The sequence below is a fragment of the Aethalodelphis obliquidens genome, unplaced genomic scaffold (genome assembly GCF_003676395.1).
Source record: "Aethalodelphis obliquidens isolate GAN/ISIS:26980383/991018 unplaced genomic scaffold, ASM367639v1 scaffold8, whole genome shotgun sequence".
NCBI classification, from domain to species: Eukaryota; Metazoa; Chordata; class Mammalia; order Artiodactyla; family Delphinidae; genus Aethalodelphis; species Aethalodelphis obliquidens.
The window spans coordinates 35783195-35839808 of NW_020837952.1; the positions used below are offsets into that span (position 1 = coordinate 35783195).

General features: G+C 35.5%; 1 protein-coding gene across 1 annotated transcript; it reads right to left on the bottom strand.

The window, feature by feature from the left end:
• Nucleotides 1-2817: 2817 nt before the first annotated feature.
• EPYC (epiphycan) lies at nt 2818-41239 on the bottom strand. Its single transcript, XM_027108251.1, has 7 exons — nt 41160-41239; nt 38618-38795; nt 16699-16870; nt 11302-11460; nt 10250-10452; nt 8849-8944; nt 2818-3457 (listed from the first exon to the last, which is right to left on the bottom strand). Exons 2-7 carry the CDS (start codon nt 38780-38782, stop codon nt 3287-3289), a joined length of 966 nt encoding a protein of 321 aa, XP_026964052.1. The 5' UTR covers nt 38783-38795; nt 41160-41239; the 3' UTR covers nt 2818-3286.
• Between the last annotated feature and the right edge of the window lie 15375 nt (nt 41240-56614).

A 56614-nucleotide genomic window follows, 5' to 3' on the forward strand; every position in this document is an offset into this window, starting at 1 on the left:
CACACACACACACACACACACACACACACACACACACACACACACACGTATTATAATCATGGAGCTTGACTTTTGTGACATCACTCACCTTTGCCATATCCTATTGGTCAGAAACAAGGCCCAGGTCCTACCAGCACGCAAGGAGAGAGGATTACACAAAGGCATGAACACCAAGAGGCAGGAAATCATTGGGGATCAACTTAAAGTCTGTTTGCCACACGTTTCAAGTCAATGGAGTAAAATATGTCCTTCGTATTAACTAGTTACAACTTTATTTGGGAGATTTTAATGATATTGTTGCATTTTGAAATTCTGATAAGTGCCATGTGACAGCATGGGTTTTGCTATGTTTTATGTTATTCAGAGCATTATGTTGTTAAGTTGAAAACACTGCAGTCTTGGTGTTGATTTTTGTGCATTTGGGTGACTTGAAAAGAATGAATCCTAACACTTGATGGCAGTAGTAACTCGTTCAAAATTCAGTCAGTGAAAGTCCTTATATGAAAGAAACTACGTGAAGTTAGACCCTTTATAAATATATTTGATCACGAATACCTTATTTAAATTACTCCAGGTTGCCAATATTAATTATTATTTATTCTAGTGTGGTGGCATTGGGTATATTTATTAGAGTTTAGTATTTTTTGACAGGCTTTTGGAACTCAAACCTCAGCTAATTAAACTTGTAAATAAAATTCTTTAGAGAAAAGTTGGATATACCTGATATATTTGGTCAGAGAAATGACATACAACAAGTATTTCAGATTTATCTTTGTAACCAATGCATTGCTATGTTATACGAAAAATAATGTCAATAGAACTCATTTTATGCACTCTCAAAAACGTGTCTTTTTCCACCGTGAATATAATCATGTAATTTGAAACCATCTAGCAGTTTCAGAGGCTAAATACAAGGTATTAAGCCTTTCTGACTTTTTGAAAGTGAGAAAAAAGGGATTTAAAATAACTCATTGCTTTCTCTTCATAATTTGGGAAGTTGTGGGGTTAGTTTGCAAATTGGTGAGGCATGTTGTGAATCAGGGAATACCACTGCAGTATTTTCAAAACATTTATGAATTCTCATATTATTTAAGTAAATTAGGAAGGGAAAATTAACTTTGTAATGAGATAACTACAAAGACAGTGTTGCTACAGATTTAAAGAGAAGTAAGGATGTGAATTTTACACTCATAAGAGTACTATGTGTAGGTATTATTTGCTATTGTCCTTTGAAAATATTACTAACCCTATAATAACTCAGGGTTTTCAGACGATTAACACAACACATTTTAGGCCTGTCATCTGAAAAACCTGTGTATTCAGTAAGAATTAATTAGGAATTTTAAATGGAAATGTTTGCTTATAAATAGTTTTAAAGTACACTGTAATACGGGGCAATAAAATGCAGTGTCCTCCCTTTTGGAAAATAACCTGTAATATTTAGAGAAAAGTAAATGTGTGTAGCAAATTCATAAAGAAAAAAACGTTGTCATTAAAAAAAGGATTGTATTTAATCAGGGATCAGTTTTAGAGTTTTGGAGGCTAGGATGTCCAAGATCAAAGTCTCAGCTGATTTGGTTTCTAATGGGAGCTCTCTCCCTGGCTTGCACATGGCTGACTTCTCATTATGTCCTCACATGGCTTTTCCTTAGTGCATGTGCACATACATAAACACGCACACACATACAAACACACACACAATCTCTTTTTCTTTCTCTTCTTATAAGGGCACAAATCCCATCATGAGGACCCTATCTCATGACCTCATCTAACCCTAATTAAACTTCCAAAGGCCCCGTCTCCAAACACCATCACATTGAGGGTTAGAGCTTCAACATATGAATTCTGGGGGTAAACATTCAGTTCATAACAACTTCTCTGTCCAGCCTGTACACCACTTTCTTGTATTATAAAAGAGGGAAAAGTTACATTCATAGTATTTGAGGCGGGACAGTGGGGTGGAATAGGATAGACCTTTGGAGTCAGCTCTTAATCCACGGCAAATTATTTAAGCTCTGTCTCTGATCTGTGACTTGGAATAGTCATTACTGTCTCCAGCTCCTAAGATGTTGTGAATTAATACATGCAGAACACCTCAGTAGATGCCTGGTACGTATTTTGTGTCTGAGAATTGGCTCCTATTATAACAATGTATATCCATGTAATGGGCTGATATGTGTTGTTCAGAATCAGTAGGGCTGTATGTGCCGATATGACAAACATCACCAAGAAATATTTTTAAGTGAAACAAGGAAGGTGCAGAATAGTGATTATCTTTTGTGCTTAAAAATCCATGTTTACATGTACTGATACATACATATTGGCTGTATATATATACATGTAGCAAATGCATACACTTTTCTGTAAAAAAGGGGAAATTATTTATGTGCAAGTTTTTGTTTCTTATGGAAAACTTAATAAAAGTATGCAAGAAAGCATTGACTATTTCTAAGGAGTGGAGCTTAGGGTTTGCTGCTGGAAGGAAACTCACATTTCATTGTATACTCTTTTGTTATCTTTCAGTTTTTAAGCAAGTGCCTGTATTATTATCATACATTTCAGAAAGATCAACTTTTTCTAGAAGGTACTCCTCAACTTCTTCCCTACTGTGATTTTCATATCATTGTTTATGTTTTCCATTTTGTATATTTTATTTTTTTCACAGGCACAGAAGTATGCCAGTGTCAGTTTAGGAAGGGTCTAAAATGAGTTGGCAGGTCTTTAAGATGATAAAATATTTTTCAAATACTGAAGCTATGTATATTATTATGGTTATTTGCATGTTGTGATTATAATGAATATTTTTCCACAAAGCCATTATAATTTTCAAATATTTTTATTCTTTTCTTCATTTTCTTTCATGAATTTGAAAAAAGAAACATGTTTTAGTGAAAAAAAAGGAGAGAAAAGTTTAATTAAAAACATTTAAATCTTGGCAATATACCTAAAATGTTAATTTTTAATTTTTATTATATGATTAATTTAAAATTATAGAGGATATGAATCCCTAAAACTTGCAGATTACATGTGACATATAAGAATATCTGTGAAATATTTTCTATCTTTTAGTTTTGCACTTTCTGTACATCTTTTAGTTTATTCCTGATTCATCTCGTGTTTTCTTAGATTCCTAAATTGCTATCATATATTAAAACTTTTAGCTGTATTTTATGTAATTATCTTTCAGAACACATTTTGAAAGTATCATGCTGAGTTTTCTTTTGAAAGAGAGCAGTAAGAATTGTTTTGTTATAGCAGGCATCATAACGCTGACCATTATCTGCAATTAGACAAGATTCCCAATAGGCAAACGAGGTAGGCATATGTAGGCTTGAGGAGTTTTGCTTAGATTGATAGGGTTTCCATCCAATCGAATATCCTCTAGTGCCTTACGAATATAAGTCAAATTTTTAACATTGCAGAAGGTATCTTCACGCATCTCCAGAATGTTGTTATTCTAAAAAAGATTAAAATAAATGATTAGACATGATATAACATATTCTTGGTATTGATTAATAATATAGTCCATTTTGCTTCACCCGTTTTTACTCTTTCATTCCTTCTCTCATCCAAAAATGCACGTTATGTGATTATTATACATCAAGCACTTTCTAAGCAGTGGGGATAAATCAATTAACATAATACGCAAGTATGGAGCTTGTATTTCAGTAATGGGAATATACAATAAGGAGGTGAAAAAACAAATTTAAAGAAAACAAGTTATTTCCAAAAATGATGTGAACTCAGAAGAAAGGATGGTGACTGTGACAAGTTATCTTAAGAGGCAACAGTGGAGCTGAGCAAGGAGTGACAAGGAGACATGGGCATGGAAAGAGCTGAGGCAAGAATATCCCAGGCAGAGAGAACACCAAGTTCCAATTCTGAGTAATTAGTATGGAAAGTTTAAGAATGGGAAAAAAAGTCAACATGGCTGAAGTGAAGTGAGGGAGAGAGTGAGCAAGTGTCAGGAAGATATAGGTCTGGGCAGGGCCCAGAACTAGATTTTTTTTTTTTTTCTGTACGCGGGCCTCTCACTGTTGTGGCCTCTCCCGTTGTGGAGCACTGGCTCCGGATGCGCAGGCTCAGTGGCCATGGCTCACGGGCCCAGCCGCTCTGCAGCATGTGGGATCTTCCCGGACTGGGGCACAAACCCGTGTCCCCTGCGTCGGCAGGCGGACTCTCAACCACTGCGCCACCAGGGAAGCCCTAGATTTTTTTAAATAGCTTTATTGAGTACATTTCACATAGCATAAAATTCGCCCATTTTAAGTGTACAGTTCAGTGGTTTTCAATATAGTCACAGACTTGTATAAGGATCACAACAGTTTAATTTCAGGGCATTTTAAACATCCTCCAAAGAAACCCCATAGATATTAGAAATAACTCCCCATTTTCCCCAACCTCTAGCCCCTGACAACTTCTAAACTACTTTCTGTTTCTATGGATTTTCCTATTCTAGACATTTCACAAAGGGAATCAAACAATATATCATCTTTTGTGACTGGGTTCTTCTTCTCAGGATTGTATTTTCAAGATTCGTACATGCTGCAGCATGTATCAGTACTTTTTCTTTTATTGCTCAATAATATTCTTCTCTATGGATATGCCACATTTTTGTTTATCCATTTATCAGATAATGGGAATTTGGATTGTTTCCACTTTTTGGCTCTCATGCATAATGCTTCTATGAACATTTGTGTACAAATTTTGTGTGGACATACGTTTTCAGTTCTTTTGCATATGTACGTAGGAGTTGAATTGCTAGGTGATATGATAACTCTGTGTTTAATATTCTGAGGAAGTATTAAATTGCTTTTTAAAATAGCTGCACTCTTTTACACCTCTACCAGCAATGTATGAGGGTTCCATTTTTCTCTGCATCCTAAGCAAAACTTGTAATTGTCTGTCTCTTTTATTTTAGCCAACCAAGTGGGTGTAAAGTGGTATCCCATTGTGGTTTAGTTCATTGCTAGCATAGAAATACAATTGATATTTTATGTTGATTTTATAACCTTCCACATTGCTCAACTCATTGATTAGTTCAAATAATTTAATAAATTACTTGTGAGTTTCTACTTAAAATATTTGTAGATCAATTTGGGGCATATTTCCATCTTAATATTAAGACTTCCAAACATGAATATGGGGATATCTTTCCTTTATTTAGCTCTCTTTCCTCCCAGGTTTATTGAGGTACCTTTGACAAATAAAACTGTAGATATTTAAGGTGTACAGCATTATGTTTTGATTTATGTATACATTGTGAAATGTTACCACAATCAAGCTAATTAACATTTCCGTCACCTTACATAGTTACCTTTTGTGTATGTGTCTGGTGAGAACATTAGAGATCTACTCTCAACAAATTTGAAGTATACGGTATAGTGTTATTAACTACAGTCACCATGCTGTATGTTACACCTCCAGAACTTGTTTATCGTGAATAACTAAAACTTTATACCCTTTGACCAATGTCTCCCTATATCCCCCACCCCCCAGTCCCTGGTAACCACCATTCTATGAGCTTGACTTTTTTAGATTTTACACATGGGAGAGATCATATAATATCTTTCTTTCTATAGCTGACCTATTTCACTTATTTCTCCAGGTTCATCCATGTTATTGCAAATGGCAGGATTTCCTTCTTTTCTAAGGCTTAAAAATATTCCATTGTATACATAGACCACAATTTCTTTATCCATTCATCCATTGACAGACATTTAGGTTGTTTCCATATCTTGGCTATTGTGACAAGTGACACCATGAACATGGAAGTGCAGATAACTTCAAGATACTTATTTCATTTCCCTTGGACATATACCCAGAAGTGGGATTGTTGAATCGTATGGTAGTTATGTTTTTAATTTTTTTTTGAAGAAACATCATACTGTTTCCCATATCTGTATCACCTTATATTCCCACCAACAGTGTACAAAGGTTACCTTTTCTCCACATCCTTGCCAACACTTAACTTTGGTCTTTTTGATAATAGCCCTTCTAACAGGTGTGAGGTGACATCTCTTTGTGGTTTTGATTTGCATTTCCCTGATGATTAGTCTTGTTGAGCTCCTTTTCACATACTTATTGGCCATTTGTACGTCTTCTTTAGAGAAATGTCTAATCAACTCCTTTGCCAATATTTTAATTAGCTTATTTTTTTTTTCCTATTGAGTTGTTTGAGTTCTGTATATATTTTGGATATTAACCCCTTCTCAAATGTATGATTTGCAAATATTTTCTCCCATTCCATAGGTTATCTCTTCTCCCTGTTAATTGTTTCCTTTGCTGTGCAGAAGTCTTTCAACAATATGTCGTAGTTTTCAGTATACAAATTTTGCATTCCTTTATTAATATTATTCTTAGGTAATTTATTATTTTGTGACTATTATAAATAAGTTTGTTTTCTTATTTTAAATATTTTCTTATTATAAATAGGCTTGTTTTCTTAATTTTATTTTCAGATTTTTCATTTCTAGTATATACATATACATTAGTATTTATGTATTGATTTTGTAAACTGTCATATTGCTGAACTAATTTATTAGATTTCTATTCTGATCCATGGCTTATTAATGAAGGTGTTGTTTAATATCTACATATTTGTGAATTTCCTGTTTTCTTTGTTGTTGATTTTTATTTTAATTTCATTGTAATCAGAAAAATGCTTTGTATGATTTCAATTCTTTTCAGTTTGTTGAGACCTGTTTTGTGGCTTCGTATATTGTATATCCTGGAGATGTTCCTTGTCACTTGAGAAGAATGTATATCTGCTGTTGTTGGGTTGAATGTTATATAGATGACTGTTAGGGCTAGTTGGTATATAATGTTGCTCAAGTCTTGTGTTTCTTAGTTGATCTTATGGCTAGTTGTTCTATCCACTATTAAAAGTGGAGTATTGAGGAATCCAATTATTATTGTTGAATTGTCTATTTCCCCGTTTAATTCTGATAGTGTAGTCTTTATAAATTCTGAGGCTCTGTTGTTAGGTGCACATGTGTTTATAAGCATTACATCTTTCTGATGGATTGACTCTCTATGATTACAAAGTGCCCATGAGGAATAATACAGATTTAGTGCCTATGCACTGTACTGTTTTCTTTGCTAGGTAATAGATACACATTGTTAATAATTATCATGCCTCACCTTTAAGTGATACTTATCATGTATCAGTAAATGCAGTACCCACTTTATAAACTAAAACTGAGACGCAGGGAGGTTTAGATATTTGTCCAATCATTAAATAGTGTCAAGTAGAATTTCAGCCCAGGAAGTCTGATTTTGCCAGAGTTGTCATTCTTAATTACTAAACCATATGTTGAAAAACATTTTTCAAATGAATCAAAAAAGGAGATTTTTATATGAGCATTAAAATGAATATAAAATGACGATAATTTAAATTAAAAACAGCTTTATACTGGATATTGCTGAGGTGATTGTGAAAGAGAAATATTTTAAAAGGTTCACTTAATGCCTTTTTAAACCTTAGAATAGGGACTGTAAAGCCAATTACTTCAAAAAAAATCTTATATTGTATATACAAGCGCATTCAGTTTAAATATAACATCAGAGACCTGGTTACTCTGTAGAAGTCAATATCATCAAAGACAATAATAATAAAATTTAATTCAGAATTGGAAAAAAATTCCAAAATTTCCCTGAGGATGCCCTTGAAAATCCTCTTCCAATCCTAAACAAGACAAGAAATCCTCATATGTATAGAAATTCACCCTCAGAAAAAGAGAGATCAAGAGAGAGCCATAGAGAAACAGGACGAGAACCAGAAAGGGAATACACATTAAGGAAGTTAACACAGCCAGAAAACCCCTCAAAAGTGACAGACTCAGACAAGACTCATAGACAGATATTCACAAAAAGATACCAAAAAGAAGTATGGAAAGATATAAATAGGAATAAAAGAAAATTCACAGAAGTAAATAATTACAGGGTCCACAGAGAAAAAAAGAATCAAACTTGCTCTCACATAGCAAAATCACTTCTTGTGATGGTCTATACTTTATTTTTTGCTAAAAGATTGTAATATTACACCATGATATCATGTCTTTGAGCACATAATGGTTGTGTTCCCTACAGACTTATTCCACAGATGAAATTATTACATTGATTACAGCTGTAGAACAAAAGTTACTCATATCTGAAATAATTTATCTTTCTTTGTTTCAACAACCAAAAACATTTGTTTTAATTGATCGTATTTTTAATATATTTAGAAAATATTAGATCATAACATTTTGAAAATGTGTTTTCACTCATTATTTCAGAGATAAAATGTAGCTTAAAGGGATTTAAAATAATGCAAGCTTTCAAATATGTTTGTTTGGAAAAAACTGCATTTTCTTAATCCAGAGAGATGGAAGTCTGTCATCTCTCAGCAGATAGGAATGTCCTAGGATTGAATTTTCCTCAGTACATGGAACCTAAAATCAAGAGCTAAAACTGACCTTTTTTTCCCCCTGAAAGCTAGAAATCAAATCAGATTTTTCTTTCCCTCTTTTTCTCTTCCATTTCTAATCTTTACACATTTCTTCAGCAGATGAAGCTCTCATTTTTTTAAAAGAAGCTTTGTATGTCAAAAAGATGCATTATGACTTGGCAAAGAATGAGAATAAAGACTAAACTTATCAGAAATAAATCAGTAGAGATAAGAGTCATGAATGTACAATTATCTTGTACTCAGATTGAGAGAATGAATTAAAGACAGGAGAAAAGAAAAGAAAAATTGTCACAATGTATCAACATGCCATTATAAACAGCTTTTGCATCCCACCTTCACCTGTTTGCTTCTGTTTTCCATGGAGGTGTTGGGGATAACTTACTAGTAGAAGCCTACCTGGAGGTGAAGGGCCCGTAGATTTTCTGGGAGTGGCAGAGGGATGTGTTCCAAGTTGTTATCGGAGAGGTAGAGATGATGGAGATCATACATATCCTGTAAACATTCCAAATGTAGGGTCTTAATAAAAATTAGTGGTGCTACAGTTGTATTTTTAATTCCCTGTCTGTGAAACTATTTGTGAAATAATACATGCCTGTTCAGGTCTTGTTTTGTAAAATTGAGGCAAATTAGTTTTCTGTGTTACTGGACAATTCAAATGAGTTTTGGAAGAATTGATAGCAAGCAAATATCTCTCTATGCAAATGAAACATGTTTCTCAATCTCTAGGCAGAAGCTTTCTTTGCCCACTCTAACTTTCTCTATTTAAGCAAGGCAGCGACTTCCCACATAAGACACTCTGCAATAGGATTTTGAAGATTTTGGTGAGACATAGCAAGAATTTCCTTCATGTTACAGGAATGGAGAAATGAAAAGTTCTCCCCAACAAAATCTTGCTCGCTCCAGCCCAAGTACCAGGTAAAGGGCAGCCTAGCAAGACAGAATAAGTTTAGATAATAACAGGTCTACTCTAGCCAAACATCACAGGACAAACTGTGACTCACTACCACCCATACCAACAAAATCTGAGTGGAGAGACTAGATTTTGACCTTTACCAGGCTCTAATGAGGTGCCCTAACTTCCTTGCCCACCAGGGTGGTGTCACAGGAGAGCTAGTGGAGAGACAGGGTTTCCACCATTGCTCAGTGCTAACGGGTCCATGTAACCCCCTGTAGCCTCCATGGAAGTAATGTGATGTCCCTTCAAACAGTAGTTTAAATTTGTTTGTTCAACATATATTTAGAGGAGCAGCTTGAATGGAGTAAGAGTGGGTAAGAAAGCCAATCTGGTTACTATTCTCAGATTCTATGCTGTTATTCCAAGCAAGTCACTCTAACCCCAAACTTGTTTCCTTCACTTAAAAAACAAAATGCATAAGATTAACTGAATCCATTCTCCTTACAAAATAATTTAGAAGGTTTCTACCCTCAAAGGCACCACCCACACTCTGTACAAGTAGTTGTCCTTCCAACCACATAAGATACTCTTGTTAAGTGGCATTTTTGGTAAATACAATTCACCCAGCTTACAGCATTTCCAGGTGCAATTTATAGAGTGGTGCTCCAGATAGCCACGCACTTCTTATTCCAGCTCTGCTTTCTGTTCTTGGTGCTTGAGCAGCCTCAGAATGTACCAGAACACAGTATGTCCCCAAAGCATGATACATAGTGTTGTAAAGTTTATTTTAGGAGTTAAAACTCTCATCAAATTGAATCCCTTTGTGGAAATAAAAAGGCTAGTCATTGATAGCAAAGGGAATGGGAAGATGAAAGTCTTTCATATTCAAACTCAAAACTCACTTTAAATGCTTCTTGCTTTATTCCTTTCCTTCCAAGTCTATTGTTGCTAATATCAATAAATGTTAAAGTGGTTGGCAATTCTGGGAGCTGCCTTATCTTGTTGTCACGCAGGACAAGCTCTCGGAGTCGAGGTAGCTTTCTGAATGCATCTTCATCAATCTCAGATATTAAATTTGAGGTCAGATCAATCTTCCTTAGATCATCTGGAAAAAAATGAGGGAAGTAGTTAAATATTCTTGAATATGTTTTGCTCACATAAAAATAGGAATATAAACTTTCCCATATACAAGCAAATATAAATATGAATTTAATTAGCAATGGACAACTAATGAAACAATTATTTCTAACAACTTCATAAAAATTTAATTGTTTCCCCCAAATACTATTCATATTTATGCTCTTATAAGAAAGTGTAACTTTAGCAAAGAAACTGACTCATTATATTTAACTGGTCTTTTCCCTATATTCTTCATAAACTTTGTCTGGATTTTCTATTTAAAACATTTTTCTCATTGATGGCAGATTATTGTATTTTCTAATAGTAATAGATGCATTAGCATTAAAATACAAAAGCATTAAAAAGAAACTTTCGAATGATTAAAACACTTAATGAAGACAAGTACCAAAATTCTTCAAAGTTGACAACAATTATAAAGTCAGAATTTAGGTTTGCATTCATCAGTCATAAAGCAATTGTGCTTTACTGGAAGTCTATTCAAACAAGCCAGATCCTAGTAAATATATGACCATGACTTTCTACTCTTATTGTTACAACATGATAATGAGATTTAACCTATAAAATAGAATTATTTGTGATTTTTCTTTATTTGAAAATAGTTTGAGAGTATCAACAACTATATAGTTTCATAACAACCTTTATAGTTTTCATAACAACCATTTTTTCTTATCATAAAACAAACCTTCAAAAGTAAAAATAATTGATTTGAGTCATATTTTGATATTCAAGTTTCATTTTCAGTACCAACATTTCACAGTGCAAACATTTTAGGAAAAGTCTGTAAAGAGAAGGGTATTAGTGCCATCATCCTTACTTAGGCTTGCAAAATCATTTCTGTTGATCTTTTTAATTCTGTTAAAGCGGGAATAGAAATAAGCAGTGTTCTTGGGCAGCGGAGGAATAGCATCAAGTTCATGGTCATCACAGTATACAGTGGTACTTATGCAAGTACACAGAAGGCAGGTTGGAAAGTCTAAAAGAGGCAAACAATATATGTAAGCAACAAAAGCAACTTCTAACAAATTATGTGATTACGAATATTTATTAAACAAGATTCGCATCTCAGACTATTCTGGCATATTTAATATTTTCTCATATAGTTTTCTTTAAATGGAATATTAAAGTCAAATATACCAACTAAGGCTACCCCAATAATTAGTATATTCTTTGTAATGCTTTAAAATTTTATTTTAAATTACTGAGTGAATATTGCATGGTTGTTGCTCTTATATTTACTGGAAATTCTATTTTCAGATGTAAATATTAACATTGTGGTTTTTATAAATTTAAAACATCACATATAATATTTTTATTAGGTCTTTCGTTCAATATTTAAACAACCCACTGAAACAAAATCAAGAAAAAGGGCAATGATCATTAATATTAATTCACTCAATGTGCATTTATTAAATCTTTTCTTTGTAAATGGCACTGTGCTAGCTGATGAAACAGTGGTGAGCCAAAGAGACAGTTCTGTTTTGTAATCTGCTATGTAAGATGAATGTTAATCACAAATAAATAAAATGATGACTGTGGTAAATGTCAAGAAATATCATAGGAGCATAAACTACAGGAATTTGATTCAGTCTGAGAGTCATCGTTTTCTGAGGAGGTGATAATTGAGTTGAAATCTGCAGGAAGAACAAGAATTGATTATGCAGGTGACAGGGAAGAGCATGCAGGCAGAGGAAGCAGCAGGTGCCAAGTCCCTTCACTTTGGAGGAACCAAAAGATGGTCCCTGTAGCTACAGTACAGCGAGCATTGCAATGTTTAAGACATAACACACACGGGCCTTATAGGCTGTGTTACAGATTTTGTTCCTTATCTTAAGGATGGGCAGGGGTATTACATGATCAGATTTGCATGCTAAGATGTCACGCTGATTGAAGGTAAGCTGGAAGACTGATGGAGGGCCAGTAGGCAGAGAGGAGATGAGTTATCTAGATAAAAGATGACGGTTGCTTGGCTAGGGTAATGGTGATAGAAAAGACAACAGATCCAAAAGAGTTGTCAGGCTGGATTATATCTCCATTTATTAATCTATTTTTTTCTATCACCCCCGTACATACACACTCCTACCCGTCCTTTGCACTCTGTTTATTGGTCATGTAGAGGACAGTGAGCTTCAAGGGAGATAGAGAAGAAATGGCCGGAAGAAAAGAAGGACAATAGGATGGACGATGTTACGGAGGCCAAGTGGAGAGTTAGTTTGAAGGAATAGGGAATAGAAAATAATCTAAGCCTCCTGAGATGTCAGTTAAGGACTGAAAAATGTCTCTTGGATTAGTTACTGTGGGGATTATAGGAAACTTCAGTAAACACTGTGGAGTGATGAGGTTGGAAGCTGGATTACAGCCACGAAGGAGGAAGTTAGAGGTGAGGAAATAGTTACAGCACATACAAACCATGCTATTGAGATGTTTGACTGTAAAGAAAAAGGAAAGAAAGATGGTGATAACTATAAGAAGACGTATTTGTGGTGTGTATGATGAGGAAATGGACTAAAGTGGGAGAGATTTGAAGAAAAGAATCCAGAGGAAGAGAGACTGAATATAAAAAGGATACTGAGAGGGCAGCAGGAAATGGGACTCAAAACACAATGGGAAGAATGAAGATTTCAGTTTAATTTAAAATCTGTGGTGTGAAGGACGCATCTGTGAAACCAAGGTTCCTAGCTCAATCCCTGTATGTATCATTTAGTTCATTGAGAGAAAGTTTGTTCTATAATTTGTCAGTTTTCCTAGTTGCTTCTGGTCACTAGTCATACCCTGGAAAAATTATGAATTAATGTAATTCTACCACTGTTACTGGAAAAAGAATGCAAAATTCTGATAATCATAGGTGTAGTAGGGGGAAAAAAACACAATCGGAAGAATTTACATCCCACATGTGGGAGGACAGACAGTTCCTCTGTTGTAATAGGAGTAGATGCATGGATGTAGATGTAGGTAAATTATATGTCTGCAAACAGAAAGACCAAAGAACTGCTGACCAGAAGACTGCATTTTCTTTGTGAAGGAGGCGGCTAAGCTCTCTGATGAGTTTGAGGGGTTTAGGGAGGAGGAGAAAAAAGTTGTGAGACATGAGATTGATGGGGAAAGTGAACTAGCCATGAGAGATAGAAGAAGAAAGTGATGGAAGACTTTCTTGGGATTGCTCAGTGTCAATTCATCCCCATTTAGCTGAGACTTTGCTAGTTTTAGCACTGGAAGCCCCCGGTCTTGGGATCCCTTCACTCCCAGGCAAATCGGGACATTTGGTTGCCTTTGTTGAAGGAGCCATTCGTGGTTTGAGATCAAGAACTGGTAATGCACCTACTAAGGTCTTATTACTGTTGTTAAATAGAAAAATCACGTATAATAACAACTTCAGGAATGAAAACTATTTTAGGAATGTAAATCTAGGAAAAAATTTTAAGGGAGAGCTATGCATTATTTAGTACTTGCTAATTTTTCTAATCACTGTAAATGAGTATTTGCTACTTATCACAGTTTTTAGAAAGTAAAGCATTTTGTTCTATATATTCATGGTCATGCTAGTTTAATAATCACTTAGGGTAGTTATATATAGTCACACCAGTTATTATTTAATTCTAGTTTTTTCCACTCATAACTCAAGCCTACTTTATGTGGCTTCAGAATACTATTTCTAGAAATTGATATTCATAGTAACAAATAATATTTTGACTTTTAATGTTTTAAATATTTCCAAACTATTTGCCTTTGATAAATTTATAAGATTTAAATTTAATTTTAAAGTTTAGAATTTCGAGAGATGCTTCCTCTTTGGAAAGTAAAATGTGAATTAAAATTTTAACTTCATTACTTATTCTCAGACTCCTTTAGAGACAAAAAGTTTTTTTAAGTCATAATTTTTCTTATATTGTTTCAAAACTGACATTATTGAGCCATAAGTTTTACTAAAGCTTTTAAAAAGATTGGACATTCTGCTCTTCTATTGTTCCTGGCTCATTAGGTAATGATGCCAGATCAGTCAACTTTTGAAAGATCTGAAATTACTTAAAAGTAAGTAATGTTCTAGAGATATTTAATTTCCCTATTTTGAGGACTTTCTGCTGGATATGTACATTTCCTTCTCACTGTGTGTGTATCTCCCTGGTTCTGTCTGTAGCGTGTTCTGCTACTTCATAGAAAGTTGACTATGTGGAAAGAATATGGTGTCTTCATTAAAGAAAGGGCTTAGTGGCCTCTGTTTTCATGCCAGCGCCCCTACGTACCACTTCCATGACCTTGGACAACTTTTATAGTATTTTGGAATTTTAGTTTTCCTATTTATAAAGCGAAGATAACAGTAACTAGTACTTAGTATTGTTGTATCTCTTCAAAGAGCTGATGTACATAAAACACTTTAGTGGCTGGCGTATAGGCAGCATTTCACAAAAGACAACATTTTTACACTACTTATTGGTGAACAGTTAAAAACTCACAGAAGCAGAGGGTAGATTGGTGGTTACCAGGGACTGGAAGGAGGGGGAAAGAGACAGCTGTTCAACAGGTATAAAGTTTCAGTTATGTAAGATGAATTAAGTTCTAGACATTTGCTTATAACACAGTTCCTATAGTTAACAATGCTGTATTGCACACTGAAAAGTTTGTTGAGAGTAAACAAAAAAGATATACTCTTCGGGCTTCCCTGGTGGCGCAGTGGTTGAGAGTCCACCTGACGATGCAGGGGACACGGGTTCGTGCCCCGGTCCGGGAGGATCCCACATGCCGCGGAGCGGCTGGGCCCGTGAGCCATGGCCGCTGAGCCTGTGTGTCCGGAGCCTGTGCTCCACAACGGGAGAGGCCACAACAGTGAGAGGCCCGCATACCGCAAAAAAAAAACAAAAACAAAAGATGTACTCTTCTATCAAGAATAGAGTATTGAGAATAACTAACATTTATGATGTTTACTGTGGGCCAGGCACTAACTTCATTCAGTTAATCCTTATAACGACTCTATGAGGTAAGATCTATTATTTATTATCCCATTTTTTAGATGAGAAAACAAAGGCAAAAAAATACTGACTGCTTTGCTCAAGACTGTATATCTAGCAAAGTCTCAAAGCTGGGATTTGAATGCTCTTTCCTCTCTTCTGTTCTCAGTGTGTTCTGTACAAACTTTTCTTATATTACCTGTAACATATCACTGTCTCTAAGTTGGTTTACATGTCTGTCTCTATGTACTAGACAGAAATATCTGTGAAAACAGTAGTCATTTTAAGACAAGTCTTGTATCTCCAGAATTTCTAGTACAGAGACTCTTGATACTAACCAAACCTTTGCAATGGGAACTCTGTACCCCCTCACAACACCATTCTCCAAGTGTGTAATAGTGTTCTGGTGTGAGTCCACTTGAACAGCCCCCAAGGTTGACACTGGCAAATTCTAACATGAAATACCAACAAATCATAGAATCAGGCTCAGCACCAGGAATTCCTTCTCATGACCTAAATAAAAGGCCATGGTTTACATCAACCTCAGGCCCTACTAGATGGAGTCCGATGTTATGAAATACTTTCTTCTCTTTTCCTTTTCCTGCTGCTTTCCAGGACTGAGTGAAAAGAAGCCTGTTTTCCAATAAGTACGCAGACAAGAATCAGAACAGGCTTCAAACCCAGTGTGTGAACCTAATAGCTATGTGATCTCTGGAAAGTTCCTATGCTCTCTGAGCTAGTTTCCTTGGTAATAATGAAAAAAATAATACTAATACCTTCACAAGGAGGTTGCAATAGTCAAACGAGATAATGTGAAGTGCTGAGCATTATGGCCCACAGAAAGCATGTGCTCAATCAATGTAAAATAATATTACCATCATCACCATCATCATTATCATCATCGTCGTCCATCATCACTTGATCTCCTTGAACTGCTGGGGCCTGATCTCTCAGACACGGACTCTGATCTTGCTGATAGTGTATCGTTTGTTCTAGAAATGCATTCCACCACAAAGCTTTCTGAGTAATGATGCCAGAAAAATATTTGACCCCAAATCTTTGGTTATTTGATCATTTCCATCATGCCAAAGCAGAAGTATTAAAACAGCTTTATATTTTAATACCAAATACATGTATATCTCCTGCTTCAAACCTAGCCTATAACAAAGTTTACTCCTTGGGTCATGGGGGCTCCCTGCAGAGTTGGAGCTTGGCAGTTTTGAGGACTGTACAAGTGGACTTCATTACAATCCAGCTTTGATGGACCTGACCTTCATTGGTGTGTGGGCCCAGAACCCCAGGGAATTCAGGCTCCTGTGGAGAAGAGCCGTCAATCAGTCTGGGGGTGGACTCCTCTTCCTCTTCCTCTTCAGCATCCTTTGGCTGTAGTGGCGGGGTGAGGAGCTCTCTGTTCCCCGAAGGTATCGCTGTCGCTATTTCAATCTGAAAAAGAAGCAGAATTTCATCAGGCAACCTTCTCAATCACCCTCTGTGGCAGTTACACAAATTTAAAATGTATCCATCTTTGCCGCAAGAGGTCGCTGGTGTTCTGAAGTTGAACAAGGTGGGACGCCTGCTTGCCTGGGAAGGTCCATGCGGTTCCAGTTACTGTTATTGTTTTTAATTAATTTTGTTTCTCAAATCTTAGTAATAGTTTCCAATGCCTTTTTAATTTTGGTCTTACTGCTCTTTACAACATTAAAAATAACCTCGTTTATTGTTTTCTAAATACCTACCATTGCAAGAATATATTATTGTTGTGAAAGATTCAAATTAATCCAGAAGTGTGCAGAGTAAAATCCAAAGTCCCCTTCATCCTGCAGCCCCAGTTCTACTCTTCTTGTAGACAATAACCAATAAGAAATTGATGTGTATTTTCAAGTCCTTTTAATCCTTGGTTTTCTAGATTGAAATATGCTGTTCCTTTACAATGACTTACACTTCCTTCAATTGCATTTTTAGTGAAAAGTATCCTTTGTACTAAAATAAAATATATGGAGACAAGAAAACTACATGATTTGATTATGGAATGCTATTTCTCATATATTTTCACTATTATTTGAATAACAAATATTACCAATAATATTTGGGTATTAAAATTGACCTTTTTGAGAGCTTTGACAATAGGAGGCACTTTTATAAAATTTGAAAAGCTTCTCAAAGGTTTTTTTCATGGCTACTGTTTTAGATTACACTTGCTTTTCTCTTCTTACTTGCATATTTTATGTAGTGAGTTGTTGCCTCTAAGAACACTGTTTGCATTTAAAACAACCCGTTACTCTCAACTTTCTTTCCTTATCTCAGTCTGTTCCTTTGTATCCCTTAGTAAATCCCTACCTCCCTACCCTACATTCCTGCCGACCTTGTAACTTTGGGCAGGAAATCTGTTCAAGACAATTAGTTATCAACATGTAGGAACCACCCTTTGAGGCCTAGTTTTTTCATGGCATCCCAGAAATTCCAAATTCTCGCTTTATCACCTTGATATGGCCTCCTGATTCTTGCCATCCTTTATTTGGTTTCATTAAAAAAGCAAAACAGGGCTTCCCTAGTGGCGCAGTGGTTGAGAGTCCGCCTGCTGATGCAGGAGACACGGGTTCGTGCCCCAGTCCGGGAAGATCCCACATGCCGCAGAGCGGCTGGGCCCGTGAGCCATGGCCGCTGAGCCTGCACGTCCGGAGCCTGTGCTCTGCAACAGGAGAGGCCCGTGTACCGCAAAAAAAAAAAAAAAAAAAAAGCAAAACACACAAATTGCTTTCTAACTTATTTAATGTCAAAATGATATGCAAGCTATTACTTTCATGTGTAAGATAAGTACATAATTAGGCTAGATATTTTCTGAATACTTTAGATAGATGTTTCCGTTAACCATAAAATTTTAAGATAGACTTATGATTTAATGTCACTTTTATACACTTGAATACATTCCTTCACAAATGAAAATTATCCTTTTAAGGAATGCTAAACTTTTTTTGTCAGTTTACTTTTCTGGATGTGTCTCCTTCTATGCTTCTGTAGTTTCTCCATTTCAGCCCTTCCTACATCGTATGGGATTGATTCCATCAGGTTTCCGCCAACCCAAGCCTACTTGATGGTACGCTTTGAGTTATGTCTTTTATCTTTGTACCTCAAGGCTGTAGCATAGTAGGTGATCAACAAGTACTTACTGAAAATAATAAAAAAATTTTGCTTGTCCAAAATAAATCTAATTCACAGCTCTATGCTTAATTTTAGAGATTTTGCTGAGAAAAAATCAACGAATGTATTAATGCGTTGAAAGCAAACCAAAAGCACATTACAGTGTATTTGGTGCATTAGGAAGCCATACATGAAGATATTATAAAACGTGTCCAGAAATCTCTGCTTGAGAAGATTAGGCACACTTCCCTAAACAGAGAAACATACGGTTTCCATCTGCAGGGTCGGAAGGAGGCAGATTCAGAAGGAATGGATTTGCAGAGAGACCAAAAGGAGGCTCTGGGAAGAGCGGAAATTGAGACAGATCTTTCATGGAATGGAGGCAGCCTAAAGGGAGAAACACATTCCAGACACGTTGCCTTGAATCTTTAGCTTTGTAGAAAAATGTTTGCACATACTTTTTACAGATAATTATTTTTCCACCGATTTGACGTGAAGCTGTAAGGTCTCACTTGTCATTCAATATAATGAGGCAAAATAACTTTTGTGTTTATCAAAAGCTGTTTTGTTCATGCTTACTTGCTAATAAAATGTGAATGTTGAATAAATTTTAAGACCAAAGGAAAGGGATTTTTTTTCAGTTCAGCAAAATTACAGAACTGTAACCTCAAAGTACTGTGTCTGGAGAGCCTTTTGTATTGCAGACACCATTTATTCTCACATTGAATAGAAGTGATTTAGGCTTCTGTCGTCTTTTCCTCTTTAACAATTTTCATACCATGATGTGAAGCTGTGAGGCAATGCACGCAGAGAAATGAGGCCAAGGAAACGTGACCACCTGGCTCTCCGTGTGGCAGACTTTTATGCTTATGCTGCAGAAACCTAAATTGGGGAATAAACACAAATGGCCAGAAAATATCCCTGCCCCCCTTTCTCAGGCTACAATTGGAAACACTCAAATGCAAACATCTGAGCCTCTGATATAAGTATTCATTCTTTTGGAGTTTTTCTCCACTCTTTTTCGTTTTGCCGCCTTATTTTACTCAGACTTGCTCCCTACTGAATTGACTTTTTGATCTAATCATTATATTTCCCTAAAGTTTAAAAACACAATACAGGGTCACTCCCACATGTGACCTTGAGCTTAGCTATCACTGCACTTGCTTATCTTCTTGACCCAGTACCAGCAGGGTACATCTTTGAGTTGATTTTCGTCTCATTCTATTCTCTTGTTTACTGACTGTCCTTTAGATGACTGATGCCATGCGGACTGCGTTTAGAAGCACTTTCCGCGTCCACGAGAGAGGTGTATCTCTACCAGGGATGACAAATGCATAGCGCATAGACAGTGACCTGGGTAGAGTGACATCTCACCAGATGGCAGGCTGGAGAGATCATAGTGCCAAGAGGAGTCCTCCACCCTGCCTCAGCCTCCACACCCAGCACAGACTTGACTCCACAGAAGCAACCCAGCACCTCAGTGCAATCTCAGGAAAATCAGGGCTGAAATGACCCCGAGGTGTCTTAGATGAAGTTTCTGCTCCTGGAGAAATAAGGAATCTCAATAGAAAGTGAGTCAGTTACAGTTTTTTGTACCAGATGATGTGTACTCAGACTTTTACCGGCAATATTTATATTGTTATTAATAATACTGCAAAAGATTTGAGACTTTTATTCTCCAATAGTCAGCAAAGTTGCCCATAGAAGAATCTTCCTATAAAAGTGCTCAGCAACATTTTAAGTGACAATAACATAAAGGGGGGGGTGGATAAATTGGGAGATTGGGATTGACATATACACACTATATATAACAGATAACTAATAAGGACCTACTGTATAGCACAGGGAACTCTACTCAATACTCTGTAATGACCTATATGGGAAAAGAATCTAAAAAAGAGTAGATATATGTATATGTATAACTGATTCACTTTGCTGGACACCTGAAACTAACACAACATTGTAAATCAACTATGCTCCAATGAAAATTAACTTAAAAAAACAGAAAACAAATTTCAATCAAATCTCCATTTGTCCCTTAGCAAAAAGCACATATAAGTGATCCATACATCCATATTAACCATATTACTACCGTTAAGCCTCTTATTTATCTTAATTTCAGAGTAAAAATATGAAAAATGAGTATGTTCAGAAACAGCAGTCACACTTCTTCCTAACTGGCTCATTCACCACTGATTCCTTCCGTAGAGACCTCTTGTTGAGCATGCGGCTCACACGTGTTCAGAGCAGTCACAAACCATTTGTGCTGTTAAGCATTGTGTTTGAATTAATAAAAACGAATGTATTTTGTTTTTTGATATTTTAATATTTTTTCATCTCTGCGTTTAATCTGCACTGTTTCCAATGAGGAACTCAATGAAAATGTAATATACGTGTGATGGAAAGAATGCTATGAAAGAATTTGTTACTCAGATTTGATTCCTATCTTTATGAATGAGTGAAAGGATCACTAAATGAATAAGTGAATTTGTAAATGATAGAAGGTTCACCAGTCTTTATAATTGTCTAATCAACCAGACTGAATGTCTGTGCCAAACATTACACTTAAGTGATGATCAACTGTCCATTTTACCCATCATTAATATTTTCTAAACATCTATAAACACCATTGTTTTTTCTCCCTATTACCATCACCATAATCTAAGTTACTTTGTTCTCTTGCTTGAAATACAGTCATAGTCTACTTACAGGAAGTTGGGACCTCCTCTACTATATATTCAACCTTCAGTGAGAATAAACTCTTAAAAATTGATCATGTCCACCCCTGTTTGAAAGCCTTCAGTGGCTTTTTATTGCTCTTGATAACCAACAGAACAATGGCCTTGAAGAAGCACTGCAACGTATTGATTATGAGGAAGGATCCAGACTAGATGAGTTTGAATCTAGCCTTGCTGTTTAGGCAGTTACTTTACCTCCCTGAACTTCAGTTTCTTTATTTGTAAAATCCTGATATAAATATTACAGCGGTGTTAGGATGAAATCGTTAATACACATAAAACACTTAGAATAATGTCAGACACATAGTAAGTGCCATGGAAAGGTTTGCTATTATTATTAAAATAAATTTAAAACTCTTTGATTCACAGAGTCCTGCATGGTTTGCCCTTCAAGTGTCCTCTGCCTTCAACTCCTGCCAATTGTTTTCTTTTGCTACACTGGCCATCTTTTGTTTCTTATACTCTCCATGTTCCTTCTTCTATAGGACATTTGAATGCACTAGTCATCTGCTTGGAACTCCCTCCACTCCCCAGCTTTTTTTCCCTTATTTTATTTTTAACAGCTTTATTGAAAGTATAATTGCTATACAAAGAACTTCACATATTTAATGTGTACCGTGTGATGAGTTTGGATATATGCAAACATCTGTGATGCCGTCATCACAATCAAGATATTAGATAATATCCACCACCTCCCAAAGCTGCCTTGTAATCGCTTATTTGCCCCTCATATCTAGTTCAGGTCTTACTTCCTCAAGGAAACATCTCATGATCTTTGTGACTTAGACAAACATGTTTGATGAGTGGCTCTCAGAGCTTTGTGTACTTCTTTTGGCACATCCACCATTGATTTCATGGTAGATTTGTGTGGTTTTTTTGGATTGTTGCAATTATTCCTTTTCTAAGATCCTTTGCAACATGACTTTTCAACTCCTGCAATCAAGAAGTAGAGGGTCATTTCTCATCCCTTGAATTTTGAATTTAGCCTGGCCTTCTGATTTGCTTCAGTCAACAGAATGTATTGTTGTGTCAGTTTTGAGGGTAGTTCTCCAGAAATATTTCATGTTTTCATTTGATCTCTAGGAACCCTGCCCAGTCATCATATGAATGAGCTGGCTCCAGCCTGTTGGAAAATGACAGAGCATATGGAGTACAGGAAAGCCATGTAAGCTGAGGCCCACCTAGTCCATCCATCCCTGAACCAACCCAACAGCTGGTTGGGGATATATGAGTGAGCCCAGTGCAAACTAGAAGCACAGCACAGCCCAAATTGCTGAACTGCAGAATTGTGAGCTAAATAAATGGTTGTTTTAAGCCACCAAATATAATGATGAAAAAACAACAATAAGGTATATAACATTAACCCTCGTGGGGAAATAGATATTAGTTAAATAGCCACATATACAGCACAAAAATCTGTACCAATAATTGTGCACATTTAATAGATTTGTAAACTGAGGATGGAAGGAGGGAGGGTTAAATAAACTGCCTGAGGTCACATAGCTTCTATGTAGTAAGGCCAGGATGTGAACTTGATTATCGTTGCCACAGAACTGCACAACGCCCTTAACATTTACTGACTCTGTACTCAGCCAAAAAAAAAAAAAAAATCATGCTGAGTAATCTAACTTCTTAAATATCTTCATTCTGAGGAAGAGGAGCTCTGGATAGGAAAAGTGAGCATTGTCATCGCTGGGAATGACTTCACATTATAAATTCATAAATGGACTTCCTTGTACACATTTTAAGCCTCACGTGATTTTTTTTTTCTTGGTGTCATTTATCGACCTACCATCAGCTCTGATGGTGACTGATCATGTTAGTCAGTTGCTGACCCTGAAGGCTGAACACCCTACCAAGGCCATGTTGCCCGGTGGTAGCACTTGGCAGCCAGTCATTCCCTGAAATTGACAAGTATAAAAAGAAATCACATAACAGGGATGTAGGCAGAGTGTAAAATTCAAGCCGCATTTATTATAATTTTCTCTCACTTTTGTGAGAAATAAGTATTATGTAGAATGAAACTCTAGTCTGGTTAAGCATGATGGCTAAGACAATTTCATATATTCACCAAATCATCTCGTTTTCCTCCTGGGCATTCAGTTAAAATAAATTTTCCAATTTATTTGTCTCTAGCTTGGGTCATTTGGCTAGTTCTAGCCAACTGACGGGCAGAGAAGGTCATGTGCAGCATCTGGTCAAATTCAGTGAAGAATAAGCATACTTTCTTCATATTCTTTCTCTTCCCTTAATCTGTCAACAGAAGATCCACTGTGACAAAGGTGAGGATGGTGACGTTCTAGCATGAAAGATGTTCGAATCCCTGAATAACTACTTGGAAGACAGTAAACTCATTGACCTGCATTGGGTAGTCATGTCAGCAAGATATAAATTTTTATTGTGTTAAGCCATTGGGATTTTGAATTGCTTGTTACAGCTGCTAATGTAACTTGCCCTAATATAGACCTTTTCAATTTTTGTTTTCTTATGTGTTTCCTAATTAAACTGATGGAACAGTTTCTAATATTTTGGGGGTTGAGCTATTTAGCACATATCATTGACATTAGAAAAAATAAATGCACATTTTTTTGTCTCTCTATCCTCCCTGATTTCTCTTTTACAAACAACTGTTCTTTGATCTTGGTTATTTGGTATAGTACTTACTGAAATATTATATCACTTTTTTAGTGAATTCACCATTGTTTCAATTTATTTTTAAATCTCAGTATTTTATTAAGTCAAAATTAATAAATCTATATAATGAATAAATATCTGCAAGTCAAAATCAAAATTAGTTAATGGCTTTTTGTTTAATCAAAATAGCATATAATAATCATAACATTTGATATTGACTTGCTAAGATATGTATGTATTGACAAAAACATGTAAATGCTTCCTTTTCTTTTAATCTATCCTAACGTATGGTTACTCTTCATAAATAACTCTAAATGGTAATGCTTCTTTGTATTCAGTGCAATGTTTAAGTGAAAAATTTAATGCAAAAGAAACAAAAGCTGATGATTTAAAGTTTCCGTTTAATCATACCCTCCCTAATCTGTGTCTCTTCTGGGACCTCAGCATGTTTTTCTTTGTTCACATGTTTATTTTCTCATTTCCTTTCCTTGTTGTCAGAACATGGCAATATTTCATTTTTACTTGCCAGAAAGATTTTTTACTTCAGTTTTATCCCAGTTTATTCAGGACTCTGTTCACCATCATCCCCTTAGACTCCAGAAACTTAATAGGTTTCCAACATCTTAGTTCTCACAAAATGTATCATCTAGTTCTAATTGAATGTCTCCAAATAATATTGGTAGGGAACTTTGGCAAAGGCTGTAGAAACACTATTTAATAGCAAAGTCAGTTCATGTTCCCTTTCCCCTTACTGCCCTTGTTCCCCAAGTAAGGATGCCAGGACAATTTAGTGTAGGCTGAAATCAGTAATCTCATGAGGATGGGGGTAGGGAGAGACAGTCAATCACAGTAATTGAAAACAAAGAAGTTGGACTGAAAACCAAGATATTTAGAACCTTTCAAATGCTAGCTCTTTATTTTATGGTGAAGTAATTTAGTATTTTTTTTAAGTTTCAATCTTTCCCATCCTAACACAAAGCAAATTGTTCCTTCTAACACAGACTTTATTGAGGCACAAACTGTAACAAGCTGTGCCTTTTAATATGTAGAACTTCTCTGCATACAACTGCTATTCATTGATGATGATGTTGATGATGTATTTATCAGACGTAATTATAGACATTTTGAATAAGAAAACGTGCATTTTGGAGGATGTCCCAGGGAGGAGCAGCTAGTAGCCAATTGCCTTCAAAATAGATAGTTATTACATTATTTTTTTTCCTCATGTACAGTCTCAGTGGTAAAGGCTTGAAAAATTTTACAAATTTAGAAACCTGACTTTTATCTCTCAGGGGAAGAATTACTTTAAACAAATTCCAAAGACTGTACTAAACCAGGATGCTAACCTGAACCCTGTTATTGCCACCAATATGTTCTCTGTAGTCTCTGTAGCTTCACTTGGGGGCCTGATTACAATCAGAAGTTTGTAGGAGCAGAACCTGGGTATATCAGCTCTATAATAGCATAATGTAAAGGAAGGGCTGTCTTTCAAGGGTTCGAAATCCTTAGATTTGCTGACTATCGTTAAGTTTCTGCAGTCTAACATGATAGATGTCCTCCTGCCAATAGGAGAGGGCTGCTGAATAACAGTTAATTGGCTTTGGCAATATTTCACTCTGTGATCTTCCTTTTTTTTTTTTTTGCTGTACGTGGGCCTCTCACTGTTGTGGCCTCTCCCGTTGTGGAGCACAGGCTCCGGACGTGCAGGCTCAGTGGCCATGGCTCACAGGCCCAGACGCTCCGCGGCATGTGGGATCCTCCCAGACCGGGGCACGAACCCGTGTCCCCTGCATTGGCAGGCGGACTCTCAACCACTGCGCCACCAGGGAAGCCCTGATCTTCCTTTTTAATCTCAGTACAAAAATGTACGGATCCCCTTCAATTTCCATTCTATATATGTTATAGATTCAATATAGTTATTGTGAAGGATTTTTATCTTAAATGTTCTGTATTTGATTTCTTTCATGTTTATGTCTTTGATCAGAGTTTTGATATCATAACTCCAGAGAAAACACACTTAAAAAAGAGTTGATCAATCCTCAATATCTTTTAGATATATTTTATTTGCTTTTCTCCTTGTATGAATTAAGAAATGGAGTGTTTAATATATTTGCATATATACCATTTACCTCTTTAAAGCCCGTATTGAATGTTAACAAAGATATTGATATGCTGTCACTGTGATTATCCTTTGGGGCCCGCCAATCTGCATCTTATGTGGAGTACACTGACATCACAAGCCAATAATTGTACAACCTGATGGATGACAACATTGCCAAGTAGTAATTCTTGAATTATTTCAGTGCGTGTGTGTGCGTGTACCTTAACAGTGGAAGCCTCTCTGTTCCTAGCAAACTCAAGACAAGGTTTACCATAACTTGGCCTAGGAGTGTTAGAATGAGAAATTTGTGGAATTAGGGAGGGTCTAATGAAAATTAGGCATTTAAGAAAAAGGCTATGTAGGGCAATAAGAGGTCAGGTCCCATCTGGGGTTAGAAATTAGTATGGTAGGAGAACATGTCCAGGATAGGATTATCCAACTCAGAAATATGAAGATTTCCAAAGATTTTTTGAACAATGTTATTTACTTTTGGCAGATTTGTAATTTACTGATTTTTTAATGTCTCTGTGGAAGATGCCACAAGACAAAATCTGGAGGACTATGTCAGTAAAACAAAAATCTGGACCAGAAAGAAAAGAGAAAAAGGCTGTCATTTAGCACACAGTACTAGAGAAGTAAAGGGACCAAATTGAAAAGCATATTAAACTGGTTAAAAAAATAGTACCTGACACACTAAAAGAATAGCTGAGGGACGTCAAATACCCCACCTGGGTCCTACCCCCAGAGATTCTGATTTTAATAGTCTAGGGTGTGGTCTAGGCATTGAAATGTTTTAAAACTCTAGAGATGATTCAAACATATGGCCGAGGTCAAGAACCACTACACTAGAGGGGAAATTAATTCCGCAGAATAGGACTTGGGAGACAGAAATGCTAATTAAGTCCTGAAACTTTGAAATGTTGAGTAAGGTCTTGATGAGAATATGGTAGAAGGATTGTTTTTTACTAGCCTCCCAAGGACCACAGGCATCAGAAACATCAACAGCAGTTTCAGTTCAGGAATCTGCTGAGGTTGATTCTCCAGCTGAAAAACAAAACAAAACAAAACAAAAACATGGGGAAGAAGTGGAAACTCTCTGGGAGGCGGATTTCTTGAATTCCACAGCCTGAAGCAAGAGTAAAAGCCCCTGCCCTGGGGCACACAGCTTCCAGACTAGAGAAACCCCTGGCTGAAAATCCTTGCTTACAACAGAATCTGTCACTTGACAGAACACATACTCAATGCAACACCAGGTACCAGAATACCAGGGCTTAGCAGGAAAATGGGAATTCAAAGGCAGTATGCAGAAAAAAAGAGAAGCCTAAGACGGACCTGGTAATTGGGCCTGCCGTCAATCACCTGTGCTAGATAACAGGATGTATAAAAACTGTGCTAAGAAACAGGAATATCTCCAATAATACTCTGAGAGAAGAGCTTGTGTTTGGGGATGTTGTGCTGCTCATACCGTAGGTGCATCAGAATGACATGGAGAGTTTGTTAAATCATTGATCACTGGGCCCCCCTCTCGAGTTTCTGATTTGTTAGGTTTGGAGTGGGACCTGAGAATTAGCATTCCTGACCAGCTCCCAGGAGATGCTGACGCTTTGAGAACAGCTGCTCTAATAATGGTAAAACAGTGCCATAATTTAACTCCTGGTGGGAGATTTCTCCCAATTGTACTTGAGCTCTAACTGTGCAGACTAGAGACAATGAACATATGCTGACCAACATCTGGATGAGGTCAAACCAAGATTTCTTCCATGTTCCAACTTCTCAGGTACCATCAACTCTCTTCTTGGTCTCTGGACAGTATGTACTGGTTTGGGGAATATACTCTTGCCTAGAATAACTATTTTAGGGACTCAGGATTATCTGGTTTTTAAAAATTTGATGGGGGTTAAGGTCGATAATGTGATAATATTGTATGTGCAATTAATGCTTCATTCTCTTTAAATATCAAGGCCATGGGAGACTTGGTAATGAACAAATAGCAATTTATGTGCCTCTGAAGAACTACATCTGTATCTAGTAGAGGCTACTCAGGTTGTAGTTACTGAAAGAAGCCAGCTTGACCCAAGCAAAAAGAATTCATCTAGCTGGGATGAAGCAAAAGAAATTGAGAAAGGGGAGTTTGGGACTGCATATTCTTTGGACTTTTAAATCACAAGGCAACTAATTCTGACTTTGTACAGCAATATCTTTGGATTTAAACAAGTTTAGACTTTAATATGTAAGAGACATTAACGTGCAGTTTTTAATTTTTCCTCAAAAACTTTATAGAGGTAGGAGAGCTATATGCTAATCTGTGTCCTCTCTGTTTCTGGAATTGTCTTATTGGAGTGTATTTACTTAGCATTTCATTTCATTGCAGAAACTCTCATAAACTCTGATATTAGATAATGTGGCTTGATATAATTTGAGGTAGAACGTAGAACTGAGAGTGAAATTTCAATCTTAGGTGCAGAGAGGCCTTTGAGATAAATTCACTGATGTTCTTGGATCCACTTCAGAGTTTTCTGGGGTCAAAATCTACAGACTTCCAGAGGACATCTAAGAGTGCCAGCTGGCATGAGGGCAGGCCTCATGAAGGTAGCAGTGACTGTCCTAAGACATGGGCTGCTTTTCTCTCTCGACATGGAAAGCTAAACTGAACCTACCGGGCAAGGCCGATGGCTTGAGAGGCCACCGTGGTGGGGAGTGGGTGTATCCTCTGTGGGCCCCTTTACTCACTCCTCCTATGAGAGGAAGAAAGACGAGGGTACTTGGTGAGTGAGAGGAGCTTGGCCTGAGTGGTTCATCTTCTTCTTTAGGGGAGTCGCCTGCCTGTCAGGAGCATAAGTTCTGGTTTGCCCCTCAGTGCATGCACGAAGGTTTACTGTATTCTGAGGCCTGTGGTTGGCCAGCATTGCCTGTGACTGATGACCTAGTCTATTTCTGAAGTTTTGTATTAAGAAGCCCATAGTTGCTTCACACCTAAGTCATATATTACAACCTAGCCTTTATCAGTAATAAAGGGGATATTTTGAATGTTATTTGTCTGAGTCCCATTTCTGTCCCTCAGTTGATTCTAAAGTTAGGTAGGGCATAGCAGAAGCACATATGAGGTTCCTTAAAACCTAACACTATTGCCCAGAAAACTTCAATATTATAAGTCTCTATATGTATCATAATACAAAATGGTATGCATTTTCAAATATGTACTTGGCCCCTGGCTTCATATTATTTTCTCAACTATTATTTTTTCTTTGCCTCACTCTCCTAATTTATATTTTTATACTATAATGTAATATAACACATAATTAATAATATACAATATAAGATGTGATATGGAGAATATAATATACTCTATATTATATATATTATAAACCATTTTATGAGATAATATTGTATGTAGCTTATATTTAATCTTTTATCTATATTTATATTTATTATATATATTTATATATCTATTTCTGTATTATAGCTTTTATTCATGTAAGTAGACTTACATACTGTTCCAAAAAAGGTGGTAGATAAACATATAAGTAAAATAATGGCAGGTTTGGAGACATAATTTCTCAGCATATGTATATATTTTGTGACTGAACTCATAGAAACCTTATGTCCCAATAACTACTGATCTTGTTTATTCTTATTTTTTCACTTCCTTTATTGTGTTGAAATTGTGTGTTTATAAGATAACTAGACTGAGGGATACTGAGGGACAGGGAAGGACTTGGTCTGATTTACCTGCTTCTGTTCCTGGCTCTCAGCAAGAGATTGGGAAGTGGATGCAAGGTGAACCCATGCCCAGTAGAGTTAGTCTTCATTATAGCGCAAATCCCATCCCTTCCCTGACGGCTTCTCTGATCACCAGTGCATAAGCTTCCATGGCTGTTGATTCAATGACTGATTCCATGGTAAAAGTAACATTTATTGAATATTTGCTATGTGCCAGGTTCTAAGTTAAACCGTTAAGTTTTTAATTTAATTCTCACGAGTTATCTTATAAATAGGAAGTTGTATGACTGTCCAAGGCCACACAGTTGGTGTGACGGACTTGGGACTCACACATGAGGAGACTGACTCCATAGCCCATGTCACTCAACACTGTGAAAAACTGGCTCTCAAGGATGAATGGGGTGTGCACATGAGCAACACCCAAAGCTAGTGGTTTCTCCCACCATTCTTTGTAGTGTGTGTGGTAATGATTTAAGTGCCCAGGCAAAGCCAGAGTGAGAAGCAAAAGTCCTCATCTGTTTATTTGCTTAGTTTAGGGTCGCCACCCTGCCAGTCTATACCTAACCAATAAGCTCAGTTCCTCAGCACATAATATTTAAATTATAGGCCCATCTCCCTTTTTGTTAGTCTTCGAAATCCAGAATGCTATTTGGATTTTTACTCTAACACTAAGTAAGATATTTGTAAAACAAAACAATTTTAAATTTATCTTTCTCCTAAATTATCCCACCACTTGCTGCTCAGTCTTGAAAGTGTTCTATGTTGTTATCATTATATCAGAAATTGGTTTCTGAACATGTTAAAAGGCCCTGGGCCATTCGGCCTGAGTTACTAAAGATTATTCTTGTGGGTTCCACATGCTGGCATGTAGGTATGCTAAGTGCAGTGAAATTCTGCTCTAAGCATAAGTCTGGTACTCAAACTGATTTAAATGATTCATGTTAATTATCTAAAAGAATGTGACCATGAACATTGGCAGTGAAAGCTGTATCTTATTTTCTACTTTATCTTGAAAATGAATGAGGAAGAAATGTGTTTGGCAAAGATTGCTCAGTCCCCATATTTTTGACAAAGCTGCTTTCAGTTCAGAAGGATCATCTGTCCTGTCTCTCCCTTAAATACTTTGACAGCTAAGAGAGTTGCTTAGATAGTGTGTTAATTGCAATCACTTGAAAATTTTTTTCTGATTCCTAATAATCAAATTACTTAATTTCAGAGAAAATAAACCTCAATATTGGACACAGCTAAAAGAAGTATAGATGAAAGAGAAGGAACAGGAAAATAATGGAGATTTTAGTGCCAGGGTCTCTCTAGTTTGACGTTAAAAGAACCTGGTTTAAATTTTACTCTGAAACTTACTAGTTGAATAACCTTGGGCAACATTCTGATCCTTAATTGTTTTTAATAATAATGATAATAGTAATAACAAGTCTTATTTCAAGGGACAGTTATGATAATTAACTTATATTTGTGGTCTCATAAATAATGTATAATACAGATACAGACACAAACAAATCACTGGCAAATACTATGAATAATTTTCTTTTCCTGTGAGCCTGCATGATTGTACATTTTTGTTGCTTCATTTTTTTAAGGTTTTCAAATAGCTTACCATAAGAATCAAATGGTTTAATGCTGCTTTTGAAAGAAGCTTATGGAAAGTCAGTCAGACAACGGTATTAAAAGATCATCAGCAAAATTCTTTCCTCTCATCCTCCAGAGCATCTTCAGTGAAAAGGGAGGGTAAAGAGAAAGATTAACTTTTATTTTTTGCCATATCCTGAAAAGAATATTTACTTCAGGCTGACTGACACTTTAACAAGTTACTTCTTCCAGTAAGAGGTATTTTATATGCCAACCATATATTTGAAACTTTAACTCATATTGTATAAATTGGCCAAAGTGAGACATAATTCCAAATATAAAGATAAAAGTATTGCAAGCCTTTTTCACCAGAGGACATAAATTGTAGAAATATCTGTAATTTAATTACTTTTTGCTCAGAAAATATAAAGATGAGTTTTGAGACAAACTATCCTCTAGCATTAGCAAAGTTCTATACCAATTTATTATACTTAGATAACCTAATTTTAAGATCCTTCTTATATATCATTATCTAAAGTGGATGTTGATTTCTATAAGTAGCCCTAAATTAGTTTGATTCTACTTAAGTAATTTCAGGTGTTACAGACCATCAATATGTATTCTAAAAGAATAATAACATGTGTTGCATAACACCCTGTTATGACAAGAGAAAAGAAATCATTGCTCCATTGTTACTTGATACAACTGCCTTCACTGAGTTCTCTCCCAGTCCTGTAACTTCACTAAATTTAATTTTCATCCCTTTGATGAGCTTATAGCTTCTTCATCCATAAATGCTGTTTTTGAAGCTGAATGTGTTTATTTCAATGGGAGTTTTCTTTATAGGGTTAATTTTAAACAATCTAGCCACTTGTTCTTTCTGTGAAAGAGAAAAAATGGCCTTCATTTTAAGATCAATGGAGAGTAATAGCAAGAAAAGCATTCCTCATTCAAGAAATTTCCTATTGGCCAATTGTTACTGATGTGGTTTTTTTAAATTAGTTGTTAATGTTATTTACTTATGAATGCATACCTTATCTCATTGCAGAAAGTATATAAGGCAGTTTTTTTTTAACATCTTTATTGGAGTATAATTGCTTTACAATGGTGTGTTAGTTTCTGCTTTACAACAAAATGAATCAGTTATATATATACATATGTTCCCATATCTCTTCCCTCTTGCGTCTCCCTCCCTCCCACCCTCCCTATCCCACCCCTCCAGGCAGTCACAAAGCACCAAGCTGATATCCCTGTGCTATGCGGCTGCTTCCCACTAGCTATCTACCTTATGTTTGGTAGTGTATATATGTCCATGCCTCTCTCTCGCTTTGTCACAGCTTACCCTTCCTCCTCCCCATATCCTCAAGTCCATTCTCTAGTAGGTCTGGGTCTTTATTCCTGTCTTACCCCTAGGCTCTTCTTTTTTTTTTTTCCTTAAATTCCATATATATGTGTTAGCATACGGTATTTGTCTCTCTCTTTCTGACTTACTTCACTCTGTATGACAGACTCTAGGTCTATCCACCTCATTACAAATAGTTCAATTTTGTTTCTTTTTATGGCTGAGTAATATTCCATTGTATATATGTGCCACATCTTCTTTATCCATTCATCCGATGATGGACACTTGGGTTGTTTCCATCTCCGGGCTATTGTAAATAGAGCTTCAATGAACATTTTGGTACATGACTCTTTTTGAATTATGGTTTTCTCAGGGTATATGCCCAGTAGTGGGATTGCTAGGTCATATGGTAGTTCTATTTGTAGTTTTTTAAGGAACCTCCATACTGTTCTCCACAGTGGCTGTATCAATTTACATTCCCACCAACAGTTTTTAAAGCATGTATGGTAATACTTCAAAAAAAATCTCCATGAGGAGATTAGGATGATAGGAAAATAAAGGTGTGGGAAATAATATGACACCAGGGAAGAATGAGGCAACAATTAAGAGCCATTTTTCTGAGCAAAATGATAAGCACACTTAGTTACAAGGTGTATGGCCCAGAAAATAAACAAATTCCTTAAAACTTGCAACCTGTTCCTCCACATTCTCATGAAAGAGCATTGTGTGGCGTTGAAAATGCCCTCACGCCACCCTACAGCAAATACAATCACGTGCTTCATGGGACCACAGGGTATAACATTCCTGGTATTTATTGAAGATGCAGGAACAGTGCAGGCTCACTTAAGTAGAGGTAATTATGTAAGACTAAATAATGTGATATAGGTGAGGAGAAGTCTAATTATCTGATTGGAGCCAAGGAGAATTTCCTGGAGGAATGGAAGTTCATATCTTTCAGCAGAACTTCCATAAATATTAATATAGTCACTGAGTACTTTTCTGGGCAAAATAAATTACTCATGGTCAGGACCAATGTTTTTTTAGACCTAAGAGGAATGGAAAATCAATAACCCAAAAACTGTAGCATGAAAATGGAAACAAATACCTGCCTTGGTCAAAAACGCAGTCTCAACTTAAGCCACTCAAAGAATACAGAATTTTGAACTATTTAGTTTTTTGGTGAACCCTTTAAGGAAAATAGGGAAATGTTTCCCTGGATCCTAGACTCCCAAATATATCTATATACGTATATATGCATATATTCAGGTTATTACTCATAACTTAGATATATGTTGGCAAATACATATTCACAATTATTCTTTCAAGTATAGACTAAGTAGTTAGTCTAAGCCATTTTTTTCTTACAGTAATTAGATAACAGTCAGTTGTCTATAAATGTTACTTCTAGTTCACATTATTCACCCATAGAAGAATGCTTTTCTTTCTAAGAGTGCAGTATAGAATGCACCTGGCATTCAGCTCAACCAAAACCAGTTCAAGTTAAAAGGACAATTAGAAAGTGGTAAAAAATGGAGGGAGGATAATATAATCTTTCATTAGTCTGTTGGAAATTATTTTCTGATATGAGAACATCACTATGATTATACATTATGAATAACTGTAATCTTAGTCAAGTTACTTAACTGCTCTTTGTCTCAATATCCTTCCTCATCTATATTCAATGGGAATAATAATGACACTTCATTGTTTTTTGGGGAGGAATAAATGAGATAATACATGTGATATTCCTAGAACACTACTGACACATAAGAAGTGCTCAGGGTTAGCTAGTATTCATCAGTAAGCAAAACGTCTGCATTTTGGTCTTATGGCTTATAACCAGTTCCTATCCATATCATTAAAGTAAAATGAAAGCTCAGTAAAAATTGCAACAACTTTATGTTATGCCAGCAAAGTTATCCACTGGCTAATATAGAACATTATGATGGAATTGTTGGGCCTAAAATCTTTTTCTAACGTAGTATCCAGTGGATCCTGGATATTCTAGATCATCAGAAATCACATAAGTCATGAGTCTGAAATACTATTGCTGCATATAATTTTCAAAACTTTCAATACTTTCAATACTTTTCTGGGCAAAATAAATTACTCATGGTCAGGACCAATGTTTTTTTAGTATCAATTTTTACAATTGATACAATAGTATCAATTTTCAATCAATCAATAAAAAATCAATTATTTTTTAGTATCAATTTTCAAAACTTTCAATACTTTCAATTACCCTTTTCCAGCCACTGAGGAGATAATGAATATACTACCACCAATAGAAATCAATAAAGCTCTGTTGAGATTCTAACCCTGGGAATCAGGGGTGGTTTGGTTCACTGACTAGATAAATTGTTGGACTCATAAATGGAAGCCTTGCAGCCTTACAGTAATTCAAATTTGGCTTTCAGAAAAAAAAGTTTAAATCATTACATTGTAGTAGTTTTCTGTTGCCGCATTGCAAATTGCTATAAACTTCGCAGTTTAAAACTATACCCATTTTTAAACGGATAGTTTCTGTGGATCAGAAGTCCAAGGATGGCTTGACTGGGTTCTCTGCTTAGGGTCTCACAAGGCCAAAATAAAGTGATGGCCAGGGCTGTAACCTCATGTAGTACTTGAAGTACTTGAAGTTTCTTGTATCTTTAGGACTGAGTTTCTTGTATCCTTATATGCTTGCTGACTGTCAGCTTCTCCTCAGCATCTAGAGAATTCCTGCATTCTTGTTATGAACATAGACCCATCTATTGATATCTTTAAAGCCAGAAACAGTTTCCCTTGCATTGAATTTCTCTCATGCTTCAAATTTTGTCCCTAACCTCAAGACACTGATTTAAGGGGCTCATGACTTTAGGTCAGGCAGACCAAGATAATCTCCCTTTTTAAATTTCAACTGTGCCATATAACATAACCTATTACAGGAGTGATATCCCAATATATTCATGATGGTAACAATTACAAAGATCATGGACACATCGGGGGATGGGCCACTTAGGGCACATCTTAGAATTCTACCTACCACATATATCAAAGGCCTTAAGTATTAATCATTCCAAGTTTAGACCAAAGGGTCTACTCTATTGGCATAAGATGCCAAGTCTTCGACTTTAAAAGAAAGAAATTGGCATTTAGAAGCAGTTATCCTATAAATTTACAACTTTAGAATATAAAGTTGTCTTTTGTACAGTTGAAATAAATTCTAGGCTAAATTATGCAGAACCATACTCTTGGCATCAAGGACAAAAAACTGAAGAATCTGATCCCATCATTCCCTATGTCTATAATTCACTATGAACTTTTTCATCAACTGGACCTTATATGGGTGTGTTATCAGTGTTCACTCAAAAAGTGTCACATAAGATCAAGAACATGTGCAACCACTGCCTTTAATTTATAAAGACGAGATAAATAAGTTTATTTGACCTTCCAGAATCTGAACTTACAAGACTGCATTCAAGAAATTCATGCCATGTTAACCAAATTCTAGAATCCATTCACATGACTGAAAGTATTGGCTTTATTTCATATTTTCCCATAGGGAATTACATGCTAGTTGTTTGTTTGTAAGGAATTTATAGTAATAAGTTGTTGAGATCTGAGTTAAATTTCTGAATTTTTTTCCTTAGGTCATCTTATTTTCTTTATCATATTGATTTTGTTTGTTTTGGGATTTTTTCCAATAGGTGGTGGGTGAGTACGTTGGTTGATTGATTTTTGCTGTTGGAACAACTTTGTAAATATCTTTAAAAAATTATGTATATTTGATGTTTTCAAATGTGTTATAGTTTTATTATAGCACATGTATATATCTATATCTGTATCCATATCTATCATCTACCTAAAACCAGTTTGCTGATGATGACTTCACCACAAAGGATTGTTAAATCAGGGCTGACTTGTATATTTCAGTCAACTACAAGGGATTATCAGTGGCTTTCTGGAACCCTCAGTTGTTAGGGTTTCTGAGTCTGGCTTAGCCAGTAAGAAAATTAGAAATGTTTGCATGAAGTAAGGGCTAGGGTGTGTAAGGATACAATGCCACATATTCAGTACCTTACAGGAAGGTGGTTATTCCAGAATAAGCAAATACTGAGGAAAGGTTGTATAATAAATCATCTTTTTATATATATATATATATATATATATACACACACACACACACACACACACACACACACATATATACATATATATAAATAAAATGAAGCTAATATATAATATATATAATTATATATATTATATATATAATTAAGCTAATATGTATATATATATTAGCTTAATTTTCCTTGATGGCAGGAAGAACTTCAGACTCTCATGAGAATGTCTAGGGCCTCCTGGGCAACAGAAAGGATCCTGACAGCAAGGAATAGCTTAAAAGCAGTCTGCAGATAAAATTCACTTCCTTCACAGTTTTGCCTAGGGTAGGCTTGGTCTCAAATGGTAGTCCCTCTATTATGCATTTGGTCTTCTGAAGTGAATAAATAAACCCTTGAATCCAAATTCCCCAGACCTACTTAAAATAAAGAATTCACTATGGTACTCACCAATCCAATGAAATATTTTTTGGAAGAATGACAAATAAGTTTAAATTAAAATATTTAATTTGGTAGATAACTGCAGATATGCACTGAATTTTTTTTTTTAATATTTCTGCAAAATGGAAAAAGGAACAGGGCAGATGAGTTAAGCACTGAAAAACTTTCTTCTTATACTCTACATTGATGCATTAGATTAGAGATACAGAGATCACATATAGCAAGATTGGTATTAATGACTATAAATTCTCAACAGAAAATGCCCTTCACATAATAGAAGCCACACAGTGAAATGAATCAAGCACTGAATGTTGATAAAGACTTAAAGACAGAGTCATAACTAAATGTTCAGAAGAAAAGTGGCCTGCTGTCAAGCCTGAAACTTTACTAAAAAGTGGGGAAGAGAAAGAGAGAGAGAGAGAGACAGATGGCAAAAGAGAGAAAGACAGGAAAACAATAGTGCAGGGGGAGAATACATAAAAACTACTGTACTGTGAAAATCTAATTCTTGTATTTTAGAAGGCAACATAAACAATAATGAGAATGTTTACTATTTTAATAAAGATGTATCTAAGTCCCATGCAATTTAAATACATGCTTTTGTCTAAATATTTCATTTCCCTAGTTGTCAAAAGTAGTTATTCTAAGAAAATTTACACTTGAATGACTGCCCCAAATATGTTCTGATCTTGTAAAGGTGATGTAATTTCCCTTTTGGTTTATTTGTACTTAATTAGTTTTTGTCAATGTTGTACATTCATTAGACTCCAGCATTTCAAGATCTGCTTGTTTTCTGATTCAGAAAAATTAGTCTGTATCCTTTAGTTATGTAAAAAGCCTACCATTTAATTAGGAACATGTCATATCAGATTTAGGTAATGGTCTGTAACCTTGCCAATGCCTACATTACTGCTGAGGGTAATCAGTCATTTAGGGAAGTGTATTTGCGCTTGGAATACAGTAAAGTTTCAAATCATTGTCCTTTTTCTGCATTCTTTTAGTTTTCTTCTATTACATTTTAATCTCATGTCTTTTTTCTTTACTTCAAACTTCCCAAACTTCCTTATCATTTTATGTGTACTATTTGAATTCACCTTTTCCTCATTGATTGCCTCTTCCCCTAATTTTCTCTGTTCTAACTTGATAGAAACTTTTATTTTTCAATTTTATGAGGAAATATAAAGAAAACAAAGTGAAGTATAAAGAAAGCAAAAGAGTTTCCCAATGTTAACCTCCATCACATTGAACATGTTCTGGAGAAAAAGTTAATATGAAATTATTGATGGAACGTCTCCACTTATAAGTAAACAAAAATCTATTTAAAGAGAAGAAACCCTAATAATTCCTCATACAATGCTTTAAAAAGTCTCAGGAGTGGGAGGAATCAGTTACCTCAGCTTGACCCATTGGTATGTTTTCATAGTTGTATAGATTATCCAGGTCTTCTAAGGTGGCATCATAGGTTTCTGAGTCATAGTTGATGGATTCTAGAGTTGGGGCGGTCACAGCAGCATCCAAGATGACAAGTCCCAGAATGAGTCTTGCTAATGTTTTCATTTTTCAAACTTTCCTAATCATAAAATATTAAAACACATACATATTTAATTGATAATAACTTATGAATAGTTTTCATTAAATAAGAATGATAAATCACTGTCAATACTGAGAAACTCAAGCTGGTAGCTTTCTTTCCATGGATAATTTATAAACATAGCACATGAAATTGTGTGGCTTCCGAGGACTATTGGTGCCAGATGCTCAAATGAATTCACAAACCTATCCACATTTTTACAGTAGATATTGGAATTATGGTGAAATTGATTTTATTTTATAGAGAAACATGGAGAAAATGGTATGCAGAAAGACTGTGGTATACTTATTCACAAAAGCCTTCACATTATCTAAAAGTTTTACCACTTACTAAGCATTAAGATTCTTTCATAAACTCTGGGATGTAGGGATGATGAGGATGATGATGCTAATCACTACAACTGTCACACCACTTTACAGATGAGGAAACCAAGACAGAGTTGGCTAGTAATACAGCTAGGACTGCTTCTTGTACATTTAAGTCTAGGGCTTTTTCCAGGCAAAATAATGAAGGTTTGTTTTTTCTTTCTTTTACTTCTTTGTTGCCTCTGGGTGTCTTTAATGCATACATAATTTAATATTTACACACATAAAATTAATGTTTCCTGCAATATTTTCAAAGCTTGTCTTAACTAAATGGAGCAGACAAGAAAATTATTTTTTTCCTTAGTCCTTTTCCTTTTTAGTCCTTAGTGTTTTATTTCAATCCTTAGTGGCTATCTAAAGTTTAAACTCAGAATCAATAGGAATACATGTCTGAAAGTCACCATTTAGCAAGCTTTCCTTAGAGGAGGATTTGCACACACATGGGATTAGAGCAATCTTTTGTTTTGTAATTCTTTAATAAACGCTATTCTTAGTTTCCATGGTAACATCATGCTTTGGGGAGATTCAGTCAAGATCTTATAATTTTAATTATTTTAATTCTGTATGTACTCCTTTGCATACATTTTAGTTTAGAAGAAAATCGCTTATGTTTAATTTTAAACATTTAAATTAGGCCTATGAAAAGTGTTACCTAGTGATCATTCATTGAGGAAGCAAAGTATTTGTAAAATTTTGATCAAGCATATCTAATTTTAAAGGTTTTGTATTTTGGATACACTCCTTGGGTTTACTTTAAGAACAGTACATGTGGTGTTTGTACCTATGCACACATACAAAAAGGAATTCATGATAAATATTACTTTCAAACTTGAATGCACTGGCAGACAAATTGACCTTCAGTTACTTGAAAGAAAGTCTTTATGAAGCAGGTTTAGGCAGAAGGATATGAAATTCCTCTGAGAATAGGAAGTAGTACAAGGAGCTCCTTTTTATCCTTTCCTATGCTTTCTTCAAATAAGTTTTTTATTCATACTGGATAAACTAAGCCTCTATTTTACTTGCCTTTGCAGAGGTCTTTGCAGGATCTCAGATTTGGAACAGTTTTATGCAATTATCAACAAAGTCCTACTTAATAAAACAGTGTGATTTGCAAATCTTTCAGAAACCATTCTCCCATATTCAGATGGGAAGCATTAACAGTGGCCACCACTAACCTAAAAAATATATAGATTTCCTTGTACAGTTCTGGCAACATTCATTGTTCAAAAAACTTATGCACTTGCTTATTCTTTTTCTCACTTCATACTCTATGTTTGATTATATATATCTGCATATTAGAGTTTACTTGCATTTGACATATCCCCTAAAGCTATCATCAATAAGGCAGTCTGTGAACCTTAGAAATATGAAGAACACATATCCATGTATCGTTTAAAAAAGCATGTTCCTTCCTTCGAATACTTACATTGGTATTTAATGTAATGTCTTTGTTGAAACTTTAAATATATTGTCCGCTCTATACCATTTAATGACATCTTAATAGCTTATACTTATATAAAAATTTAAAATATATAGCTTAAAAAGACATTGTAAATGGAAAATTGTAATATAATCAGTATATTTTAAACACCTGAAATCTTATCATTTTCTTCTTTTGCATAATATTTCAATCAATAACAATCAATAGTGCCTGTCAATACTGGCAAAGAACGTGTTCCATGTCAGGGCACCTGACTTAAGGAATATATTGGAAACTACTATAATTTTATTGGCATCTAATTTTATTCTCCTGGCTCTCAAGATCAACTATTTTTCTGTATGTTATGAATTCCTAAGCTAATTCAGAATTTTGGATTTTCCAAGAATAATATAAATATAAAAAGAGCAAAAGTAAACCCAGCTGATTGAATCAAAGTTCACCACAAAATATTAAAGCAAGTTGAATTATTTTTTTAAAGGTTATTATAGTAGGGAAAAAAGTGTATAACCTGAGAAGAAAGCAAGTGTAAAAACTTACCTTTGGCTCCTACTTGGTGAAATGGCACACAGTGACTGAGGACGCAGAGCCAGTGGTGTTTGCCCCTGACCAATAGTTGTGAATTCTGGTCTGTGGGAGGTGGAATTTATAATACTCAATTTTCTGTTTGGAAAAGCTAACCTTGGGAAATGCTTCTCAGTCTCTGAAAACTCCAAATTATTTTATAATCACTCAAATTAAGCAGTAGAATTCAAACTACAGAGTATATGAAGCTTTTGAAGTTATGTTAAAGGAGGTATAATTGCAAATATGTCACCTAAAAAATTTTAAATGGAAAAAGTTGGTTTTAACATATCTCATCTATAACCAATTCACCAATTAAGACATTAATGTAAACAGTGATACTGTAGATGGATATTTCAGAAATGTTCTAATAAGAAGTAATTTTCCCAAACCTTGCATATCTTGAATTGTTTTCTTCAATTTTCACTAATGTTAACTGAAGTTTAGTAAATGTTGCAAAAACCTTACCTGTATAATGTTGGGTAAGTAAAAGCAAAAAACAAAACAGAACCAAAAAAATATTTTGATTGCTTGGAAAGCTTCGAGAGCAATCAAACCATGAACCTCTTGCATGAATATTTATGAAAAATGATGCCCAGAAATAATGCATAAATATGATCTGAGTGTTTTGAAAAGAAGGCTCCTTTTCTTCTCTTTTATCTATCAGAGCCAAACAAATCAAATTACATTAAAAAAAAATTTTCTCCCAGAGTACAAGATTTGTTTTAGGCTTTTGGTACCTGACATGGTTTGTGAAACTGAGATTTATTATAGGTATGGAGAGAAAATATATTTGTATTAAATCTCCGTTCTTCATTTCCACTCACACTGCAGAAGTTCTAGAGAAAGATAAAACTTGCATTTTGTATTCTGGTATGTGTTATGTAAATCTAGCTCTCACCTGTGCATCAGGAATCTTTCCTCATGACCAGAGGTGAATAGCTTTATGTACTAGACTTCGGAAACAGGTTTGGTTCTGGACAAACTGACGGAGGAGATGGCGTGTCTTCAGAACTCTCTTCCCCTTTCTGCTTCCCTCCCATCTTTCCTCCCTCAGACTGCTTTGTCCGTCTATTCAGGGCACTCTCAGTCATTACTCTCATCATCTATACCTGCTTCCAAATAATTTGTTCTCAGTGTGAATTATTTTTCTTGGGACCAGCTTTACTTGTAATGGAAGCAGTGATACAAGGTAAAGTATGAAATCTACCAAGACCTCTCAAGCAGTAGAGAGGCCATCTTGGAGGCAGCGATTTCCTCCTGGCAGTCCTGCATGCTGGCAGTCTTACCACATCATGTAGAGGCTGCTTTCCGAAGCATTTCTGGAAAGAGGCCTGAATCTGAATTCCTACACTGGCTCTGTTAAGCAGCAATGTCCACACTGCGTGTTAGATGATTTTATATGTTGTTAATTCTTTTAACACATTCTCAATCAGAGTGATCATCACTCTTTACAGAGGTTAAATTATCCAGTGTCACATGTGATAGAAAGAGAAAATCGATTGGGACAAGTTCCCAGATGTTACTGGGCCCATCTAAGGGATATCGGTGAACGTCAAAAGGCAGATATCTCTCAGTTACTTAGATTCGAAAGCTGCTTACCTGTCACTAGTGTTTCAGATCTTTCAAATGCTTTGAAATAAAAATAGATGAATAAAATATCCATGAAAATATCTAATATTTCTTCCTCTTCCTGCATTATTTAGTCTAGTACTCTGCACACATTGTCAGGTGATGGTGAGGTGGGATCTACCTAGTTCCTTGCTTTCTGGAAGGCTCTGGCTGACTTTGTAAGACTATTTCTGGAAATATATAGTCTTATATATACATGTATATGTCTTATATATAGAAGTAATACTATATACAGAATTAACATTATATTAAGACAAGTACAAGTCTTAATATAGAATTGAAAGTAGAAATGATCATTTGTCAGTATTCTCTTCTTCCAAATTCTCTTTCCTTATAAAAATGGAGATTGTCATACTGAGTGAAGTAAGTCAGACACAGAAAGACAAATATCATATGATATCGCTTATATGTGGAATCTAAAAAAACAAAAAGGGTACAAATAAACTTATTTACAAAACAGAAGTAGAGTCACAGATATAGAAAACAAACTTACGGTTAGCAGGGGTTAAGGGGGAAGGGGAGGGATAAATTGAGAGATCGGGACCGACATATACACACTACTATATATAAAATAGATAACTGATAGGAAATTGCTGTATAGCACAGGGAACGCTACTCATTACTCTGCAATGGCCTATATGGGAAAAGAATCTAAAAAAAAAAAAAAGTTTGGATATATGTGTAGGTATAACTGATTCACTTTGTTGTACACCTGAAACTAACACAACTTTGTAAATCAACTATACTCCAATAAAATTTCTTTTTAAATGGACAATTTAAAAAATAATTTATCTTATTCTTATTTGGACTCTCTCCAATATTTCAAAATCTGTTTTGAACTGTGGGAGCTCAAATTTGTAACCACCTCATGAGGCTCTAATCTCCATTGAACAGTGAGGGAGGATTAATTACCAGTTCTAGCCTTTCATATCCCTGGTAAATATCTTCTAGTTTCATGATAATTTTCTTAATAGAGCCTGAACTTTGTTATCAGACACCCTTGGGAGATCAGTTATTATGACAAGTTGTATTACCTAGTAACAGAGGCCTTATGCCTTTATCCCTTTAAGTCCCCAAACATTTTACAAATCCTTTTGGCTACAACTCTCTACAAAATTAATTAAATACCATCCTACTTGCTGAGACAGAATTCGTTTTAAACAGAATGGTCTTCTGTTAATGATTGCATTCTCTCTGTTCTATAACAGTGGTGAGCAGAGAGGAGCAGTCGCTCTGAGGACAGTCCACTGCTCTCTGCCCTTGTCCCCAGCCCCCAAAGGCCACATCAGTAAGACCTGCAGGACGGTATAGATATCCCACTCCACTGATTATAAGGAATAAAACCATTGCCTGAAATGATTAGTTACCCCACTATGAAGAATTCCCTTGTTGCCTCAGATACATAATTATCAGCAGAATTCCAAAGCTCCAGGTCTTCCAGCATCACCATAAACTCATATACAATGTGCTGCTTGTATTCCCTAATCTTACCCAGTCTCCTCTTCCAGAAACTTTCAAGCCTGATCCGCAACCCAAAAACTCTCCTTTGTCCTCGTGGGCCTCTCACTGCTGTGGCCTCTTCCGTTGCGGAGCACGGGCTCCGGACGCGCAGGCTCAGCGGCCATGGCTCACGGGCCCAGCCGCTCCGTGGCATGTGGGATCTTCCCGGACCGGGGCACGAACCCGTGTCCCCTGCACCGGCAGTCAGACTCTCAACCACTGCGCCACCAGGGAAGCCCTCCCTTTGCTTTTCTTAATCTTAAAAGTATCTGGCTATCTCCTGACAAAGGTTTTGCACTGCAGTCCTTTAAAGTAGTGGCTGTGTTTTCTTCTTCACTCACATAACACAAAGAACACATTACTGTTCCTTGCTCTACATTTTCTCTTCCAAACAATTTCTTCTTTTTACTCTTTCAAAAAACTCCATCCATTCTGAAACTCATGACATCTGGTTTAATTATCTACAACCTCTTCCCCGTCCCCAGCTGCTGGACCTCCTAGTCGAGCCTCTCCTTGTCAATGACTTTTGCTCCTGCCTCACTCATACTCTCTACCGATGCCTGGTCATCATGTCCGGTGACGTGCTTCCATGTGCATAATCCACGTACCGTGGTGGCCTAGGAGTTGCCTTATCTCCTCATGTGTAGTAAAGTTACCCACTATTATTGTCATACCCTCCAGCTTGTTACCACCGGGCATTATATAACCCTACTACTGGGGTATTGTTAACCATTTTTCCTTTCACCTCATGAGAACTTCATTCCACAGACTCCATGTCTTTTTCACTATTTATTTAATCTCCTATCTTCAAATCCTTCCTTAACTTTAGTTTTGATGGACCATTATCATAATTACTCCCTTTCAAGCACTTTCTGCTTTCCTTCTTTTTTTTCCTTTTATCATACTCATTTATGAAGACTTAAATTTCGGTTGAACACAACACCCAACTCTCTTCTCTCCTGCATCTGAGCAGCTGTATATTCCTAGTAAAAATCATGTACAACAATTGGTGTTACTTTAAATTCTCAAAGATAAGCATCAACCCTAGCCAGCAGATCTGCTGTGTTTCTGATGTTGATTCCCTTTCCAACACTCTAAGATGACTACATTATAAGATTTTCCTTGTCCTTAAAGTCTTATATTCCTTTTCTCCTCACGGAACATCCACAGAGTGATGGTAGAAGTCATCAGAGAAGTGTTCAATTAACTTTCCACTATAAAATCCACCTGCACTTGTATGTGTCTTCTTTGTTTTCCCTTCTGTGACAGTGAAAGAATTTAGAAGTAAATTCCCCAAATGATGCCCAGGATCTAATTCCCTTTCCTCTTCTCAAGGCCTACACTTCTTTAATTATCTCCTTCCCCTCAGTATCTCCCCTCCCTACTAGGTCAATTCTATGTACATACATGGTCTGTGCACAGTCAGGCAGGCATTCTACGTAACACAAGTGAACTGAATGAAAATACAAAATACAATGGGTACAGTAGTAGCCGTGAGAACACATGCCATTTCTAAAATAAAATTCAAAATCAAATTATTTTAAGACACTCCAGAGTCTAAAAATGTATCTACAGACTTGAGTCATCCTATAAATTCTTCAATGATAACTTCAGATATTATGTCTTATCTTTAAAAAATAATGGCTCTTAGACTCCACATTTTCCTCCTCCTACTATCCCATTTTATGACCCCTTTTACAGAAAAAATTCTCAAAAAATATGGTATGCATTTGCTATTTCTTCTTGCTCTGTTCCCATTCACTCTTCATTGTACTGCAGTTTGGGGTTCTGTATGGGTAATTTCCTGGCTTTGCCTTTACTGCTGTCCTGGCAGCCCACCTTGGTTTCCATACCTCATTGGCTATACCTTCTCAATTCCTTTCTCAGCCAATCTCTTTCTCTACCGGGCCTATAAATGTTGGAGTACCTCAGGTTCTAGTCTTTGGGTGACTTCGTCTGTTTCCACTCTAAAATTACAACAAAAACAAAACTAATTTTAATAATAACTACCATTTTGAATGCTCACTGTGAGCCTGGCATTTTTTATCATCCTCACTTATCGGAGCGGTAACCAAGGTCCAGGGAGATTAAGTGACTTCAGCCAGTAAGAGGCAGAGCCAAAATCAGAGCTGAAGCCATCTGGCAGCAAAGCCCAAGTTCTTAACCACAACAATGAACCACCGCCTTATGTTTAAGTTTCCCAGCATTACATCTCCAGTCTGCTGTCTCTACATATGAAGATATATAGTACAGACTTTTGATGAGAATCTGAGAGAGTTCCATACCACTTAGGACTGCTGGATAGAAGTATAGACAACTCCAAATCAAACTGACTTAGAAAAAAGGTAATTGGAGACTTCCATGGTGGCACAGTGGTTAAGAATCCTCCTGCCAGTGCAGGGAACATGGTTCAAGCGCTGGTCTGGGAAGATCCCACATGCCACGGAGCAACTAAGCCTGCGTGCCACAACTACTGAAGCCTGTGCATCTAGAGCTGTGCTCTGCAACAGGAGAAGCCACCGCAATGAGAAGCCCACGCACCACAGCACAGAGTAGCCCCTGCTCACCTCAACTAGAGAAAGCCTGCGAGCAGCAATGAAGACAGAACACAGCCAAAAATAAATAAATAAATAAATTTATTATAAAAAGGAAAAGAAAAAAGGTAATTGACCCAAGTAACTGAAAAGTACAAGTTCCTCTCTTTCCAGAGAACTTCCTTTTGGTTGATGTCATAATTGGTGGTCTTCCACATGGAGGTGTTGGCTACATCTGCTCCATATCTTATATCTTTTTAGGTTAAAATCAAATGAGAAAGTGGCAATTTTTTATTCTCATAACCCAAGAAAATATTTCCATTTGTGCTATTGATTCTGATCAAATCATAGGCTCATCACTCAAGAAACAAACACCAAAAAAATAACAATAGATTTGGGAGAATTTGGTGTCTATTTGGTTGAATCTGTACCTCATTTGAGGCTCTGCTTAAATGTTACCTTTCAGTTACTCCTTTCCTGACCACTCCATATAAAAGAGCACCAAATTCTTCATAATGCTTATAACTATATGACAATGCATAAATTATTATTTATTTTCTCCACCAGAATGTTATCTCCACAAAACATGGTTTATCTGTTATGTTTATTGCTGTACTTCTAGTACATTGCACTTATTAGGCATTCAATAAATATTTGTTGAATAAATTAATGAGCTGACTTCGACCTTTGGCCAAATGCTTGAGCTTGCAACAGACTGAAAAGGGAGTGAAGAGTAGTTCCCAGAAAAAACTAGTGAAAGAAGGGTGAATTAGTCATGCATCGCAAATTCTTTTAATTTTTGTGCATGGACTTTCTGAAAACTATTTTGGCTGTTTCTTTTGCTAAATTTCTGATTCTTATCTGTCTTGCAAATGAATTGGATGTAAGATATATACGAATCATTGATGAACAAGATGTTGTGGTAGTATCATTAAATCTCTGCTTCATGCATAGTTTATGGTATACTATATTTTCCTTGTCATTTTCACATTACTCATGCTTAATCAGTAAAAATTAAAATAACAATTTTAGATACTGTTAATGCTTATTTTATCATAATTGAGACTCTGAATTGTTACATTTTACTTGTCTTTTTTATGTTGAATTTTTATAAAAAGCTTATTATTTTGGTAGAAATTATACATATTCATCATTATGAAAATTCAAGGACTATAATTAAGTTTTGAGAAAAAGGCAAAATAATCATCCACATGCTTACCACCCAAAATGTTATTATCTCTGCATATTTACAGATAAAAAGGGATGAAAGAAGTAGGTATAAATAATATTACAAGATATAATACTGTGATATATTTTATTTAAAATATTTAACTTTACTTATATTTAATATGAGAAAAATTTACTGAACTTTAAGGAATTGGTAAAAGTTTGATAGACATTTTTTCCAGAAAATATCCAAAATTATCCATTTAAAGATTAAAAATTATGAAAGTTATTGAGTTAAATCTTTTAAAAGTATCTCTAGTTTATATGCACTCATTTACATTTGCACTTTTCACTTTCCAATTTTGTTATATTTTACTTATCAGAGATTGATAATTTTTCTTTTTGTCTGAATACACATGTTTGCTTCCTTTAGCTAACATATTTTGAGGGGTTCTAATGTCTCCTTCACTTTTATTTACATATTATAACACATTTAATCTTCACAACGGCCTCCTGAAATCTTTCTTATTATTAATTTGCCCAAGATTATACACCTAAAATGCATCAGAGTTAAAACTATAAGAATCTGGACCCAGACCAATTATTTGTCCCATTATACAATTATGTGTCTTATGTTTGACCTTAGATATATACACAATAGTATTTAATGCCAATGACCTATTCTTTTTTTTTCACATCTGCTTCAGTTTTGAATGTACAATTTTGATACAACTCTTTTTAAGCTATATTCCTTTCCATCCCTTATGTGCTATGTTCCCTGAGTCCTTGCATTTTTAAAAATGTCTGTGAATTTTTACTCTAAGGACAAATAGTTTGGTGGGGTATTCTTAGGTAACATTTTTCTTAGAACATTGAGACATTGCTTCATTGTCTTCTTGCACTAAAGTTTGCAGTGGAAAAGTCTGAAACCAGCCTAATTATTTTCCACTTTTTAGGTCACTTACGTTTCCTCTCTGGAGGCTCACAAGATGTTTTCTAGATTTTGAACCTTGATAACATCACAAATGATGGTTTGCCCTTTACAGTTTCATATCAATCTTTCCGGAAGAAGAAGGTCCATTTTTCACTTGCAGGTTAATTACTATTGTTAATTTCAGGACAAATCTCTTCTAGCATACCTTTGAATTTTTATTTCTGTTTAATTAACTGTAATCATTTTTCTGGAATAATAATTATGTTGTATTGAAACTCATTTTGCTTTGTTCCATCACCATCATTTTTCACTCAATTTGTTTATTATTTCACTCTTTTTGTATATTTTCTTAACTCTGCCACTATTCTACAGATTTTAGTAAATATTTAAAGGTATGCCCAAAGGAAACTTAACAACGCCCTCCGTAGGAAGGTACTCTACCCTACCTGACTTGAGAAAAGGGCAATCAAACAAATCCAGGCCCTGCTAGACTTGTCTCTCATAAAGAATGAGAATAAAAGGCTAAGGAATGTTCTGAAGATCACATCCCAGGGACTATTAAAAATCTGATATTTAATTATAAGAATATAGAATTCTTACCCTTCCCAGCACCTTACTGCCACACCAACAGGGTATCAATATAAAAACAGATTACAAGTGAGAGTCACAGACTCTATTTAGGAAGTTCCAAGGGAAATCCAAAGGCAACAGGAGGAAAACAGTCTGACAAGGAAACTAGAATCTTCTGGCACCTACATTTATGTCAAACTTTAAACACAACCCAACTCTTAGCCAGATTAACATAAAGCCTCACACTAAAAGCTTAATTACCTTAGTGCCTATTAACCCCATCGTGTCCAGCTTTCAACAAAAAATTACAAGGCATTCTAAAGACAAAACAAACAAACAGTCTGAAGAGACAAAGCAAACAAAGTAACAACACAACTAAGATATGGCATGAATTTTGAAATTATCAGATAGAGAATTTAAAACAATTGTGTTTAAGATGTTAAAGACTCTATAGGAAAAAGTAGACAACTTTCAAGAACAGATGGGTAATGTAAGCAGAGGGATAGAAACCCCAAGAAAGAGTCAAAAGGAAATTCTAGAAATCACAGACACTGTAATAGAAATGAAGAATGCTTTTGATGGCCTCATCAGTAGACTAAACATGGCAAAGGAAATAATAATTGAACCTGAAGATATGCCAATAGAAACTGCCAAAAGTGAAATGCAAAAAGTAAAAAAAAAGAAAAAAAAATTAAATAAATGGAATATCCAAGAAATGTGGGAAAATGACAAAACATGTACCATATGTATAATAGAAACATGAGAAAGAAAAGAAGGACAGGAAGGAGCAGAAGAAATATTTGAAGCACTAATAATAGAATTTTCCAAAATTATTTATAGACACCAAAGTACAGATTCAGAAAACTTAGAAAACAACAAGCAGGATAAATACCAAAAAAAACGACACCTAGGCATATCATGTGCAAACACCAGAAAACCGAAGACAAAGAGGAAATCTTGAAAAACTTATTATATGGTAGAGGAAACTTATCTTTAGAGGAATAAGAATAAGAATTACATTGGACTTCTAGTCAGAAACCATGCAAGCAAGAAGAGAATGGAGTGAAATGTTTAAAGTGTGGAGGGGAAAAAAACCCCAAATCCTAATGTATTATGTATTCATTTAACATACTTTCAAAAGTGAAGGAGAAATACTCTTAGACAAATGTAAACTGAGGAAATCTGTTGCCAGCAGATCTTCCTTGCAAGAAATGTTAAAAGAAGTCTAGAGAGAAGAATAATATAGGTCAGGAACTTAGATCTACATAAAGAAAGGAAGAGCATAAGGGAAGTAATAAATGATGATAAAATAAAACCTTTTCTCTTATTCTTAATTTAATAAATAATTGTTTAAATAATCATAGCAATAATGTTTTAGGTGATTATAGCATATGGACAAATAAATAACAGCAATGTTATAAAGGATGGAAGGAAGAGGTTGGGAATACTCTGTTTATAGCAGTTTTATTTATGATCACCAAAAACTGGAAGGAATCAAGGTATCCTTCAAAGGTGAATGAATATACAGTGGTATGTCCACACAATGGAGCATTCCTAAAACAATTTTTTAGAATGAGCTATCAAACCATTAAACAACTTGTAAGAAATTTGAATACATGTTACTAAGTGAAAGAAGCCAATCTTAAAAGTCTACATATTGTATGATTCCAACCATATGACATTCTGGAAAAGGGAAACTATGGAGACAGTAAAAAGATCTGTGGTTGCCAGGGGTGTAGAGGGAGTGAGTAGGGATTAAGAGGTGAGGCAGAGTGAACTATTAGGGCAGGGAAACTAATCTGTATGATACTGTAATGGTAGATACCTGACATTATGCATTTGCCAAAACCTATAGCACTGTACATCACAAGTGGCAAACCTTAATATAAACTATGGAATTTAGTTAATAATTATTAATATTGGTTCATTTATTATAACAAATGTTCCACGTTAATGCAAGATATTAATAATAGAGGAAATGTGTGCAGGGGATGGGAGAGAGTAACATGAAAATCTCTGTACCATCTGTTCAATTTTTCTGTAAATCCAAAACTGTTCTAAAAAAATTAAATATCCAGTCTTTTCATTTCAGACCAATAAAAAGATTATATATTAATGTACTCCCTAATTTGCCTCATTTTTTATGTGCCTATTATATATCAGGCACAGTACTTGGGTTATATGGCTTTACAGAATTCTCCTAATGTAGAAAGAACCTAGACTAAATATACGTATTATACCAGATTAAAGATTGACCACGTTTCATAATGAGGTGAATATTATTATGGGTACTACCTCTCCCACTGTTACTACTTTAATTATGGATGTGTTCCTACATTAATCTTCAGGGATAACCCACATACTGTGTACATTATATACCTATTTGAGAAATTTTGTCTCCTTTAGCAAATATTTGCTAAAGGAAAACATTTGAAATCAAAAGAGGCTTTTATCAGAGCAGGAAACCGTATCACACAGTACATTTATGATGTTCTTACTAGAAAATATTTTCTGACGTCTGACTTTTAAGGTCTGCGCAGACATGTAAATGCCAGCAGTCTTAACACTTCATTCCCAAGTTTTCCAAGTCTGATGTTTGTTGGCTCTTGTTACAATTAATATCTAGTCTTCTCTTGGCTGAAGTTACTTTGTGTTGTCTAACTTGGTTAAATCACTTGTTCTGGATTGAATAAGTTAATTCATGTACTTGTTTACAAGATATTATGTTTTTCATCTTGGCCTTCACAGTGGGTGTAGGTGAATAGGCTTTTTGCTTCAAGCTTGATTCTGATCCCAAAATATCATCCAATTTTCACTCTTTCTGTTTCAAATGTTGATTTTACTCTGGTGTTTGCTGCTTCAGATAGCATTCAGTACAGGTTTTATAAGTTGCTACTAAGATTTTCTCTCCTATTCTCACAGGTTCCCCAGTTATAATCATTTTTTAGACTTTGTTTTTTAATTATTTAATACCAAAACCATTAACAAAAAGATAGATAATAAAAAAGAAAACAAATATACCTAAGACAGAGAGCTAGAATGGGGTTTTAGGAAGTTTATTAATAAGTGAAGAAAAATCTTAAAAGCAACTGTATAGTATACTAGGTGGTATGGACACCAAACCTAAAGATTTAATTCTACTTAGTCGTTTTTATTATGATTTAAAATACCAAGTAAATGCCTCAAAGAATCATAAATGCTTCTCCTTACAAGAGAAAGTATAGACAAACTGTTTACAACAACTAAGGAACTTTTCCATTTGAAGGACTACTAAATTTATATTTCTAATTAATGCATTGGTCTGAGTTTCTTTAAGTTGTCTACAGTGCATCGTTTTACACCGGAGTTACTAAGATAACCCTCTGATAATACGATTGATATCCAAAATGAAGCAATGACTCTTTCTTATGCTTAGAATTAAATAGAAAAACACAAATATAGCTGAAATATGTTTTCTGATATGGTCTAGTGCCTTTCCAACTTGATCTTATCCTGCTGTGTTCCTTGCTCATCAAAGATTCAGCCACATCAGTCCTCTTTGCCTCCAGTACACCAAGTTCATTCCCATTTCAAGTGCTGCTTCTTCTCCATAGCATCCTGCTTTATTTTACCATATTTCTTATCAAATACTTTGTGTTTACGTACTATCAAATTTAACTTCCACAAAACTGAAATGAGGTAAATATTGTTATGGGTACTACCTCTCCCACTGTTACTTCTTTAATGGGGGCAAAAATTATGTTTTATTTTCCCACCTTTGGATACCCATTATCTAGCTCTTTCTCTGGAACAAAGGAGGGCTCCAATCAATGTTTATTGAATAAATAAGATATAATTTCAAAATTTAAATTGTAAGGCTCTTCAGGCCATTCAACTTTATTGAGTCAAGTTAGTATAGAAATACAATACTAATACAAATTAGTACAGAAATACATAGGATCCAAGTAAAGACCACCTGGATCACTGTTTCATCATATGGTCAAAGTGTCTATTTTGGAAACAGTACTTGGTACTGGTGATTATTCAGTACATCTTGTGTCAGTCCTTGAGCTGACACTTGGTTGAAAGATGCACCATTCTAGCCACTCAGTGGGTAATTACTGTTGAGTTTTCCTAACTTTTCTTCTACTCACCGTTTCATAAGAGCCCTTTTTCATTCAAAAAGTCTTTATCAGTCATGATATGCCAGTCACCCAAAAGTCATAGGGAATAAAAATTAATAAACATGATAAACTTTAGAGCTGGAGAGGTTGACAGGAGGCAGTAGAGAGACTATGATACCAATTCTTCACTCTGCCTGTGCTGCACATCTAGACCACGTTCTGTGTAAATATACATACACGCACACACACACACACACACACACACACACACACAAAGACTGGAGGGAAATATACCAAGTTATAGATGTTTGTCTATATGGTTTAAAATTATAGACAATACCATTTTTATTTTATCTTTTATACAAATTTCATTTTTCAAAATTATCATTTAAGTTGAAGAAGTGTTATCTGTCGTTAACCTCCATCAGCTCTGAGCAAAATGTCAATTGAACCATGCTACCTGGAAAAGTCAAAGCTCTTTAATCAATTTTTATGATTATAATTTGTTATAGTATTCTTATGAAAATTAAAGTAAAATCTCTGGCAATTATTAATTATTTTGCCAATATTACTGATTATTATATCAACAGCAAATGTTATGTTTTACTCTCCTGTTTGGTTAACTCTGTAATTATATCTCTCAACTGCTAGTGAGTGTTGCCAGATCTAGGAAATAAAAATACAACAAACACAGTGAAATTTGAACTTCAGGTGAGTGACTTGTTTTAAAGGTATGTCTTGTGCAATATTTGAGACATATTTATACTATAAAAGTCATTTATTATTTACTTGAAATTTAAATTAACTGAGTGTCCTGTATTTTATGGTCAACTCTAATTAGTTCAGAACTTGAGCGAGAAAAAGTAAGAGTGGATCTCTTCAAACCCAGCAAGTCATTGCAGAGATCCCACATAGAACCTCAAAATCTCTAAAATGACAGGGAATTTAAAGGTCTTCTAGGACTGTAAAACGTACAATATGTAAACGCCTTTCCTGGGGTATTCAAATGTTTCATTGAAGGCAATCAAGAAGAATTTGGGAGCAAGTGTGTGGAGCCTGGGGGCAGTGGGAATGGGCCAAGGGAGGTTTATTTATCGTTTGAAATCTAAGGTGATATCCTTGAAGTTGCCTGAAATCTTAAAGTCATGTATAGTTTCAAAGCAGCGTGTAGGATTTCTGAAAGTATGCATGGAAAAATGCCTTTGATTTATAATGGCCAGCATGAGTCAGCATGTAACATAAGATGATGCCATTTATGGGTTCTGCTATAACAGTCTAATTTAAGCAGGTTTTTAACCAACACCTTTCCTTGTCAGCGATGTACATGATGCAAGTTAGGGTAGGTGCAAATGCCCTCTATATCTGTCAAGATTCTCCAGAGAAGCAGAACCAATAGAATCTATGTATATTCTATAGAGATTCATTTTAAGGGATTAGCGGAAACAATTGTGAGGGCTGGGCAAGCCCAGAGTTCCTAGGGCAGGCCAGCAAGCCGGAAATTCAGGCGGCAGTTGAGGTAGCCTTGAATCTCAAATTTATAGGGGAGAATGAAAGTTGAAATCTGAGGCAGGATTTCTATATTACAATCTTGAAGCCGAATTTCTTCTTCCCCTCAAAACCTTAGTTTTTCCTCTATGGGCCTTCAACTGATTGGGGAGCCCGTCCACATAATCAAGGGTAATCTCTTTGACTTAAGGTCAACTGACTATCGATCTTAATCACATCTACAAAATACCTTCACAGCAACATCTAGACTAGTGTTTGACCAAACAACTGGGCACATTGGCCTAGACAAGTTGACACACAAAATTAACTATCACACTACCTTATAACTGATATTTATTTACAGGTTTCAGAGCATTTTATTCCTAATACAAAGTAAGGAACATTGGCTCTGGAGTTAGATGGCCTGGTAATGTCATGCTTAAATATATGAATCAATACGGTATTTTCCAAACTTCCCTTATTCTCAGACTACTCAAATGAATTTTGTCATATCCCTATGAACCCATTAAGTTTTAAATATAAAAACTTAATAGTTTTTCAAATCAAATGCAACTTGATTTCTTTAAAAGTTTAGCCTCATACTATCTCATGATTTCTGTGAAATCATGTTTTTGTTATTGTTGTGTGCATATCACATTAAAAATAAATTAACTGCCTATGTAAACTGCCAATATATGTATCTCATAAACCACTTGGAAGTGTATCATGCTTTGGGGAAAAATTAGTTTTATGTAGGTAAAAATATAGCTTTTAAAAAGATATTTATGTTTGGGATTGACATGTACACACTGCTATATTTAAAATGGATAACCAACGAGGACCTACTATACAGCACAGGGAACGAGGACCTACTGTGTAGCATAGGGGACTCTGCTCAATATTATGTAACAACCTAAACGGGAAAATGTGTAATTGGATCACTTTGCTGTACACCTGAAACTATCTCAATGTTGTTAATCAACTGTACTCCAATATAAAATAAAAACTTGGAAAAAAAGACGTTTCCTGGATTCCTATTGCTTCAACAAATATTTATGAATTATGATGTCAGGAGTTGTTCTATGCACTGCAGATACAGAAACAATCTAGGCAGTCAAAACTGCTGCTTTTGTTGAGTCTACTGTCAAGTGGAGGTGACAAACAAATAAAAAGAAAAAATAAATAAATTTTAAATACTGATATGTGTTACAAAGGAAATAAAACAGGTTAAAAGAGGAAAGTTCCTGGGAAGGTGAAACTTTTATTTTAATATGGACAAGTATAATCAACATCCCCCCTCTTCTTCTTGGCAATCATCCAGAGGCAACGAGGAGGATAAGAAATAGAAACATGAAGTCCATTAGAAACTAAATAAAAATATATGAATAAAATCTCAGATGTATCAACAAGCAACACTGAATTCCTAAATAGGAGAGAGGACTGTCCAAACCATGAAGACCAACAGGGTTATACAGAGAGGATCCTTGTGGTTGCAGAACTCAATGA

Excerpts from the sequence above, each read along its gene's own strand:
- EPYC (XM_027108251.1), bottom strand. The coding sequence starts at position 38,782 with ATGAAAACATTAGCAAGACTCATTCTGGGACTTGTCATCTTGGATGCT. Across the intron at positions 11,461-16,698 it reads GGGCCCACACACCAATGAAG|ACTTTCCAACCTGCCTTCTG; the intron begins GTCAGGTCCATC and ends TGCCTCTTTTAG. Across the intron at positions 3,458-8,848 it reads TACGGGCCCTTCACCTCCAG|AATAACAACATTCTGGAGAT; the intron begins GTAGGCTTCTAC and ends AATCTTTTTTAG.